Source organism: Ursus americanus, chromosome 1, assembly GCF_024610735.1.
Source record: "Ursus americanus isolate L20-20 chromosome 1, mUrsAme1.1.p, whole genome shotgun sequence".
In the NCBI taxonomy this organism is placed as follows: domain Eukaryota; kingdom Metazoa; phylum Chordata; class Mammalia; order Carnivora; family Ursidae; genus Ursus; species Ursus americanus.
In genome coordinates this window covers 50,927,542-50,999,630 of record NC_142127.1, presented here as the reverse complement: position 1 = coordinate 50,999,630, position 72,089 = coordinate 50,927,542, and the positions used below count along the sequence as shown (strand labels likewise).

The following is a 72,089-nucleotide window of genomic DNA, read 5'->3' as shown; positions in this document are numbered from 1 at the left end:
CCTAAAAGAAATAAATAAATCTTTTTTTCAAAAAGGTGTACTTCAGGGGCATCTGGGTGGCTCAGTTCTTAAGTGTCTGCCTTTGGCTCAGGTCATGATACTAGGGTCCTGGGATCAAGCCTGGTGTAGGACTTCCTGCTCAGAGTGGAGGCTGCTACCCCCTCTCCCACTTCCCCTGCTTGTGTTCCCTCTCTCACTGTGTCTCTCTCTGTCAAATAAATAAATAAAATCTTAAAAAAAAACGGGGGGGGGTTACTTCAGGTAAATAAGGATTAAGTTTTGTTTGACAGCTGAAAACTCTAGTTAAATAATGTACCAAGAGTATTCAACAAAGTCTGGGTGAAGATGTATAAATGCAATGATGAATTAGTGGTCCTGACTTCCATATCCCTACTTAAAACAGTAAACTTTTCTTAAACAGTAGAGTTTGAAGATTAAATTCAAAATATCACTCATTTGATTTTATAAATCTACTTCTTGTAACACTAAGAAACTAATTCTAAAAACAGAAAAAGCTCTGTGCTCTTGGGGCGCCTGGGTGGTACAGCGGTTAAGCGTCTGCCTTCGGCTCAGGGCGTGATCCCGGTGTTCTGGGATCGAGCCCCACATCAGGCTCTTCCGCCATGAGCCTGCTTCTTCCTCTCCCACTCCCCCTGCTTGTGTTCCCTCTCTCGCTGGCTGTCTCTACCTCTGTCGAATAAATAAATAAAATCTTTTAAAAATTTTAAAAAAAATTAAAAAAAAAAAGAAAAAGAAAGAGCTCTGTGCTCAAAGATTCGACCCAGCATTATTTATAATTCAAAGTTTCAAAAGTAACTAAAATGTCCAGTGATATTTAGGAATGTAATCTTGAGTATATCAGCTCTGTGGAATTATATGTGGGCCTTTTTGCATATCAGAGTCACATAACTGGGACATATTCTGACCCAGTGTGAAGATCATTGTAACTGGATCATTTCTTCAGGGATGCCTAAAAATGTCAAAGACAGTATAGTATATCTTTTCTATTTTAAGATAGCAAAAAGCGATCTTTTGCACTATATATAGATCTATAAGCACTTCTCTCTCCTGTAATTTATTCTCACATGTTACTTCTGAAAGTATGATCGAATAAGTCTACATATTTAAAAGAATGCCTGGAAATTTTGCCAAATGTCAATGTATTATAGAGTCAGCTCTCTGGTTGACCAGAGAAAAGGGCATACAACAAGAAATAGACCATAAATTCCCTGTTCTCAAATTGTTTATGCTCTTGTTAAGCTAGCATACTAGAAAAATTTTTAAAAACATCATTTAAGCCTACTTTAAAATATAGTATAAATGAAGTGCATAAACACTGAGAGGCTTTGGCATAAAGGGGCTAATCAAAGTCAGGTGGTGCTAATCAAGGCCAGCACACCGGAGCTAGGCACTGGTCAGGACCCACACAGAGCTTGCTGCAGTGTTTTTGCAAAGTTTTAAGGGGTATGAACAATGTACAGTCACTGATCCAGTCGGTGGCATATTTGCTCTCTTCATAATCTGCTTCCTATATAAGCTGTTACTGAATGGAAAACAAATGCAAACGCATCAAGTCTGTGAACAGATGGTGCTTCTGTATGATGAAGAAAAAATGAGGGTGAGAGGGACAGCAAGTTTAGAAAAGATGGCTTTCTCCCCTGCCCCCCCCATTGTCTGCTGGTTTCCTCCTTGCCCTCCTCCTGTTAGCCTCAGCTCTCTCTTCAGCTCCTCCCACCTTTGTTAGGATGAAAGATGTTACAGGTTAGAGAGATAGAAGATGATGCTTAATCCTAAATCCCCTTTACGCATTTTAGCTGAGCCCTTGTCTCCCAAAGTAAAATAAAAAGGCTAAGGCAGCTGTAAAATGGCAGTGAGGCCCTGCACAAAGAGCACAGGGCATATGGTGACCTTCCTTTTTCCGAGATGGGTTGAGCCTCCGTTGTCATGCTAGGGGGTTGTTCTTAAATATCATTTGGAGGCTATTGTTTGTCTGAGGCCCAGAAAAATGTGACCGTCTTGCTGAGCTGGAGGGAAAAAGAATCTAAAAAGGATTTATGGAAATGCCTGGAAATTTTGCCAAAATGTCAGGGTACTAATTGTCTGCTGAATTACATCTGAGGCGGCTCCATCTCTGTGTATGGATTTGAAAGTGTATGTGTACTTTCTTATTGTCCTTTAGTTCTTTTGCCTTGTTTTGAATCAAGGTTCTATAGTATTATAGTAAGAGTGCCGTGGTATGTGTTATTAATGGAACATTACATTACACTGACAGGGACCACACTACAGATTTTTCCAGTGTTGTTCTTATTCCTACGTGTCTGTTTAGCACTCTGCTACTTGTCAGATCATATGTTTGTCCAGGTTTTTAATTCCAAAGATAAATCACTAGTGGTCCCTTGTTTATTATGAAACATGTACACAGTAGGCATGAAAAAATATTGGAGGGAGGGAGGGAGGGAGGGAGGGAAGGAGGGAAGGAGGGGAGGAAGGAAGGAAGGAAGGAAGGAAGGAAGGAAGGAAGGAAGGAAGGAAGGAAATGAATGAATGTAAGTGCTATGCTAGGAGGTGTCAGGATGCTTAGACTTACACCATTAATTGTGTGGCACTTGACCAAGAAAAGTAACCTTTCAGGTCTTTGGTTTCTTCATCTAGAAAATGTCTGACACACCTCATTTATTTCTGACATCCATCCAGACCCCAAAAACCTATATTCTAATAAAAGATGGCTTCATGCATCATTTTTAAGTCCCTTTTCTTGGTTCCTGGTCTGATGACTTAATTGTGACTAATCAGATTTACTGGTCCTCAACCAAACATAAGCAATGACATTTAAGTTTCTCTATCCTAAGGTAGTTGGCAAGCCCAGGACTGGTAATCTCTAAAAGAACAACCTATCATGGGGTGAGGAGGGGGGGATATGCAAAAACTAGGTAATTTAGGCCTTCTGCGTTTCTTTAAGGAGAAATTGAGTATAAGCTTTAAGACAGAGGGGATATCAAAGTGTAGAGGCAAAAATTAAAGGAAACAGTCAAGAATTTTAATAGATGATTTAAGAATAATATACTAAGTGAATCGAAAGACATAAAAGTGAAATATGAGCAATTTGGGGCTTGTGTGGGACTGTTCCATAATGAAGACAAGACATCTGAACTTACAGCCAAAGAAAGAATGCCTTGTAGTTAGCTGCATGCACTCAAAATGTGGTCCAAGTTATAAGAGAAGACATGAAGGGTATTTTTGAAAATCATTTTTATTCTAATATTTAATGCTGCTGGAAAGAATGCTGTAATCGAATGCAGTAGTTAAGTAAAAGCTGATAGAGATTTAAGAAACGCATTCCTTCAGAGCCCACGGGCTCTAAGGGGCTGGAGCAAGGTGAGAAATCCTAGGCAAAAGAGCTAGCAACTTCTCCCTCAGCACCCCTTCCCCCCACCAGGCTGGAGGAGGGCTCCTGAGGATGAGGAGGAGGAAAAGGAAAGGGGGGATGAGCTCTATGTCTATGCATGTTTGGGGGTTTTCTCCCAGGGAGAGCCCACAATACTAGTATACATGCCACAGAATACCAACACTGAATAAGCAGTGTGCGCTATTTGCTACACTAGCAATAGAATTAACTTTTTAGTTAATTTATTCCACTATTATTTAGTTAACTTATTCCACTATTATTCACTGCTTTTTATTGATCAAACAGGGACATAAAGGGATTTTTTTTTTTTTTTAGAATAGATAACTTGTTAAAAGAACGAGAATGAGGGACTGAGTGCTGGTGACACAGAGCTACCTGATCGGTCAGAGATGGCAAGGTAGAGGAGACACTAAAGCCATTTCTGAGACAGAAGGGAGCAGGGGGAATCATGATGGTGAACACAGAAAGCATTCCCATCAAGAGCAGCATGGACACCACACAGCACGCCAACCTCATGCATACCTTCATCTTAAAGACCTGGAGTGCCATGCGTGAAATCAACCCCCAGAATGACCTCACCTTCCTTCAAATTTGCTCCAAGAGAAATGAAATTATGGTTGCACCAGATAAAGACTATTTTCTGATTGTGATTCAGAATCTAACTGAATCCATTCTTTTCACTCCATGCATCATTCCTTTATTTAATACCCCCAAGAATAATAATGTTAATAATGTCAACCAACTAGCAGATGGACATCACCTTAGAGCCTACTTAGACCAATCCAGTGACCAAAGTCATCAAAGGCATCCCTCTGCTGGCCAATCACCCTTGAGTTCTTGGGAGGGCCTTCTCACCTCTAGATTTTGGAGCAAGAGCTTTGAGCAGCCCACACCCTGCTTCCTTCCGACTTTCAATTCACTTTGTCACCCTTGGAAGAGGCTGTTTTTCTTTGACTAAAAATAACTGAAATGCTAAAAAAAACATAAAAAGAAAATAAATAAAAGAGAATGAGAAAGAAAGGAGAAGAAAGGAAAGAGGGGAGGAAGGAGGAGCTGGGAGAGGAAGGGAAGAAAATGTGCTACAACCCTTCTGTACCCCAAGTAAAAGATCTCTATCCAAGTCTAGGCTCAGAGTATGGTTTCTTGATAAAATCCTAGCCTATGGCTCTGGGTCAGGAACATAAACTGATGGCCATCAGAGTGTAACTCTGAACTTGTCTCCAGTATCTACTGAAGTTCCCAGGGCAGCATCCCGGGACAAAAACAAAACAACTGAAGTTTTTGCATTGCCCTGAAGCAAGGAGAGGAAACAGCTGCTCTCTACTTCCCACTAGCTGCCTCCTGTGAGTGCTCTCCTTGCTTAGGAACATTCAACTAAGAGTGAAATCTTTTTTAAAACATAGGCTATCCAAGTAGACTTTGTATAACTTAACTATCTTGGCCATTGATCTAAGTATCCATTACATGTAAAATAATAATAACAAAAATACCTATCATATATTGAGCACTTATCATGTGCTAGGTAGTGTTCTGAGCACTTTCCATATATTAACTTCTTTAGTCCTCACAACAACCCCACTGGGAAGTTACCAAATATTGGTCCCATCTGGCAGATGAAGAAATTGAGGCAAATGAGGTAAAGTGGCTGGCTCAGGTCATGTGACCAGGATCAACCACCGGCATTCTGATATAGTGTGATGTTAAAAGAATTCGTGGGAATTAAGCCTCCTTATTTTTGCTTATCTTCTTCCTTGTTAAACCATACATAATGCTTTACTTTTACTTCTTCAATGAAATCTGGAATCAGATAATATATATATATATATATATATACATACACACACACATATATATATGTATATATAGAGATATACGTTATCTATCTATGTGTATGTATATTGAGTAGTTCAAAGAAATTCAAGTCTGAGGAAGCTTTAGAAGCATATTTGTTCATTTTAGAAGATTTTCAGCAAAAATGCCAGTGTTTTTAATCTCTACTCCCATATGTTTAAAATAAAAGGCTTTTATTAGAGCAAGTCACTGAACTAAGATGCAATTTTAAAAAAGAAGAAAGAAAGAAAAAGAAAAGAAAAAGACTCCTGAAAATGACCCAGAGCCATGGTCTTCCAAGAAAATGATAAATAGGACTACATAGATATAAACAGTTTTAAAAATCTAAAAAAAAGTGTTTGGGTTTAGTTTGGATTTTTTTTTTTTACATGTACCTCTAATCAACAAGGATGGCCACTGTTAACATTTTGGAGCATTTCCTCCAATAAGCATTAAAATTTCTAACCACAAGCATATTGGTTACATCATTTAACTCATAGATTATGAGTGGGTTGATTTTTGGTTTGGGGTTTTTTTGGAGATTTTTGTGCCTTAGAAATAGCCCTCATGGCCTTGGGGAAAATAATGGTACTAACATGTTAAAAGAAAGTACACATGGTACCAAAAAAATAAAAACAAAAAAGAAGTTAGTTTTGATTCAAATGCAAATCCACGTTTAATAGCATAGGTTTTACCATGTCTCATCCACAGAATGGATCTCCGCAGCACCAGAATAACTTGCCAGGTGAACAGCTAGATTCTAGTTATTAAAACAAAGATCCAATTAAATGAGAGTGCTGAGATCATGAAAATGAATAAAAGAAATAAACGATCGGAAATGCCTACATTTTAAACTTTAACCCGATTTTTGGACCCTGTGGTCAAGGATATGGTTTCATTTGATCATTTCCTTTCTTGAGTTTCTTAAATGGATTTGGTACAATACAGCCACTACTAGAACACAGCTCAATGACCTTATTTAAAACATATTAAGATGCTTGCTGAATTGGAATTTAAAAAAAAAAAAAAAAAAGAGGCCCATACAATCCAAAGTCTCCCTGTGGAATGCCTAATGCATGAGGAATTTTTTATAAAAAGGATTGATAATTGTGTTCAAGGACATCCACTTTTTCTTATCTGTCCCCCAATACAGATGGCATGATATTAGTCAATGACGACCTTACGTAGTTCAGGTGAATGTATGTAACTTACAGTGGAGTTGTAATTTTGTGGGTGGTATGCTGTAACTGAGTCGTTCTTAACCCTACCTGCTTAGTAGAATCACTGGATGAATTTTTTAAAAACACTGATGCCCTGGCCCCAGCCCAGACCAATTTCTTCAGAATCTTAGGTGTGGAATAGGGGCAATGGTATATTTTTCATTCACAGAGAACACTACTGTGCAGCGAGGCATGAAGCACAGAGAAACTACACAGGCTTTGGAGGCAGCTAGTGCTGGCTTCAGAGACTGACACTGCCCCTGACTAATTGTGCAAATTTGAATCTTGTTTCCTTGTCTGGAAAAGGAAGGTGATAATACCTACTTCTGAGGGCCACTGTGACTATGAGATGAGAAAATATGTGGAAAATTCTTGGTAAACAGTAGATACTTATTAATGCCAAGTTCCCCCCCCCCATATATCTTCAATTTGAAACAAATGTGATTTTGCTAAATTATTTCAAGAAAGTAGCTCAAATATCCAATGTCTTTCCATCCTGTCCCAAGGAATTGCCTTCTCAAAGCTGTGGAGTCCCTGGCTAAGGAGCTTGTCTGGTGGGATTGTGCAAGAAAAAGCCAAGATGAGTCCATATCCAATAATACTGTCACGTGCCTCTCCATGGGAGCAACAGAAAGGTCTTGCTGTTGTCTATATCTGATCAGATCTAACATGTAGACTCTTCTCCCTTCAGGAAATGACTCAGAGCAGCTCAGAGAGTGCCTGCAAATGCTCCCTGTTCAATAACTTGCTGAATAATAAGAGTTCCAGTATCCCTTTCTGGTGATACCCTACAAATGTGGGGTGCAATGGGAATCTGACCCAAGGGATTTTCTTTAAGATATACATACAATGTGGCATTAAGACCACAACAGATCTCATTTTAATAACCTTGAGAAGCCCCATGAGCTTTGTGATGAGGCACAGAGCAAGTAGATATTGTTGGATAAGTCAGAGATCATCCTTACATGTGGGCCTTGCAAGGGCAGCAGCTGCCTTTTCTTGGCAGCCTGACCCCAGGTCAGCGGGGCGGGGGGGGGGGGGGTGGCAGCAAGCCCTTTTCCTAGCAGTGCCCTTTTCCCATCTTCCATTCAAGTCTTAAACAGTAAGACTTCCTGCTCCACTCAACATTCTGGAAAGGATCAGAAATTGTGTTGACTTTTGTGTTCACTTTAGAAAGAGAGAATTATTTATATTTTTATTATCATATTTCAATGACTTAAGTTAAACATGCTCCTCTCTTCTTTAGTGCTCATTATTTTGCCATGAAGCAATACATGTATTTTGGGATTCAAGTTTGCATTTTCACCAGTTAGAAAAAGCTTGTAATGTAATTGTTGAGACTGGGAACTTGAGTACCAACAACCATGGCAACTGCATCAAAAGAAGGCCACTGGATTCTACTTCAAATAGTCCACATTTCTCGTCACATCTGTGGTGCATTGCAGGACTGGTCTGTAGCTTTTCAACATAATATGTGTCTAGATCAAACAATATTAAATAATCATTAAAATCTGCTTTGTCCTTCTTGAAGAGCTGCTCATAGCTTCACATTGTGCTATGTGTATTAATGGAACACTGGATGTTACATAAAATGTGAATTGCAACTGTCATGTGTGGTAGACAGTTTACTAAAGTATTATCCGGAACACATGCTATCTGATTTACTAACTTATTATCCATTAAAAAAATCCCTGGGTAAATAAATGTGTAACTAAAAGAATTGTTACTCTGTATAATCAGATGAATAGATACAAACAGGGAAGATTGCTGTCATTATGTTGTATATTGTGCTAAACAGATGCACATGATTTTTTTCAGATAGTGTGCTATATCAAACTGCTTCCTTCCGTCTAGGCTTTGCTTTTATCAATAAGATGTTTCATATTTCAAATCAATCGTTGTTCTCTGAGAAGTCCATTCCTCTCTCCCCTCTCCTTCTCCCATCCTCCTGCCTTTCATGCCCCAGATCTTTCATTCAAGGGCCTTGGCACGAAAGAGAGATGACTGAAAACATCGGGTCTATAATGTTTTGTTAGCACTGAGTCTGCCCTTACCCCAAGGAGCATATCATACCACAGAGCACATCCGAAACTCAACTCAAATCACAGTGAGTAGAAACTGAGTCCTTGGAAGTTTGTCAGTTGCCCCAGCTAACTACTCCAACAGTAACAGGCTAAACCTCATTAACATCATTTGTGTTTTGGATTCTTCAGTAGATTACAATGGTGGAGCTATACTGATTTACCTAGTCCTCATTCATTCTTCCACTGGCACACATATTTTAGGGAATTGGTAAGATTTCTAAAAGCAGGCAGTAGTCATGGGTAGAGACAATGCCCTTCCCTTTCACTCATCCCCTCATTCCATCCCATCCACCCATCCCATCCACATAAGGTTACCTAGAGCATCAGGCATAATGCTAGGAATGGAGATGAAAGGCCCTCAGAGACTTGCTAGCAGGGCCCCAATTATAATGTGGAATAATAAATGAGACGCTCATGCACGAGATGCTTTTGGAGCACAGAGGATGGGCACCTGACCCAGACCGAGGCCCGATTACCACACTCATCACTGCTGGCATCAGAGAAGTAGGTAATCATTAAATTGAAAGAGGTGGGGATGTCAGGATGAATTTCAGAGTTTAGATTTGGCAAAATGGGTGAAAAGTGGAGTCACTTATTAAGATAAACAATTAAGGAGGATACAATATCTGCCTGGTCCTCAGCCCCTTCTGTGGAAAACTGCCCTACCATATACTCTTATTTTAAAACACTTTATTCAGATATAATTCACTTACCATACAATTCATCCATTTAAAGTGTACATGTCGGGGCACCTGGGTGGCTCAGTCGGTTAAGCATCTTCCTTTGGCTCAGGTCACAATCTCCGGGTCCTGGGATCGAGCCCCATGTCTGGCTCCCTGCTCAGCGGGGAGTCTGCTTCTCCCTCTGCCTGCACATGCACTCTCTCTCTGTGTCAAATAAATAAATAAAATCTTTTTTTAAAAAGTGTACACTTCAATGTCTTTTAGTATGTTCTTGGAATTTTCCAACCATTACCACAATCAATTTTAGAACATTTTCATCACCCCAAAAGAAACACCACACCCCTTAGCCATCATCCTCCAATTCCCTGCCCCTACCCCCAGCCCAAGGCAACTACTAATCTCCAGTCTGTTTCTATAGATTTGCCTATTCTGGGCATTTCACATAAGTGGAATCATGCAATATGCAATCCTTTACAATTGACTTTGTCACTTAACGTACAACATTTGGGCTGTGGAAACACACTTGAAGAAAGACAGCCCAGGGGTCCCACCCTTGGCCACAGCTGACTGGACTGGATCTGACCCAATGATAGCAATCCATATGCTGGTCAACATCTAGCAAGGTGGCCTGACAAGAAAAGATGTGCCTGGCAATCAGATTCTCTCAAGTTTGAACTGCAAAAATACTGAGAAAGTGATTCATGCGGATCCAGTGGTAGTATTCAGCGGGAGCTAAAGCTGGCAGAATGCACAGAGAGTCCATACTCTATGAGCTGGAGACTCCATAGGGGTCAAGGCAAGCCAGGGTTATGAAGAACCAGATGCTATGGGCAAGATGAGGAAGAGGAAACTTAACAGAGGCTATGAGGTTAAAAAAAAAAAAAAAAAGCCGCACAGCCTGTAGGGTAGACCAGCCACGCAGTAGCAAGTACAAAGTAGGGCAGAGTCTGGAGGAGAGCTGAGTAAGGTTAGCAATGCAACCAGACTGAAAGCATGCTAGGTCCTGCTGTTAATGTTCCAAAGGCTGCTCTGGGGTCCCACTCTTCCTGATCCACTATGGTTTCTCTTCCCCTGGGACCTGGCTTTGTTTTTTGTTTTTTCAGCTTTAACAGGTTCCCTCACATGTGTATCCTTACAATAAAACCATCGTTACTTGAAATGATTCAAATGAGCTTAAAATGAAAAGCAGCTAAATATGATGAGGGAATAATGAATTCAATACAGGATATGCGATGTTTGAGGTGTGGGGCTCCAAGCTGAGGAGGTGATGATATAAATGTGCCTGCAGGAAGGAGGTCGGTGCTGTAAAAGGGATTTGCGAGTTACCAGTGTAGACAGAACTCTCAGATACAAGAAAATGAGGGTGAACAGAGAAAGCCTACAAGGAGAATAAGAAGGGACAGCCAGAGCGATGGGCAAAGAACCAGGAAAACAGTGGTTGGGGACCAAACCCACAACTCTGGTGTCACTGTGCTCCAACCTAGATACCATCAGCCGCCATAGTGTGGCTGCTTCATTTATTTCCCCCACCTGCTTAGGGAAGCAAACTGATTTCCTCACTCTCAGCTTTGATTTCCAATTAACTCAATGAACATTTACTGAGAACCAAGTTATGCAAAGCACTGTACTGTAGGGAATATTTACATGGCGGCGGGGGGAGGGGGGGGAGCATGATTAAGTCCCTAGGCTCAGGGGAAGAGGCAGAAAGACCTAGTGTTTATTGTGAGCTCATCACAGGTCAGTCTGGCATCATGCTAGACATTTATTTATCTTGTTTAAACCTCTCAACAACCAATGAAGAAACTGTGGATAATCACAAGCTAAAAGCAGACAAAGCATGGCTTTTCTTCTGAGCAGCATTGGTTAGTGACCGTGAAACCCTGCTCTAAGCTTCACCATAGAACAGGGTAACAGTACATGCCTCTGGGGCTGTCACGAGTATTACATGAGTGCTATAGACCGAATGTTGGTGTCCCCCCCCCAAAATTCATAAGTTAAAACCTAGCCCCCAGTGTGATGATATTTGGAGTTGGGGCCTTTGGGAAGTGACTAGGAGCTCTCATGCAAGGGATTGTGCCCTTGTTAGAGACCCCAGAGAGCTCCCTCACCCCTCCCACCAGGTGAGGACACAGTGAGAAGATGGCCATCTATGAGCCAGGAAGCAGGCTCTCATCAGAAACCGAATCTGCTAATACCCTGATCTCAGACTTCCCAGGCTCCAGAACTGTGAGAAATAAATGTTTGCTGTTTAGAAACCACTTTGTCTCTGGTATTAGCAGCCCAAATGGATTAAGACAATGAGATAATATGCATGCAATTCCTCATAACTAGAAAGTACTGAATACAGGGGAGCCATTCCTGTCACTGTCACCATTGTCCACTTGCTTGTGAGGGGCAGACCTACTTTTAGTCCCAGGTATTCAGACTTAACACTCATCTACTACACCCCATTACAGGCTATGAGGATGAGGGATGGATCTATCAAGAACCATGATATAAGGCAAAACATAGGTGGTGGTGGGGGGGGTGTTAGAAAAACCTGGTTCTGGCCCTGCCAACTCTTCCATACTTTGCCCAGGTCACCTGTCCTTGGCTTCCCCATCACTTCCCCTGCTTCACCTGGTTATTCTGCAGCTCAACTGACACTGTGCATGAAAGTGTTTTGTTAACTGTAAAAATATGTAGAGGTTACTGGGAAAGACCAGTCAAGTTAAGCTTTGTGAAGGACTTTTGGATATCCAAGATCAATTTTTCATGCAGGTACACACTTGGGAGGGGTCCCACTGGGAACACTTATCAGCCCCCACCTTACTTAGGTAGTAGCCTTGTAGCAGGAACACCTAAGTTGGGCTCCAGGATGGACAGAGGTAGAGGCTCCAGAGGCAGATACGAGGATGCTGGGAGGAGAGGTGTGAGAGGGACAGAGACACAAAACCACAACCACATTGCTAATTTCCCTGTGGGTCTCTCTGAAGGAGCCCAGGCGCCACAGCCCCACAAATCCTCTTCTGGGCCACCTGGGGTGTTGGTGCCATCTGTGGCTACACTGAACTGACTGAAACCCTCATAATTAGCCACAAACTAGTGAAACAGAAAGCTAGGGAAAAGACCACATCAGTGGAAGTTGCCTTTGCAGATGAATTTAGACCACCCAGAAAGGCACTTAATTCTGTGCAGTTTAACAAATCTTAGCTCACAACATTATCAATAACAAATAGAAGTAAACTCCAAATCAGACCCTCTAATTCTGAAACGAAACCAACTGAAACAGACAGTAGACATAACAGATAGTTATGAGCACATACCGCACAACAGATATCACAGGCTTAAAAGTACATTTTGTGAGTCTGAGGTGCAGAGAACTGTTGTCAGAAGGATTCCCCAGATTCTGTTGTGATTTGCTATGATTTGGTGAATTGTATTTATGGAGGCTCCATAAAGCAAAGAAAAGAGTGTTGGGATACAGCCCTTGCTCTCACAAAGCTTATTTCTTAGTTAGGGATTCATATGAAACCACAGCAATAAGACAGAATATAATGAGTGCTAAACTGTGTGACCCCAACTAGAACAGTTTAGCATTTGGCACATATCCGTGAAAGCTGGAAATAGCAGGGATGTCTCCAGAGAGGAGCCAGAATTTAAGTTGGAGCTTAGAGAGGACTTTTCATTTAATGGGAATAAGCACCTGGTACATAGTAGGTGCTTAATCAGTACTTGCTGGATTTGTTCAACACTGTTGAACAAGCACATGCGGATGGAATAAGCAAGATGAATGTCCAGTAACATCATACTGCAAAACCGCATTTCCCTTCTTCCTTCTGATACACCTGCATCAACATACCCAAGGAACGGCATTCAAGGTAATACCATTCCCACTCCCAAGTGAAGGAGAGGCAAGGGTTTGGGAATGAGCAGAAAGGTCCTTTTAACACAGAAGACATGATCACTCCAACCATTGTCCCTTACAGCTACTTAGAAATAGACCTTCAGGTGTATGCTTTCCAACCTGCACCATTTCATTAATGTCGGTCCCTAACTACCACGGGCAGGTGCTCCAGATCATGCTCAGAGGAGCCTGTAAATCCTTGTGATTCATGGAATCCCTGTTAAAATTCTGGATAAATGTCCTCAAAAAGTAAAATCCACTCATTACATGAATTAAAACACAACAAAACGCTTGCAGTCTTATACATGTAAAGCAAAGAGAATGATGTGTACAACTATTCAATGGATTAAACAAAGCGGACAGATAAAGACACAGAAGGAGCCACAGGACTTGCATAGTTTAGAAGCCAAATACAAAGAGGAATATCCTCTTGCCAGATGATTTTTGTCTGTTCGTAGCCAAAAGCCCACAACCTACTTTCAACATAAATGTGCGATCAGTTTCCATGTTCAGAAGCACAATTTTAGGAACTCTGAATGCATTTGAATATCTGGAATTCCCCTCCAGTGGGGAGCTACACAGATCTGTAGAACTAGAGGAATGGTCACTCTGCAGAAGAGAAAACTAAGGACCAGAGGGGCTAGGTGACTGGACAAAAATAACAGCAACAGTTAGATTCAGAGCCAATCTGCAGAATGCAAATGTTTCTTCACCCCTAGAATATTTCTTTTTAATCCGTACTCAGCATTTCTCAAAGTGTGCTCCACAGAACACAAAGGCCTGGGGTGTAGGTACTCTCTGGATAGGAAAAGATATTTCATGGTCAGATAAATCATGAAAAGACTGGATTAAAGCAAATTCAGTGGGTTTTTCACTTATTCATTGGAACTGTAGAATTCCTAGGACTTGTAAAAGCTTCCGTGGGGGAGGGGGAGATGTTGCTCTGAGCCACGCAGCTTCTCAGATATTTCATGGGCTGGAATGTTTTTTGTTTTTTGGGTTTTTTAAAAGATTTTATCTATTTGTTTGACACAGAGAGAGAGAGAGAGAGAATAAGCAGGCAGAGTGACAGGCAGAAGCAGGCTTCCAGCTGAGCAGGGAGCCCAATGTGGGACTTGATCCCAGGATCCCAGGATCCTGGGATGACGACCCAAGCTGAAGATAGACGCCCAACCGACTGAGCCACCCAGGTGCCCCTGGAATGGTTTTTATGTGTCTGAGTTTTGTGGGGCTTTCTTCCTCTCTCTGTAGAACCTTCTGCACCAAGCACAGAAGACATAAGAGGTGGAGTCTCTTGGCCCTGATAACAGTTGCAGCTTAAGGGTTTTGTTTCTCCTTCCTAGGAACCCAAAGTGAGAGCAGCAGGGACCCAGCAGTGACTTAGAGCTGATTGATGACATGAAGAAATCTGGTTCATCCCAACCACAGGCAGCTTGCACAAGCTGGGACGGCTCCCCCCTGCTAAATGGATGTTCTACCTGTTGGATCAGACCGGAGTCCCTGACAGAGAAAGAGTTGTTCCTGGGGCAGAGGGAGGGAAGCGAGAATGAAGGAAGGGCTTTTTCTTTGCTGTCTTTGGAAGACTTTGGTCACCAGCTTCTAAAACGCCTCTGCTAGGGAGTCAGCTCTGTTTCTATAAAGGTATTAACTATTTTCTTCATCCAGGGACTACGGGAAGGGAGACCTGTTTCTGGTTCAGTGACATTGCCTGTGCTTCTTGTTACTGACCTCTGTGACCGATGTCACAGGAGTGCTGAACAGCAGTACATGGAAAGATCTAGACCCAGTAAATAGCTTTCTGTGACCACTGACAGGTTTCCAGAGTTAGAGCTCCCCCTGCTGTCATCCAAAGCACCCGGTAACCCTGCCTGGAATTATTTGATTGCTCCAAGAGTGAGAGAAGCCCTGATGGTTAGCTTTCAGTCAGCCACTTTATTCTCATATCGCGGCTTTTCCCAAGGACTTGAGCTGATATTGATGTTCAGCCTCTTGCGAGTCTTACTTCCCCTTGGCCGTTTCTCCTTTACTGAAAGATTGTCCAGTTTGCCTGCTCCGTATAGAACTGGACTCCTATAGGCTGGGGATTTAGGTTTGGGAAATTTCCCAAATTAGAGCCTGGAAGTCCTTGTAGGACAGGTTTCTAATTATAAAATTACATTTCTCAAATATCAGATGCTTTTCATTGCCCAACTAGATGGAAAGAAAGAAAGAAAGAAAGAAAGAAAGAAAGAAAGAAAGAAAGAAAGAAAGAAAGAAAAGTAAAAGGTCCTGCTTTTCTATCATGGTAACAAGACATGTCTTAAAAATTGTTTCCTTTCATTTGGATCTGTAGATGGGGGGTGGAAAAATACCTCAAAAAAGTTCCCCTTTGGAGTGAGGTCTATAGCACAAATGTTGAGAATCTGGTTTCATTCTGCTCTGATTGCTAAGCCTTTCCTTGCTATGGGATCCCGTGCTTTCTACCGAGTAGAATGAACAATAAACCTTCCCTCGTTTCTAACTTCATCTTCAGAGCCCAGACTTTCCAGAATCCTTGGTAGTTGAATAAATTCATGACCCTTGATTTGGGGAATTCCTGCTAGATAAAGCTTTAATAGACACCATCGTATTTTAAATTGAGAACTTTGTGTATCTTTTTATTTTCCAAAAGGGAAGATGAAGGAAAGCAGTAAGGCGTAGAACCAAGACACTCTGAAACAGATATCTAGCTTTATGGAGCAAGGTAGAAGCAAGGTTTTCTGCTGTTTTTTTCCATCAGACGATGATCCATTGACAGAATTTGGAGGCTCCTTAAGACCTTAGAATCAGAGAGTATGTTTCTCGTGTTTCCTTCCTCTAAAGACGGAATGTGTGCCCATTTGGGAGCTCACTGAAAATAAGAAATAGAAAGACACCAAATGCAAAAACCTAAATAAAGGCATACTTCCTTCAACCCAATGAATAATTACTCAGATTTACAAAAATGAATAATAAAGGAGCAAATCTTCATTTTACAGAAGGATGCACCATGGGATTCCTTTACATTCCAAATTCCCCTGATGCATAAAACATATGATTAGATTTAGAAAAACTTGATTTACACTTTTTTCTTAAGGAAAACATCTTTGCAGAAAGATTAGGTATGATTAGATGCAAGAGCTCTTCTCTCTGGAGGGAAAACAAATGAGCTTAGCTAACAGGAGATGGTAGAGTTAATAACCAAAAACTCTTCATGCCATTTGGGAGAGTTGATTTCAATTTTGTAGAGTTCTTAGAGATTTCTTAGGCAATTCCAAATATTTGTTCCCAGGGATGGAAACAGAACTCCTCCAATGGACTGCCTTACATGCTGGGTGGTGGTCAACCTTTTCTGAACTTGAGTTCTAGAAAAGTGTGAACGTAGCTGCTGGAAATGGTGGAATCTGGCCCCATTCGAGGCAAAGGGAATCGGCACACTGTCCTCGACAACTGACATACTCCCCTCTCCTTCTGAACTGTTGGCCCCCACTGCTGTGAGGGATGAGAGACAGACAGACCTGTGTGGCGTTGAGACAGTATGGCTGAAGCTAAAAGAAGAAATCTGTTATTCCAAATTAATCAATTTGTTCCAGAGAGGTCCAAGAGGACTCTCAAAGCTTGCAGAATAGAACTGTTTTTTTCTAGTTTGCAATTTCCATTCTTTCCACAGACACGTCTCCCCACAAAGTCCTGCCACATTAAAGGCAAACAATATGGCCAAGTAGATGATATGTAGGATGATCTCTCATCTAGCTCCCTGGTCAGAATCCACTTCATTTTTCTTTAATCCACTTCATTTTAAAATTTAGATTCAAATGGTAATTTGAATATGTAATTCGGTAATGATAATCAGCCATTCTAAACTTAAAGGAAAAAACCCAAAACTCAGTTTACACACTGTCTTTTCTAATAAAGAAATACTACCCGGATCCATTCTGAAATGTCTAAAAATCTCTGTTACATTGTGGCCTAATTCCTGATCTGCCTGTAGCTTTCTGATTTGAAAAGGAGCTATGAAAATCTATATCTAGGTTCTCTTCTCACCCTTTTCTTCTCCCCACAACAGCACTCTTTCTCTCCTCTCTCTTAGACTTTAAGCCACAATGCCATTAAAAACCAACACAGATGTCCACTTCTGTTCGCTTCCATCTCTCTTCATGCTACAGTATTTGTTTATGATTTTGCACCCGTTCTGGTGATGCAGCACATTTACAGCTCATGAATATTTGATAGTGAATTAAACCATTTGTCATTCTATTACATAAAGAACACAATTTAGTTCAGAGCAAACCATTTGAAAGAGAACTCATTATTATGATACCACGATTTTATTTTATTTTATTGGAGTGTTTTGATTGTCAAATAGACAATACATGTCTTTCTCTCTCTAATTTTTTTTTTTTGTCTAAAAGATGAAACCCTGCCTTTTACTTTGCAAACTACATTGCTTGTTTTCATTTAAATAAGGGAAAGTATTTTTCTAAAATATTAAATTGTTTAATTTGTAACAAATGGAATAATGTTTTGCAATGAGACAGTGCTTCAAAAATGAGAGAGGGAACATGCGCCCCCTCTAAAAAAGGGGGGAGGCATGTTTGTATTTAATAACAATTCAGCTAAAAGACAGTTCAAAGAACCAGCAACAGTCCAAGTGAGAATGTTTGTCAATGAAAAGTCCATCATTGCGTTCTGCGCACGTTGTTTTAATGATATGGACTCGTTTCGGCATGCACAGACAAATTATAAATGTTGGGTCATTATCAACATGACTGCTCCAACAGAATCACTGGCTTGTGCATCTGACCAGGGCTCCTACTGTGAACAATGATGAAAATAACCTGGGGTTGCGCTGGGCTAGCTAGACAAGGCAACAGTTCTTGCCCTCCCCACCCTACTTTGTGGTGGCTCTTCCAAGGGGTTTCCAGAGCTGGACTAGGTGCAGGAATGAAGGAGTGCCTCAGAAGGGCCTGACCCTGTGTGTCCTGTACCCTACTGATCTCCTGACAGTGACGGTGGGTAGCCTCTTCTATTACGTCGTCACTGGTGAGGGGACATCACTGGCAGCGAATAGAGATGCTCAGAAGGAAAGATCTGTAAACACACAGGGATGGGAAGAGTTCACAAAAGTGGCAAAGCATGTGTGTTTTTCGGTATGGTCATCGATTTCATTTAACATAGCTATTTTCCTGTTTGATTTTTCTTTTCCCTTTAATTTGACAAAAGCAAAACAGGAAATGGCTTTACAGCGTTAAAAAAATATAGCCAATAAAACGAATCAACCTACATAAGCCACTCTGAAATCATAAGGGTTTTTCCTTTTTTTCAGTAATTTATAAGACATGTGCACGTAAGAAATTGTGTTTAAGGTTGAGAACCAGTTCTCAATATGCCATATCAGTGTAACTTCCCCAAATATTTTCATTTCTTCATTTTCCTCCCGGAAAGAATTTTTTTTCCGAAGAGTCAAACTGCTTTATAAAAGTCCAGGGTGACATTCGGCATGCTCGGCATTTGCTGATTCTCATTCTAATACTGAACATGGCTTTGTTTTTTTTTTTCATTCAAATGCTTCATTTGTTATATAATTTAAATGAAACCATCTTCATACATAACTAGGACAAACAGACCACTGCATTCTAATTTACTGTATAAAACACCAAAAATACTTAGAATTCCCGTTTTCTCTTACATTTGGTGATTCTTCTGCATAACATCCTTTAAAAACTACCGGAAGCACATGACCTATCTCTGATATTACTCCCAGAATAGCAGATAGTTCTCTGTAACTTTCCAGAATAGAAAACAATACTAGTCAAATTTTGCTTTGTCTTCAATAATCTGCTTTATCTCAACAGTCCTGTATGTCTGTTTGTGATGATTTTCCTCATGATTACCATTATATGGTAATCTCCTGTGTCCATCTAAATCGATCAAATATAACACCTAGATCATTACAATTTGTGTTTTTATATTAGTTTCCCCTTATTGTCCAAAAGGTAGCTTTTATATTTTAAAGATTAATAGCAACAAAAGCTGCAGTCATGGAGTTGGTTAAAATGAAGTGCTCTGTCTCCACTCCTGTACTGCACTTATTGTTTGTGTGTGTTGGCTGGTGGGTCGGTTTTGCTAATTTGAGGACCCCGTGTCCTCAGCTATAAAACACGGAAGTTGAACCCAATTACATGATTTCTAGGTTTCTTACAGTTCCGTCTGCTGCAGTCGAAAGGTTGGTTTATAAAACAAAATTTGGCTTACTCGGGTAAAATAATTTAGGCTAACTCCTCTGTGTGGCCTCATCAGCCACCTGGTGTCACTGTCAGATCACCTGGTGGGTGTTGCTGCCCTCTGGAAATGTCAGGAGGACTCTGGGGTTTAATGTCTGGGTTTCGTTGTTGCCATTTTTGTTTTGTTTTTCACTCAAGTAATTTGATTTCTTTAACTTGGCCTTCTTATTGTTCTCTCTCTCTCTCCTTTCCAGTATCCCTGATTCCTCTTTGAAGCCGGCTTCTTTGCCTCCTTTCTTCTTCCCAACCTTGCAAGAGTTTCCTTCTCAGACTTTCAGCTTATTCACCATTTCCCTCAACTACTTGTTTCCAAATCACTTTAGATTTAGGTCCTCCTGAAAACTTGCCAGTTTGCCTCAGTACTCCAGGGGTTAGATGGTCTCATAACCTGTCACGGAGTCAGGAGGCTGTCCAGAGTAGAAAAGTTAGAATTGGGTTTTATTTACAAAATGGTTTTTCATGGTCATGAAGACGAAGATCAAGAAAAGACAAGGGTGGTATCATTGTGAGGTGGGTTCTCCTGGGGCTCAGATAGGTCCAAGAAGCCTTCAAAAGATAAAGACTGGCCTCAAGTTAGGGGAGTCCATTTCTCTCCCACAGGTCACCTAAATGTGGAAAGACCCAGACCTGTGTCTGGCCTCCTCTGTGAGCAGGGTGAGGGCTTCCCAATGTCCAATGTCTTTGAAGGCACCAAATTAGTGACTGGCACAAATTAGTGACTGGCACAACCTCATCATGTCACCCCCACCCCCACCCCGACCAGCAAAGACCCACCAATGGAGCTCAACTTAGTAGCCCTGCCGTCACCATGAGTAGAAGGCTCTCCACAGCCTCCCATCCAGTCATCTTCTCAATAGAACGGCTTTAAATGGAGTGTAAACCACCTAGGGATTAAAGATAAATCACACCGCGACTGAACTGCTTTAAGTCTCAGGAGAAAGTATGGCATTTCAAAAATAGAGTGAAGTACGTCATCAAATAGGATGTAATAGTAGAGGCCAGCACCCACAGAGCAGGAAGAAACAGTTTCTAAGAAATCAGTAAAACACTCTTCTCCATTGTTATTATTGGCATTTGATAGTGAGCATGTTTTCTACCAAGGAACTGTAGTCGGTGCTTACATGACTGACAATACACAAAGCTCAGAAGACTTTCTTCTCTACCCTGCTAGTACCTGGCCTTTCAGCTGCATTTTAAGAACCTGTCTTGATTCACTGGTAGCCTCCACCTTAAGCTCCAAAAGCAAAAAGTTAGTTTGTGCAAACAGGAAGGCCTGGGAGATCCTTGGATCTCTAAGGCCTAGAATAAAAGGCCCGGGCTCCATCAGAATCCTGTCTTGAGATCCATCCTAAACAAAGCACTCTAGAGCCCTCAGCTCCTCTGAATCAGCCAAGTTCAAGCAACCATTTCTTGAGGACCCACTTCAAGCCCAGACCGTGAGGTCACTGAGTGGAAACAGTCTGACCCAAGGGTGGGCTCCTACAGCACGCAGTCGAGATCCAGACATCTCTGCCAGGCTGGAGGAGCCCCATCACCTGCTAGACATGGCCCAGTTTACCAAGGGCTAGAGAACCTCCAGCAGCACTGGGGGGGCTGGGAATGCTGTGAAAACACAGGGTCAGCAAGCAGGAAAACAGGTGCCCCAGGTGCTGTGTGGACTTGAGCCATTTGTCAAAGCATTCTCACTTCCAAATGCAACCTGTTCACCACACATCTATTCCCACATGTTCTGGAAGTGAGCCTGCCAAGATGACCTGAAAACACTGGAAACTGATGGCATGCCTACAATTAATGAGGGGTCACAGTGGCTGCAGGTGTGGGAAAAACCTCTCCAGGGGTCAATTTCCTATTTGGATACACTCAAGTTCATCCAGTTTGTTTCAGAATCATAATAAACGCCCTCTTTGAATCCAATATACAAACTCCTGCTCCTGGGGCTGTGCCAGCCCCATACCCCACTCTGGGTTTCACAAGGGAGTAGGTTTTGCTCCAATGGTACACAGTATCTTCCTGTGCAAGCTATCAGTGGTCATAATAAAGCACCTGGGGGAGGGAGGAGCATGCGATCGGGGAAGGTGTGTAGTTATTTAAGACTTCTCTTGAAGCTGTGGGCACCATTGGTGAGAGAGGTAGGCTGTCTTCTGAGATACCCACAGGCTCTCTTGCTGTTCAGATCTGCTCACCCTCTTAAAATAAACAAGCCTCATCAATTGTGTGAGCTGAGGTTTTCTTTGCTCTTCACCATTTAGCTACCTTATGTGTTTTTATGGCAACCTCCCTCCCCACCCCACCCCACCATTTATCACGTCATCTTATCACAGTCTCTTTTGGAGACGCAAATAGCACACTAATGTTTCCTTTTGTTAGGGTGAGTTGTCAATCTCTTCAGAAATGGAACAACTACAGACAGCTCTTTCTTTTGATCATCTTTCTGACACTTGCCTGAGCCTGGCTGATCCATCACAGAGAGCCTGGCTCAGAGGAGAGAGGCACATGCCGACAGTCAATCAGTATGGATGTCACTTTGTGTCCATCAAGAAAATATGTGATGTGAACTATCGTGTATTTTATTCTAGTAAATAGCCTTCCTTTTTCCTAAATCTTGTCTGTTTTTCCTGGGCTGACAGTATAAACACAACACCCAGAACTCTGCCATTTTAACATACACGTCTGAAAGCTGACCTGTCTGTGTGTGCAGTTTTCAGCTGGCTTAGTGATGACGAAGGAAGGTGAACACAAACATGGAGATTCGAAATGCCATGCGTTTGGCTCAAGAGCACCTTGTTAAGAGATAGAAATGTTTGGGTTTGGTGTGAAATTGCTACAAAGTTACATCATCTGCCATCACCTTTCAGCCACTGGCAATCCTCTCATAGACAACAGTCACCATGTTCCAGATGGAGGACAATCCAAAGACTTTGGAGAATTATAGGAGAAAACTAGGAATGTGGGGCCAGAAAAAGATAATGTGGTCAATTCTCCAAATAAGTTTGTATACATCAGCCTAGTTCAAGCCCCAAACCTTCTCTTGGAATCTATTCTTCCAAGAAATGGGTGGGAGGAAAGGGAAAGACATGCGGGAGGAAGAAGTTGGGAAGGCTGGGATGGAGAAGGGAAGAAGCTATTTTACATTTACAGTTTTGTACTGGGTAAGCAGGCCAAGCACTGGCTGTAAATTGCCCCATTCCTTTCTTTTTAGGAATAGAAATGGATTTAAAAAAACAAAAAAACCACTGACCATCTATTGTGACTATCCCTGAGCCTGGCTAAGATCTGTGGCTAGAATTAACAGGCCATGTGGGACATTTAGAAGCAATATATAGGCTTTTAAATAGAAAAATCTGCAGAAAACCTAGATGTCCATTAATATAAGATGATTAAACAATTATAGGGATTCATACTATGGAATCTTCCAATGCCATTCAAGAATGAGGTAGATCTTAGTGCTTTATTATAGGAGTGGAAACATTTTTCCTTCTTCCCTTCCAGGTTCTTTGGCTGGTCTAATAATTAAATTGACGTAAGACAAATTAATAGGAGAAAATTTTAATTTTGTACATACAGGAGCCCCAAAGATAGGAGACTCAAGGGCAAGTTAGGCAGTTGAGGCTTATGTGCCATCTTGAGCTAAGGAAGAGCCAGGGGCATAGGGCTTCAAAGGGGAGGAGGGCAATTCACAGGAAGATAAGAGCAGATGTTTGATAATTAGAAGTTGCTCAGCCATGCAGACAGGTCTTTTAGATAAAAAGTTATCTCTGATTACAGCTCTCCTTCTGGGCCAGACCCCCTAAATTCTTTTAGGCAGTTACGGGGAGGGGTAGAAGTTGTTCCTGAATCTCCTGGGTCTCAATGGTACTTAGGCTCAATATAATCCGCATGCCAAAGTGGCATAATTGGGGGTGACATTCTGCTCCCCTTCAGTGCCACAGACCAGTCCAATATGGTGTGGAGTGAAAACAACTTTTTGCATTATGGTATGAAAAGTGCAATCCCTTATTTGATTTTTAAAGCAGGATACAAACACCAACTCTTAACAATGATTAACCCCCAGGTAATGGGACCATGAGAAACCAAATTTTATTTTTTTACTTTTCAGATGTTTGTTTGAATTTTTTAAGACAAGTATTTATTTGCTTGGCTACTTCTTTTAAGCCAATAAGAAAATTTTACTTTCTTTCATTCATACATAATCTCCTGGGACAGGACAGGTTTTAGGAGAGAAAATTCATATGCTTTTGTTGCTTTGGAGAAGAGGGTCTGTCTATCTATCTATCTATCTATCTATCTATCTATCTATCTATATCTCTGGGCAAAAAAGAAACCCAAAAACAGAAAAAAAAACAGATTAAAAAAATCTATTTATCTATCTATCTATATTTCTGGGCCAAAAAATAAAAATAAAAACGGATTTAAAAAAAATCTCTCTCTGGGGAAAAAAAAAAAAAAAACAGATTAAAAAAACTCCATGTTTAAAAAACTCCCAGGCAGTCTTTGCTCTCCTTGGCTGAGAAAATTAAGATTTTGCTGTGCTCTGCCAATGCAAGAGAATTGAATTGAATTTGTTTAAATGGAAGAGAAACTGGTTTTTCTAGGCCTCCCACAAAGATCTAGGGATTCCATGACAAAGAAATAACAATCCCTGTGGTTTCTAGACTAAAAAGAATTCTGTAGAGTCAATATAAACAAACAACCTAATAAAAACCCCTTGTACTTTAAACACATATCTCTGAGAATTATTTTTACTTGTTTTTCTGACTGAAAATAAAAGATGTCTTTAAAAAATAAAAAAATTTTAAATGAGCCCCTGATTTGAAAATTCAGCAAATGTGCCAACCCAAAGCACTGGATTTTTGTACGAGAGACTCTATCCTAATAAAAAGGAAGGAGTATTATACCAAAAGCCTGGTGGAGGGGGGGAAGGTGCTGGCCTGGGGCTGAGAAACAAGGGCAGTGATATGAATGGATTAGAGTAGGAAAAAGAAAAATGCACTGTGTGTATTCATGGAGGTGCTTTCCAGTCAAGTGGAAGGGGTGACATTACAACAACTTGACTGCGTCAGAGGACTTGAGGCAGATACTTTATTTTTTTGCTCCTGTGAGTTGAAAGAATCGAATGATCTGTGAAGAAAGGAAATGCAACCTGATGAGAATCTTTAAATGACTTCTAAAACCTCCTGACATCGTGTGTGGACCCAAACACACTTTCTGTCTCCTGCCCCAAGACTGGCCTGGCTTGGGGCCGCTGCATAACAGAAACACAGAACGCACACGCGCGCACGCATGCACACACGGTCCTCCTGGCCGTGATATGACTGCATGCTAGAAAAAGAACAAAAGAGATGGACAATACAAAAATGTGTTAGTATTTAAGAATATTCATACCCAATAACAGTAGAATAGGATTACAAAGCCTTTGGAGTAAGTTTGATCATAGATGCTGCCCTAATGGCAATTTTTAAATATAATCACAAGAGAACAATGCTAAGTGTCTATCCACAGGGAAGTAGTTTACAAATTATGATACACCTAATAATGGGATGCAGCCATTACAAGTGATGTTTTATGTTTACTGACATAGAAAGATACTAGATAAAGCAGTAATTATATAAATTACATATTTATAGTAATTAAATGTGAGATTTTATTGATATTTTATAAGGTGGTATTATATAAATATTTTATCATATAAATACTATATAATTTAAAATTTACATTTTATTATACTACATAAAGCTGAGAAGATCCAACTGTAACAGTTCATAAAGAATTTGATCTATTTTTGTAAAAATGTCTGATATACGTAAAACAAGGTGTCTATGGTATAATACAGAGAGAACAGAGTATAAAGATGTGATATGTATATTACACATGTTCGAAGAGAGACCACGGCAACGGTACTAGGAGAGGGCACAACAGAGTTTGCTATGGTACAAGAAATGTTTTAATCTAGATGGTGGTGACATGGAGGTACACTATCTTTAAAGATCTTTTAAATATTGAGATGTGTACTTACGATTTGTGCACTTTTCTACATGGATTTTATATCTCAATGTAAAAAAAAAAAAAGCATAGGACCAAGGTATTAATGACACTATCTTTGGAAAATATGGTTTTTATTTTTCATAGTCTTTCTCTATTAGATTTTTTACAAGAACCACCTATTTCTCTTATAATCTGAAAAAAAAATAATAAAGCCGTTACTTAGAAAGCAAACAAAGTCATAGAGACCAGGACTACAGTGATTTTTCAGAATCATGACAGAGTGTCCCACGGGCCGACTCATTTCTGGATTGGCAGTAGATGTAGATTATCAATATCATTTTTTCTATACATTGTAAAAATTTCCCCCAATCTCAACTAAATCAACAGTTTTCACATGGTTAAAAGGTGTAAGTAACATGGAGACCTAATCCTCCTGCCTCATTAGGAAAATATCCAACCAAAAGAGGTCATCAACCAGAGCAGTGTCCAGCCCGGGAGGGAAGTGAATGAGAGAGGAGATGAAGGAAACCCTGTCTCGGATTCCTGCAGCTCTGGCCTACAAGTTGAAGGGCTCCGTTGAGGTGTGTTGCTGTGTACGTGCCAGGTTATGTTTATTTCATGTTCTGAATGATTCCTTTTTAACCTACCAAGTATTTATAGCCCATAGAAACTCAGAGATGAAAGTTTTTCCAATGTGCAAAAGCCACAAATGACAAAATCTTGTTAGAGTGGCCGAAGCCAGGAGGGCTCTCAAGCCCGTGTGTGCGTCTGTCCGTCTGAAGCCCCGTTCATTACGACTGAGCTTTTCTGGGCTGGTCCTCAGCAGAGAATGGGTGACCCTAGGAAACCATTGCGACCACTGTGTTATGAGCTGAAGGAGAGCCATTGAACACAACAAAAAGAATGCTTCAAGGACGCATTGCAACACAATCAGAACCATGCCACGGGCTCTGATGGCTAGGAGGTGACAGCAGGAGTGACACAATTAGGGACAGGAGTGGTTCAATTTAGGGGGAAAAAACCAACAGAAGTATGCTGTTTGTGGGACAAAGAGGCTGAGTTCTAAAGTACCCCCAGTAAGCAGCTTCCACAAAAAGCTGACCATGTGCACGTGGCAGGCTCTGCAGACGGCTCTTTCAGCCACACTCAGACCTGGCACTCTAAAAAGAGTCAGGGGCAGCGGGCTTGCAGGCAAGGGAGCGTGGAGCCGCGTGAGAATACGCGTGTGCCCTTGCCTACCACAGACAGTCTGGGTCAGACAAAGCCGTGCCTGGCAGGACTGGTGAGTCTCCAGCCTGTTTCTGCTCTCCTCCTGCTTCTTCCCCATTATCCCCTCCCCAGAACTCCCCGCTTTATGCATTCTGAAGTGATAAGCCAGTATAGAATCCCCACATCTCATTTGTTCAGCCATTTTGGTTACAAAGCTCAGTCAACCCATCAGTGAATGCTTTGCCTCTAGACAAAAATTCACAGCAAGTAAGACCTTTATAATCTTCTGGAAGTACAAGCTGGAAAACGCTACATCTCACCTAGCAAGAATTCTAATGAAGTACATTATACCCTCAACAACTAACATCAAGAATAATGAGGGGAAGGTATCAATGAAGAAGACAAGTGGAGTAAAATATTCATTTAACCAAGCCAGTTTCCTGGAATACCAAGCCTACGTTAGTCCCTTAAAATATGTTTACAACTCTCCCATGAAAATTATCTCAACCATGCTTTGATATGCTGTTGTGGTAGGAATGACAAGGACCCTCTTTGGCAGTTCATCTTACCATGCAACTCTTGAGCATGGGGAAATGGAGTTCACGGGTGTCAAACAAGCAACTGTACATACTCTGAACACTGGTATCTTTGACTTCTAGAAGGGTTCAGTTCAGGGTATAAATTTTTAACTTCTTTAGCAGTTCTTAAAGGAAAATTTTCTTTTTTCAAGTCTGAATGCAGCTTGCCATAACATTAGTGAGAGGAATCTACATGCATCTTTTGGGAAAGATAAGCCCTGTAAATCCTATCAGTTTTAGGGAACATTCAACATCAATAGGTGCAAGACTAGTCTGCTTTGGAAAAAAGAACAGACTTCGAACTGACCACTTTGTAGGCAATTCAAGAACAGTGTATTGGATTCAGGGATTTTGAGTATGGTTGTGTAGTTTATATACGGAACAAATCCAGGGAGTCACTCAAATAAACTATGATGTACAAGCTAATCTATTATATGTGAAGGTGTTGCTTAACACTAACAAAGTGTTGGGATACTCTTCTCCTGAATCAATGTTAAGTACTTGCTCTTCTGTTCTCTTCTGCGTCCTGATTTGGGTGTAACAGTGATGTCATACTTGCACATGCCTTTACCTTTGTCCATCTAACCCCTGCCCCCTACGTCCATCTAGCACAAGACAGGTAGTTGGGTGTCTTCACACTGCCACATAGAAATAAACAGCAAGACTGGTTGTTTCCATGCACTGAATTTCTGTGTGCTGAGGCCTTCACAGATGGTTACTTATTCCCTTATAACTAAGAGAGGTTGACTGGCCCCCAATGAAACTCAAGTCTGTCTGGCCCTAGAGGTCAGGGCTTTTCTCCAGTTCCTCTGACCTTCCACCAGTTTCTGTGGGCACCAAGCACTCTCCAGCCCAGAAATGCTGCTTCCTGTGCCTCTAAAGCCTTCCTCCCCCACCTTTCCCAACCTAACCCTTCCTGCTCCTCCTCCGAGTTCTCAGCTTCCCCATCACTTCCTCAAAATAAGTTAGGCCTTTCCAGCACTTCTTCCACATGGATGCTGGGTGTTTGTACTTGTACTTGTTCAACACCTTCCCTCCCTACCCTGCAAGCCTGCCAGGCAGGCCTGCACCTGTTACCCACACCTCTGGGTGCCTAGTGCCTGGCACACGGTAGAGCTTATTAACACCTGATGGATGGATGAATGAATGAGTGAGTGAGTGAATAAATGGCCAAGGAGTTTAACATTATACTAAAATAACGCTCCTCTCCAAATTGTTTCTAGTGTAGCCACACGTGATTTTAACTGTGAAGAAAACCCACAAATTGAAATTACTCCTTCCTTCGAAAGCCATTTTCTGAGTTCCTATCAGGTGCTTCTATTGGCATCCCCGAGGAACCCCCCACTCCCTCCTGCTCTGGTCTCCCAGCACAGCCCTTGGCTTGCCACTGCTACTGTACCTCCCTCTCCACAGAAGGCTTCCTGACCTTTCCTGGATGATGACATTCCGGCCTCACATCACACAAGGTAGCCGTGTTTCCTAGATTCTCTGGTAAAATGCAAGGCTTTCACTGTTCTTAAGTTAATGTGACTCAGTCCCACCACTAAGTACAATATTACTCATGAGTTCCGTGTACAATGATCATATTATAGTGATATAATACACTATGACAATCTTGATACTTTAGTCTGACAAGCCAACAAACCTGACAATCTCGTTTTAATGCATCTGCAATTTAAAGAAAAAAATGTACACTCTAATGTCATTGCATCCTCCCCATGAGAGGAGGGGTTGAACCCGCCTGGAGTACGACATTCTGAGATGCTGTCAGAATTCTTAAAGTTAAACAAAAATCCTCTTGGTGTTACAAGTAAGAAGACAATAGCAGCCACTACCTGAATAGATAGCTGTCACTCCAGACGACAGCCTGCCTGCTATTCAGAGAAGGTGCTTTTGAGGGGGATGCTACGCTGAGGCTTCGATGGGCGTTTCTGCTGGTTACCAGACACCAGCTGCTGATGGATGGGAGGCCCTCACCTGGTGTGGCTGGTCCCTCATGGGCAGGCAATGGTTCTGTGCCTAGCGAACAAAGGCTACTGTTGTAAACTGACAGAGTAGCCCCATTATGGGGTAAAGCTGGTATCCACTGTCTGTATTAATCCAGAAAACTATAGTACAAAGCTATGTTGAACTATACCTTGTCAAGATTTGATGTTCCCGATCGGTAGGGGAAGAAAGGGATAAAGAAAGGGGGGTAATCAGAAGGGGGAATGAAGCATGAGAGACTATGAGAAACAAACTGAGGGCCTCAGAGGGGAGGGGGTGGGGGAATGGGATAGACCGGTGATGGGTAGTAAGGAGGGCACGTATTGCATGGTGCACTGGGTGTTATACGCAACTAATGAATCATCGAACTTTACATCGGAAACCGGGGATGTACTGTATGGTGACTAACATAATAAAAAATCATTAAAAAAAAAAAAGATTTAATGTTCCCATTTAACTGTTACAGTATTTTTTTTAAAACAATGCCTGCCTTCAGATCGATGTATGTTTTTTTTTTTTTGGCTTTTTTATATATAGGCTCTCAATCAAATTAATTACTCACATCCCTTAAACACACACACACACACACACACACACACACACACACACACACACACAAACACTTAGTTCCATGCTATAAATAGAAGAGCAAAAATTCAAGCTAGTCCTGAGCCTTCAGAAGAGGAAGAAGCCCCCAGGAGCTTGTAAAAACCATCAACTGTGCTTGCATTAGAGCAGGCGCCACGCTCAGCTGCTGGTTTTGAAAACGCTGAGCCGAACCTGCACCTCGGCGGTCAGAGTCAAGCCCTCAGACTTGAAGGGCGGCGTATGTCTGGAATCATTTCCCAGCCTTAATAAGAAGCTCTGTCCTTCCCAGGCATCAGATTAGTGCTCCTCTGTGACCCCAGCATGCCGGCAACTCCAAGTCGCTGAGATGATGCTCACCTTTGGGGAAAAGAATGCTCTAATCTTGATCCTGTTCGAAGCCACAAGAACCCCCCTGGTTGCGTGTCCTTGGTCTTTTTTCTTGTTTGCTTTTGTGGTCTGGGTACACTGATCCTTTCCTGCCTGGGTGAGAGAGCAGCGCCAGGCCTGTGGGGCTCCCTCCCTCACATCCTCATCTGGGTAGCAGGCTTTTTCAACCCCCAGTCCTTCTTCACAGGTAGGAAGCACATCACAACTCATTAGTAATTTACTGCTACAGTAATTTTTATAATTACTGCCAGGAGGCCTCATTAAATTTGATCTAATGAATAAATATTGTATTTTTCAACGTGATTACCAGAACAGCTTAAGCTGAGTGCCATAAACAATTATTTTCCTCACTACTCAGGATGTCGGTGACTATTGATTTTTATTTCATAAAGAATTTACTGTAGTAATACCAATATAAATGACTTCAGGAATAGGCAACAACCCCCATGTCGATTCGCAAGCAACATACAGCCCCAGAAACAGCTGAAGGGGAAGACTGGGAGTCAGAAGGAAAGAAAAATCTGTCCGGAATAGAGGTCTGCTGAGTGTCTGTGGCCGAGGCAAGGCTAGGTGGGGACTGGCTGGGGCTGCTCTGACTTCCAATTGTGAGTGGAGATGGACACTTGTGATTCCTGGCATGTGGGTAATGAGCTCCCACGCTGAATGATAACTCCAGCCGTTGATTTTTGCATTTCATAAAATAGAGTCAATAAATTCTGCTCAGATACAAATTTCCAAAGTAAATCACGAAGACCAGGCTACAATAAAGCTGGCAGCCCTAGCGATACCAAACCCTATTCATGTGTGTTTCTTCACTTCCATTAAATATCTTGTGCTTTCCTGTTTTCTCTTTTCTGGTTTCCAACATCCTGTAATAAAATTCTGCATCTTAACTAGTGGGATGGATATTTCCCCACATCTTCTGTTCTTTAGTCCACCTACTACCCCATCCTCCTCATACCTAAGCTACTGTGAAGCATGAAAGGATTCTCTGATTTTTATTTCTCCCCCTCTAACCAAAGCAACAATTTGCTATCCCAAGTGACCCTCACTTCTCCTGGCTGGTTCACTGACTGCTCTCATCAGATCTCTTCTCCAACCCAGAGGGGTCATCCTCAACCCTGGCTGCAGATTAGAATCATGGAGGAACTTTTAAAACATGAGCTATAACTCTTGAGTTTCGAACTCACCAGATGATACTGATGGGCAGCCAGGGTCTCAAACCACAGCCCTGGGAGGCAAGTAGATAAAGGCAAGAGGTAGATAAATGAGACAGACCCGAGCCAGAGCTTCAGGCCCAAGACCACCAGAATGTCCTGTGGATAGTTTTTAATGGGCTGAATTCTGTTCTCCCCAAATCTATACGTTAAAGTTCTAACCTCCAGTACCTGAGACTATGACTACATTTGGAGATAGGGCCTTTCAAGAGATAATTAAGGTAAAATGAGGACACGTGAGTGGGCTGTAATCCAATATGACTGGTGTCCTTAGAAGAAGAAGAGATGAAGACACAGACAAGCACAATGGGAAGACCATGCGCCATCTGCAAGCAAAGGAGACAGGTTTTAGAAGAAACCAACCCTGCCAACACCAAGATCTCAGACATCTAGTCTCCAGAATTGTGAGAAAATATACTTAAACCACCCAGTCTGTGGCATTTTGTTACGGCAGCCCCAGCAAACTAATACAATAGGCTTCCCATTTATGGGGCCTACTGGCTAAGAGTTGATTCTGGAGATAGACAGAGTCAGGTGCAAACCGAAGGGCTGTCACTTACCAGATGCCTGTGGCTTGATTTGCTGGTTACCTATCGCCATGTATCAAATGACCTCAAAACTCAGTGGCATAAAACACCTCTTTGTCACACTTACAGATTTCATGGTCCAGGAATTTGGACAGGGCATAATGTGGGCAATTTGTTTCTATTCTACAATGTCTGGGGCCTCAGCTGGGAGACTGGGAGGATGAGAATGACTCCAAGGCCTGTTTTCTCACATATCTGGTGACTGACGCCAGCTGTTGGCTGGGCCCTACACTGGCATTGTTAGCCAGAAAATCGACATATGCCTCTTCATGGAGCCTGGGCTTCCTCACAGCATGGCACTTGAATTCCAAGGGCAAGAATCGTCTCAGGGAGAGAGACAGTAAGAAGCTGTTCCACCTTTTTAAACCCAGCTTCAGAAGTCTTAAGCAGCAGTATTTCCAGAGTGTTCTATTCATCAAGGCAATTACAAATGCTTACTCAGGTTCAAAAAGAGAGGAAGTAGACTTCAAGGCAAGAGGGAAGGGTAGTGTTTTGGAAAAGCAGGTGGGACAAGAAATATCATTGAGGCCATTTTCTGGAAAATGTGATCTGCTACCTTTGGACTAGTTTCTGTACCTCTCTGAACCTTTGTTTCCTCATCCTTAAACTAGAATAATGTAAACAGACTCATCTGACTGATATGGATTAAAAGCACAAATTTAGAGCAGAACACCTGATATATAAAAAATGCTTAGGAAATTCTAGTTGCTCCTAATATTTAGGGCCAAGGCCCCTTATTATCTGGTCAGGCCTTGAGAGGTGATGAGAAAGTAGGGAAAAGAGGTCAGGAGGTCAATAGATAATGTCTAAAGTTGATAAATCAAGAAATATCAGGAGAGAAATATTATCTGAAATATGGTAGCTATCCCTCAAAAGTTATAAAATTGGAATTAAAAGTGGTTGCCTCATGGAGAGTAGGACTAGGTTCTGGAAAAGTAAGGAAAAGCTTTATTGCTTTTAATTATGAATCCTTCATAACTATTTATTTTAACCAAATGAATGCATTACTTTAATTTTAAGAAAGAAAAAGAAGAAGCCATTAAGAGACCTGCCAGAAATGGCTGTCCCAAATAAATGTCAAAAAATTACTATTATTTATCTTTATAGAGTATTTATATTGATGTTTCCTAACAGTGAGGCACTATTACACAACTTTGATGTAAAAAAAAAAAAAGGATAAAAATTATATGCAGAGCATAATCTTAGCAATGTTAACAACACTCATGTTCAACATCCATGAGTGACCCAGATATTAACTATAGTTATCTGTGAGTAGTAGAATTATGGGTGATTTTAATCATGAATCTCTAATTTTATATAATAAGTAATCAAAAGACATTTTTATAACCATCCAAATATACTGAACCAAAAATAAAATAAATAAGAATACACTTAAACATAAGATGAATGTAAGCTTATTTTCCAGATCTCTCTTTTTTCTCCTCCCCATTTCAGTCAGCATTTTCAAATAAAATATTACCTATGGTTAATTTAAGAGCATTAACTTTTTGTTAATAAAGTAGTGTTGAAATGCTCATATCAAGAAGAGTGAGACTAAGGAGGGTGGCAATATCCTTCAGCATTTAGAAAGTCTGAGTCAGAGAGTGACCATTAAACCCAAAGAATCAGCAAAAATTCTCAAGGATGCACTGGTGGGAAAACAGTTCCCTTAATAATAATAGTAACTTCAATATACAAAAATGAATGGTATTTCTATATATAAGCAATAAATGATCTGAAAATTAAAAAAGTAATTTCATTTATAATATCGTCACAAAGAATAAGATCCTTGGGAATAAATTTAACCAGGGAGACACAGGACTTGTACACTGGAAACTGCAAAATTCTATTGAAAGAAATTAATGAAAACCTAAATAAATAGAAAGATATCCCCTGTTCATGGACTGGAAGACTTAATATTGTTAATATGGCAATATTCCCTAAATTTAACTAAAGATTGAAAGCAATCCTTAGCAAAACTCCAACTTCCATTTTTTGTAGAAATAGATAAGCTGACCTTAAAATAATATGAAATTGCAAAGCATCCTGAGTAGTCAAAACAATCTTGAAAAAGAAGAAAGGTAAAAGGTCACACTTCCCAATTTCACAACTTAGCACAAAACTGCAGTAATCAAAACATTCTGGAGTTGGCATATAGACAGACATAAAGATCAATGGGATAGGACTGAAAGTCCAGAAATAAACCCATAAATCTATGGTTAATTGATTTTCAACAAGGGTACCAAGATCGTTCAATGGGGGAAAAGAAAAGAGTCTTTTCAACAAATGGTGCTGGGATGATGAGATATTCATATGCAAAAGAATAAAGCTGAATCTTTACCTCACACCACATATAAAATGAACTCAAAATGGATCATAGACCTAAACGTAAGAGTTAAAACTATAGGGACACCTGAGTGGCTCAGCTGGTTAAGTCTATGTTTTAGGCTCAGGTCATAATCCCAGGGTCCTGGGATGGAATCCTGCATCAGGCTCCTTGCTCAGCGGGGAACCTGCTTCTCCCTCTGCCTGCTGCTCCCCCTGCTTGTGCTCTCTTTCTCTGACAAATAAATAAATAAAATCTTAAAAAAAAAAAAAGTTAAAACTATAAAACTCTTAGAAGAAAACACAGACATAAATCTTCACATTGTTGGATTTGGCAACGGATTCGCAGACATAACACCAAAAGCAAAACTAGGTAAACTGGACTCTATTAAAATGAAAACTTCTGTCCATCAAAGAACAAAATCAAGCATCTGAAAAGACAGTCTGGCAGTTACTCAAACAATTAAAAATAGTTATTATATGACCCAGCAATTTCACTCTTAGGTATATACCCAAGAGAACTGAAATCAGGTGCTCAAATAAAATCTTGTAAACAAATGTTTATAACAGCACTTTTCACAACAGCCAAAAGGTGAAAACAACCAAAATATCCATCAACTGACAAATGAATAAATTGTGATATATCCATACGATGTAGTATTATCTGACCATAAAAAGGACTGAAGTACTGTCCATGTTGCAGCAAATGTTGAGAAATCGTTCTTTTTGACATGGACGGCACTGGAGGAGATAATGCTAAGTGAAATAAGTCAAGCAGAGAAAGACAATTATCATATGGTTTCTCTCATCTATGGAACATAAGAACTAGGAAGATCGATAGGGGAAGAAAGGGATAAAGAAGGGGGGTAATCAGAAGGGGGAATGAAGCATGAGAGACTATGGACTCTGAGAAACAAACTGAGGGCTTTAGAGGGGAGGGGTGGGAATGGGATAGGCTGGTGATGGGTAGTAAGGAGGGCACGTATTGCATGGTGCACTGGGTGTTATACGCAACTAATGAATCATCGAACTTTACATCAAAAACCAGGGATGTACTGTATGGTGACTAACATAATATAATAAAAAAATATTATAAAAAAATAATAAAAAATGAAAAAAAAAAAGACTGTAGTACTGATACCTACTATAAGATGAATCTTGCAAACATTATGCTAAGTGAAAGAAGCCTGACACAAAAAGTCACATATTGTATGTTCCCAGATGTCCAGAACAGGCAAATCCATAAACACAGAAAGCAAATGGGTGCCATGGGCTGGGGGGGTGGGGAGAGAAAAAGGGGAGTGACTGCTTAATGAGTATCCAGTTTCTTCTGAGATTGATGAAAATGTTCTGGAGTTACATAGTGGCAATGGTTGCAGGACACTGTGAATGTACTGGAAATTACCAAATTGCACATTCTTAAATAGTTAAAACGGTAAATCTTATGTTAAGTGAATTTTAGTTCAATTTTTTTAAGAAAAAAAAAGTAACATAAATTTAAACAGTAGGCAAAGACCCAGCAAGTTTGATATTGAATTGTTTCCAAAACACAGTTCTCTGATAAAGCAAACTAAGTTGCAATAGAACCTCTCCCTTACCAAGGGCAGCTCTCCAATTCTGAAGAGTACCACATATCGCCTTGCTGAACTCAATTAATAGAGTTCTTGGTGTCTGCCCTAATCATCATGCAGACAGATAAAATTTAGTTAATATCCTTCTCTCCCTCCCCAACACTGAAAAATAAGATAAATAGAATCTATCTCCATAATTTTACTTAGTCATTTAGTTCAGTAGCATCTGTTTATCATGATTTACAAGAATTTGGATGGCAATGAGAATTGCAGGAAACATTTGCATAAAGGAATTTTATTTACATATTTTTCCTCCTGAAGCACTAGGATACTCAAAATGGTCACGTCTTGGAAATTCAGGCAAGCTCCAGCGGTGATTATTACCTTTTTAAAAGCCATACTGTATGGTCGTCTTCAAGAAGTGAGAAACATTTACAGCTATTCAATTTAAAAGACAAACTTGAGGCTCAGCTTATTTAAGAACATGTAATCAAATAAAAATAAGGGAAAACTGAAACACTCGTTCCTGCTGAAATGGCTTGCCTACTAAGCATGCAAGAAAAGAGAAACTGACTTCCTAGCATAAGCTTATAGAACAGTTTGTCCTTGGGTGTCTGAGTAGGAGAGAAAACCACTCTCCTCCACATCTTTTTGCCTGAAACTTTAAAGCTTAGTTCAATGTTCATATATGTGAGTATATTTCAGAATTCTTTATATAATATTCTATGTTTAATAAAATTAATGTTTCTCCCTCTTATACATATAGTTAAATAAAAGAGGCAAGATAGAAAAAAGTACGTAGTGAGTAATATGTGCCATTTATCTGATATGGCAAGAGGAGGCTACAAATATTTACACATACTTGCTTATATTTTTGAAAATCAAAATCATAAAATTTTATAAATGTTTACCTATAGAGGGAGAGAGGATCAGGGTGAAAGGATAGAAATATCATCTAGTTTTTCTAAAAACATCTTATTTTGTAAGCTTGACTCTGAAAATATGTAACTGTTTTACATCATTATAAAACTAAATTAAATCTTAAATTTTTAAAAAGCAGTCTTTAAAATCAAAAGCAAAATAAAACAAATGGACCTAACAATGTATTAAGTTTGTAGCTTAACCACATAAAGAGGAAGTGTTCAAAATGATTTTTAAAACATTTTTAAAACAGTAATTTGTACCAAAGGACTTACACTGAGGACCAAACCAAAAAATATTAAACTGTTCTCAGTAAATGATTTATATTTTAGTAATAATATTGGTATTATTCTGAAACCATATAGATGTATATACATAGTGATATTACTAATATATTACTAATAAATACATAAATACTAAAGTATATAATTGCTTATATATAAGCACATTTATATAATAGTGTATATATGTGTATGTATAATATACAGATAAATAGTAGATATACATGAAAGAAATGTGTTTTGAAAACAAAACACTTTGGAGAAATGATTGATTCTATATTTGGGGCAAAAATATGTAAGGTAAGCCTGGAACATTTTGTCTTACCAGAAAACAAAAGAAACTACCAAAAAAGCACTGGGGTCATATCAGAAGGATTGAGAAGTCTACCTGAAGAGGCTCCCACCGGGCCAAAATTGGGCATCAATAAGAACAGTAACACAATGGATTGAAACACACCAAATATTTGAAAAATTCAGGAGGTCATATGATACTTAAAAATGAACAAACAAACAACAACAAAACCCCCCAAAACCTTCATAGGCACCATTGAAGGATACCAGAAACCTAATTTTTTATTCTAAAAACTGGCTAAAAGAAAAAAAAAAATCAAGTCCTTAATATGCTTTTTCTGTACAAACTCTACCTCGGATAATTAAATCATCCATGAGGGAACATTTCCAGTGGATAAATGAAGAAGGAAAGAGAGAATTTACAGGAAATGTTCATCAGTGGCTATTAACAATACAAAAAGGGGGAAAACAGGATAGTAAGAGTCTTCTAATGTTAGTACATAACATTAGCTATAAAGTATGGTTGCATCAGAATCAGATCAAGTTTCTGGATCTAACAAAGAAGACAGAGGAACACGTTAAATGAGACCATGGGGTCAATTAGTAAAATGTGGAAAATTCCATAGGAAAATTAACTTTTTTTAAACAAACTGTAAAGAGGATAAAGGGAGAGGAAACCTATAAATTAAAAGAGACTTTAAATAGATAAATAAGAGTTAAGACTCCTGAATTCAAATTAAAACAACTATATAAAAAGGGCGAGGACCGTAGGATAGTGAAAATTTGAACTATCCATATTTGACATGTATTTATTTTTATTTTATAAGCCCAGTGTGGGGTTTGAACTCACAACCCTGAGATCGAGACCTGAGCTGAGATCAAGAGTCAGAAGCTTAACTGACTGAGCCACCCAAGCACTCCTCCATTTTTGATATTTAGAAACTCTGGTTAATTTTATACAGGTTTAACAATGATATTTTGATTATATATTTTTTAAAAAGAATCATTATCTTTTAGAAATACTGAAGTCTGTATGAATTACATATAATGTCTGGTATTTTATTTTTTCTTTTTAAGTTTTATTTTTATTTAAGTAATCTCTACACCCAATGTGGGGCTCAAACTCATGATGCTGAGATCAAGTGCTGCATGCTCTTCTGGCGGGGGCAGGGGTGCGGGGGACCTGGATGGCTCAATTGGCTGAGAGCTGGACTCCTGATTTCGGCTCAGGTTATGATCTCAGAGTCCTGGGATTGAACCCCATGTTGGGCTCCAAGCTCAGTGGGGAGTCTCCTTGAGATTCTCTCCCTCTACCTCTGCCCCGCTCACCTTTCATGCATGTGCGCTCTCTCTAAAATAAATAAATCTAAAAAAAAAAAGAAGAAGAAGAAAAGAATTCAGTGGGTTAGGAGGAGTAAAGAAATACAGTTGAAACAGGGCGGACCATAGTTCATCACTGCTGAAGTTAGTGATGGGCACATGGAGTGGACCTCTCTCTTTTCTATTTAAAAAAAAGTTCCATGCACTCAATTTTTGCCACCAAAAGTTTTCCCCCAACACATGGTAACATTTAAGAGCTACTGTATCTAAAATTATTTATTTAGGGGTGTCGATTTGGTTCCGTTGATAGAGCAGGCGACTCTTGATCTCCAGGTTGTGAGTTCGAGCCCTTATGTTCCGTGTAGATTACTTAAAAATAAAATTATTTCTTTGTAGCTCAATTAGTAGCTTATTTGTAGCTCAATAATACAAATACTTCACTCACTAGAATAGAGGTATTCTTTCAAAGTTAGTATGATGAAGTAAATTATATTCTCCCATAGAAAATACATTAGAAATACATAAATTTAAATGAATTGACCATGGCAGCTTCATAGCAAGCTAAGCTTTGTATCATAAAAAAGGTTATGCTTTCAATGCTGGGATCTACTCATTATTTCTCCTCCACCGTAACTTTACTTCTCCTGCCTGGGACACTCAACTCATCCTTTGATAAATATTTTAAAAACATTTATTGAGTACCTGCTACATGTTAAGGGGATTTGGATCAAAGATGGTCTTGCTCTCAAGAGCTTCATGGTCTTACAATAGGAGAAACTAAAACACATAAGTATAGGTGGCAGGTATTACATGTTATGACCAAGGTATGCAGACAGGTCTATCAGAAGTCCTTAGAAGTGTTAGATCTAGTACCTCCTTTCTTAGGCTAGGGGAAGGAGCATGGGCTCTTGAGTCTTCAGAAGTTACTTAACCTTGCTGAGTCTCCTCATCTCTAAAACACCTGCTATGAAAAGCTAACAAACATACCATATTGAGCACTGTGCCTTGCACCTAGGAAGTGCTCAACCAACTCTGGTTTTCTTCCTCTGGCAAATATTTATAAGGTTGCATTGAGCACTGCTGCAATCACACATGACTAGCAGGTACTTTCATGTGAACACTTCCAATAAACTTCCTTAAATTCAAGGCACAGGATTACATAAAACATTTGTTTCTTATTTGGCCAGCTATGCACTTCTGCAATCCTACATGTTGAGTTCACCTATAGTGAACCATGCCTCTTACTTTGATGTCTAATCAAGTAGCTCACCTCCTCCCATTCGTGGGCTGCACCCAAGTTTACCAGCTGAGGTCTACAGAATAGCCCCCCCCCTCTCCAAAATTCCTAATCTACTGCCTTCCTTCATCTCTGTAATTAAGGGCTACTTTACTTTCTAGAACTCTATTTTAACTCAAGCTTTAGCCATAACAATACTAACTATAGCGTCACTCACCATAGCAAAAGATTATTAATAATTCAGACACCCCGAGATTGGAAGCTATTTAAGTAAAATATGTACCATCCATATAAACAAATACTGGGTAGCCATTTAAAATGTTTTGACATCCTTAATGCTAAAAAAGTTGTACATGTAGTATAAATACTACCCTATAAAACAAAATGCAAGGGATATGAAAAAACCAAAATGTTAGTGGCTTTTAGCCTTAAATGGTGTCTCTTTTGTTTCTTGCTCTTTCAAACAAGTCATCACCTGGATATTATAATGGATGGAGGCTTCCATCCATTAGCATGTGCCGTTTCTCTGCAACCAAGAGTCCATTTCTTACACCATCCCTAAGCAGATTCTCCAGCTTCCTGCTGCCACTCCAAGCTTTAGTGCATCTTCCATTGTCTCAGCAACACCTTCTTTGGAAGTTCTTCTCCCCTCTTATCTCCGGCCTCCCTGAACGTTGTAATTATATAAAAGGTGGCTTCTACCCACAGAACGTTAATGCCCTGCAGTTAAGAGCCTCAGGGGTTGCCAACATCCCTGCTGGATGATCCAATACCCAGGTTTCCCACTATCCCTGACCACAGAAGCTCTCAGCCCCCTCCCAGACCTCCTGTCCCCGTGTTCAACAGATTCTGCAAAAGCCACCTCAGCACCCAGTACGCTCTTGTTCTCACTGACAGAACCCGATTAACACCTCCTTCTGCTTTTTTCTAAGGCAGGTAAGCTCAGCTTGGTTTAAAAAAAAAAAGACGAAGGCCTCCTCCCTGGACAACCCTCTAGCTCTGACATTTTACCTATGTGTCATTGGGCATTTTTCTCAACTTCTCTGGATATACCTCCTCAACCTTAAGACACTACTCCACAAATGTGTGGTTAACATTAAGATAAAATAACATTTGCTCACCTTTTATTCCCCTTAGGACTTGCTGTCACTTTCCTCTCAGAACCTAATACTCTGCAGCCACGCTTCAAAGCACTGAACTCTTACTCCATTTCCCTGGTGTGCAAATAACCTTGAGCCATCAGGAGCTCCCTCTCACTTCTTCTGAAAGCAAAATAAAACACAAATATGCCCCTCGTGCAGCACCCCCTACTGCCTTTGCCCTCCTCGTTATTAAACTACTGAAGGCTATTACAGTCTCTATTCCGTTCCTCCAACCCTTAGTCGGCGAAGAGGAAGGTGGGCAGCCTCTCTACCTGGGGAACCCAGGCTGAAGAGACAAACGCAAAGACTATTCCTGGAACATAAATGCTGTAAACTACTCTTCACACCTAATTGTCGAAACTTGAGTTCTCTCTGGGGCGCCTGGGTGACTTGGTTAGGCGCCTACCTTCGGGTCAGGTGGCGATCGCGGAGTGCCGGGTTAGAGTCCTCCACCGGGCTCCCTCCTCAGTGGTGAGCCTGCTTTTCCCTCTGCCGCTCCCCCTGCTTGTGCTTTCTGTCGCTCTTTGTCAAATAAATAAATAAAATCTTTAAAAAAAACAAAAAACTTAGCAAAACCTTGAGTTCTCTCACTTCTTCCGAAGAGCCAACAAGATGGCGGAGGTGCAGCAGAAGCAGCGCCGGGCCTCCTCAACATCTCCTACTGTCGCGGGGGCCTTGACTGGCTTCTGGACTTGTATCTCAAGCAGCTCATTCACCTGCTCAAGGACCCGGCTTTGAACTAGTCCCTCGAGCAGCTCATGCACGCCCTCAGGGGCGCTGTGGCTGGGTGGCCCCCGGGGAGGGGGCACGCGGACCTCTGGAGGGAGCGGCACGCGAAGCTGAGGCGCCTGCGCGAGGCAAGAGGCACCGCCCACGTAGCGGCGCCAGGAGGCTAGGGTGCTCCTGTCTGGCCGGGATGGCGTGCAGCTGGGTGGTGTCTACAACCGCAATACCTCCAACCAGGTGGCTATCAAGCCGGAGGTGATTGGCCACCACCTGGGGGAGTTCTCCATTACCTGCAAGCCAGTGAAGCTCGCCTAGCCTGGCATCGGGACCACCCACCCTTTCCACTTCATCCCTCTGTAAGTGACCCGGTCGGCCAATAAAGGCACAGACTTCTCTTAAAACCTTAGTTCTCTCAACTGTAAGGATGGTGTGTGGGAGAAAGTTTGGGGCTTCCAGGCAAGGCTGAGACTGCGCAACTGATGAGTTTCTTTTTTTAAGATGGGAGCCATTATAAAACCCATGGGCGCATCAGTGCTATAAAACACCTGATACTGAGAGCATGCCTTTTCCTCTCTTCATTCCTACTCAGAACTTGTAGTTCCTCCACTAGACTGTCAATCCTTTAAGGGTGTCACTAGTTTTGGATGGAAAACCACATTAATTCCACTTCATATTAAAACATGGTAACACCAACAATGTTCCCTAGTGCCAATATTACAAACTCCCAAAAATTTAACCTTCCCAATTACCTCCCTAAAAAAGGGTCAGATTAGAATTTGGATTAAGATTCCCAAGTTTGTTAGAAGAAATACCCATTTCTTTCGCATCTATCTAGAATACCAGTTGTGTAACTTTTCAAATGGCTTGTTTTCCCCGAGTATGTGGGAGTGAACATGATTTCTGAATTAAGTCTAGAGCTAAGCCAGCAAACCTACAGTTAAATGCCAGATTGTAAAAACATTTTAAGCTTTGTGGACCATAGTGCCACATGCTTTTACAACCTTCTAAAAACATAGTACTTAGTGCAAGTGCCATATTTACATAGGCTACGGTACCATCTGGCCCACAGGCTGAAGTTGGCCAACCATGGTTATGAGAACTTTTAGACCATGCCATCTTTTCTGTCCTGGAACAGGCCTCAAGGTACAGCACGCCTTAAATATTCAAATGGCTGATAAAATCAAGCTAGGTATTGTGAAATCACCGTTAGTTCTTGGGTTGGCAAATGGTGAAGGAAAACAATATTGTAAAACTTCATGAGCTTGTATTATTTTCTATCTTGGGATGTAGCTGTCTCAGCTGATTTTTCTCATCACAGCTACTGGCTGGTTTTATCACCAAGCTAGGTCCTGTTCAAAAGAGCTGGCCCTTGACCTTCAGAAACTTAAGTCAAAAGGTAGAAACAATCTTTTGTTTAAGTATGAGGGAAAAAATTAGGATTCAGTTCAGTAAGAATGAGTATTAAAGAATTAAAAAAAATAAGACAAGCTAAAGTAAAATGTTTTATTATTAAAATAAAAAACTTTGTATAAAAGCATTACAGATCAAAAGCTCTATTTACATTTATTGATTCAATATCCAATTAGGCATCAAACACTGAACAGGCCCAGCAAAAGGCTGCACATGCAAAGAAAATGGACACACAAAACACTTAAGATTCCATCTCTACAAAACGATTTGATTAATGCAAAAGGAGAGGGGGATGGGGCACAACACATGAAATCTGCCCAGAAACTAAAAGGGCAGAGATGGCAAGTTAACAAACCGTTCAAAGTCACCCAATTCTAAAAAGGCACTTCTCATTGTTATAAAAGTGCTTAAAACCTGAACAAGAACCCTGTGCCTAGTTTTAACTTCAAGAAAGCAAACACCACAAAGACTAGTAGTAGAGTAGTATTACTATTAATTTTCCATCCGAAATGATTGGGAATTAATTTGAAACACCTTACAAACCAAAATAAACTTGGCAAACTATAATTATACTGAAGTGTTACAGCATGAATTCAAGTCAGCCTATTCCTGAAGCCTCACCATCTTAACTCCCTGGGGTGTCTTTTCTACAATGGCTTTGAATATAGCACTGCCCTTGGACCTATGGGCAGTGACTGAGAGAGCCAGATGCATCACTTAACCTTGTAGTGGAAGAAAGCAGCAGCAACTAAGTCTCAACCAGGACAACTTGTAAAATAAGCACAGTCATGGAATATTCTCATGAGGGGCACCCAAAGTAATATACTCCTCTTTCCAACAATTACCCAATTTTTCCACATGGTTTTAAGACTTGTGTGCCTTGATTCTGTTAAAAAACATGAACCAGTATGAACGCTAAATCTTAAATTATTATACTCCTTTCTTGTGAACAAGTTAGAGGGCTGTTCTCTGGAATTCAATAGATGTAGTTAACATTACTACTGTGTTTCTAAGTGCTTGGTTTTATGGGTGGATTCCAGGGTTATTTCAACTCCAATTAAATCAAACATGCTTTCCTAAAATTGCCATTTAAAGAGTTCAGAAACAAAATGGTGGGAGAGAACCACTGGAAATAGAGGGGGCTCGTATGGGGTGTGGGGGTGGGGAAAGCAAAGGACAAACTGCAGGAGGGCGAAGTATAGCTAGCGATATACCTCTGTGATGCTCAGAAACACGTGTCTAAATGAGATTAACTTGATTTGCCTTTCCTATAAAACTGATCAAAATTCTTAACTCGGGTTTCAATCATGTGACAAAACCAAAAACTTTAGGAAGACTTGTGCAGTGGAAGACGAACAGTAGATCTTCCAAATGCTATGCTTGCATTTCGAATTCCTGTTTCAGACTGAAAGAGAGAAGGGAACAGGTCAAGATATGGTTTTCAACCTAAGAATTTTCTTTGGAAAGCCTAATCCAGTTTTCAAAATGTTTTCATTGAGTTAAAGTGTATACATTTAAGTGCACACAGCTGAGGCATACAACTGGAATTTTTATGCACTCACACACATGTCACCACCACCCACATAAGGATAGAAAATATTTCCAACAATCGAAAAGGCTCCTGAAGTGCCCCTTTCCAGTCAAACCTGCAGTCCTCACCACCAGGAGACAACCGCTCTTTTCACTTCTGTCATCTTTTTATTAAGACACATACATGAATGTAAGATTTGGGTGTGGAAAAGAGAAAAATCAGCCATTTACCTTTTCAAGTAAGCATGCACGTTCCCAAAGCCATGGTATTTGGCTAAATACACAAGGACCCCAGTCGCACACCGCCCATCTCGCTGCCGGCAAAAACTGCAGTTGCAGATCCTGCGGCAAGGCGGGCAATGCCAGTTCTGAAGGAGAATTGTGAAAAGGCAGATTTGAAATCAAATCGTACTCTCCTCCCCTTACTTATCTATTCCTGCTTAACCTCTAAGGTAAGTATCATCAATTGCATTTTTATCTTTTTTTTTTTTTTAAAGTAAGAGTAAAAGCTCAATATGATTAACTTCCACTAGCCCTCCTGCTGTTTTCTTACAAAATGCAGCAGAGGTTACACAGCAACTAGCAGGGGTATTAGAGTCAACTTCCCCTGAATGGCCTGGTCCCAACCAAGCACTCGGGGGGGGGGGGGGGCGGGCGGGCGGGGCTCATACTTACCTAGCACCAATACTATGAATTTATCAGCCTCCCCTGAAATGCACACCCCACAATGATAAGGACTTGATTCGTTTACTGTTACCCTTTCTGGTCCTTTCAACTCATGGCTGACCTTCAAGCCCACAAGACCACCCTTCAAGGCTACCTACTGGATCCAGCAGAGCATCCTTGACTTCTTCACCGTAACGGTTTCGAAGGCAGGGACCACAGAACTGGCCTCGAACACCCCAGCACTCTGGGTTTCTGCAGTTTGTTTTGGTATCAATAGTTTTCTGGCGGCATTGATGGCAAGTAGATCCCTACAAATACGCAAAGAAGAAGGAAAAACAGTACAAAACACCGCTTTTTGTATAGAAAAGTAGCATAAAGAACGTCCTTTGTAGATAGTATCTCACAATTTGTCTTTCAATCCTATGTCAAATCTACATACACATGTATATGCCAAGGGCATGAAAAATAAATCAAGCATGGTGATTTCATTCAACTGGCAGATGCAACAGCTAATATTATGAAAAGTAGTTTTCTGCAAGAAACATCTTATGCAAAAAAAGTACCCAAATCTTTATTTTTAGCACACCCCTATATCCCAGCACCTGTGTATGTAAACATACGCACAGTAAATATATGCTGAATCAATTTCTAAATTAAAAGAAGAGATCAAATGCTACGAAAGGCTTACTAAGCAAATACTACTACTGCAGACTCAAAGAGATGTGTATCCCAAGGATGCTAAAAAACTCTCCTTATATGAAAAAAATACACAGGTACATATCCCATATCCTAAGACTTTTAACATTAGCAAAACTCTAAGGATAGAAGCTATCCTTTCTCTCACAGATGTTCATGTTCACGGATACAACTTATAGAGATGTGTACCAATGAACGGTTATAGATCTTCTCTCGAGAGTTGTTGCAAATGTTCTCCAGCTCTTCCTCTGTAATTTCTTCCACAGGGCGAATTATATGCGGAAGGGTCATGGATCCAGTGCGACGACTTCTGGGCATGTCATCTTCCTGCATGACAAAAATCATGGAACGGTGCTCTTACCAGCTCTCCCCAGCTCTGAATTCCAGATACATGATTTGTAATTTCTTCACAAAGAATTCAACCTAGAAATCTTTCTTAGAGCTTATGGAGAAGGGGCAAGTTGTTAAGTTTTCTAAAGATAATGGGACATCATCATGGAAATGACTCCTACATTAAGAAAAGCTGAAGTAAGCTTTGGCCACTTAAATAAAAGGTTTGGGGGGGCGCTCTGGGTGGCTCATTCGGTAGAGCGTGGGACTCTTCATCTTGGGGTTAAGTTTGAGCCCCATGTTGGATGCAGAAATTACTTAAAAATCTTAAAAAAAAAAAAAAAAAAAAGCAAGCAAGCTTTGACCTTCTCACCTGCTAACAAACCACATCAAATAAGTTTATAGGACATTGACATTAACAATTCCGAATGATATGAGAAGATTTATTATGGGTCATCTAGTGTTGAGGCCCTGTGGGTCCCTGTATTGGATACTGGGCCTACAGAAGATGACAAACGGAAGAGCAAGCACAAATGTGGAGAACTCACATTCATGTAGTTGTCCATGGTCTTCCTCTTTCTCACCAGCATGTACTTATCCTCCTCTTCCTCCTCCTCCTCTGTGGGTAGAGCACTAGGGGACCCAAGGATCCGGGACCTTGACCTGGTAAGAGGACGAGCTCTTCGTTCAGGGTTTCTCCTGGAAGCAACACCTGGGAATGTACGCCTTCGGGGTGTCTTTGACTGCCAAACAAAACACATGCGATGGAACCCATTTATTCCAGAATGAAGAGAAGTGGCACCTTCTCCTTAAGTACGTTTTTGTTTAAGTAAAAGGAGAGCTCCATTTCCTAATCCCTTGTCGTTTCCATAATGCATGGAAAGTGAGCCCCAAAATGTTTGTTGTTGTAATTCTGCTTTTCTAACACAAAGCCATTTCTCTCACACTGAGATGATCCTTTCATTCTTCCACTTAAGAACAGATCTTGTTCTCAAAAAAAAAAAAAAAAAAAAAAAATCTTTCTACAACATCTCTTAAGCCCTGAAACACACTATTTCTACATGAGAGGAATGTATCTATGGTTTTCCTTCTGTTCCATTTGCCTCTTCCTTTTCTTCCCAGGAAGAGGTGGGGAAAGAAGTCTTTCCTTTTGTGCCACAGCAGACACACCAAATTCCCTTTAGTCATACCAGCTTAGTTCCTTAGAAGATAATCACATGTATTAGGCCATAATTTGGTTAAGAAATTGTTTTTTCCTTTTTTTCCCTCTCATTCTCGGTTATTAAAAACCTCTGTTATTACTCATCTACCATGTAGAAGGAATATCCTAATGCTGGGGATACAGGAAAAAAAAAAACTCAATCTTTACTCCCTGCCCTTGAGAGGCTTAGTTTAGTTGGGAAGGAGAGAAAACAGCCAATCAAAAGGGGTTTAAGCACTGCAGAAGCATGGCTTGGAGAGATCACACCTGCCCTAGCAAGCAGAGAAAAGGTCCCAGAAATCTGTTAGGTTTTCTCTACTTCTTTGTCTGTACGACTAAACAAAAATAAGGAAACTGGATTTTAAAATAACAAATCTAGGGGCGTCTCAGTGGCTCAGTCCATTAAGCGTCTGCCTTCGGTTAGTCCTAACCGTGTGGTCCTGGGATCAAGCCCAGCATTGAGTTCCCCGCGCAACCCAAGTATGCTTCTCCCTCTCCCTCTGCCCCTCCTCCCACCCTTGCGCACGCATGTGCACACTCTCTCAAATAAAATCTTAAAATAAAAAAAATATCTATCTTAGACCTGTCCAAAATACTACAATATAAACAAGGATTTGCACTTACTGTACTGGGGCCTGGTAGGGAACGCCTTCCAGGGAATGAGCCAGGGAAGCTTTCTAATTCTGACATTAGTTTTGCAAGCTAAAAAGGGAGGAAATTCAACACAAACCATTAGTTTAGAATAACTGCTGAAAAAAAGCAACTTCTGGAAATTACAGCAGCACATCTTGAGTTTCTGATTTCATTTATACATTTACCAAGACTTTAATAGATTAAAAAAGAGAAGTTAATTTAGGAAAAGCAGCACATTTTAAAGCACGTACTGTGAAGACTTCACAGGTACACTGAAAATAATTCTTAGGACACAGATAAAAGCAACGAGCAGCTCAGAGAAAGGACGGGAAAGGTCAGTGTTAGCACAAAGTCAGATACCTACCATTGCTTTGTTTTGCTTTATATTTAAAGCTCTTTTCTCCAAAAAATTCATTCCATTTTCATCTTCTGAATCAGAACTGGAATTGGTCACAGAATTCTCAGGGGGCTGGGGGGGCACTGCTCTTTTGTTGGCGGCTCCCCTGGTGTTTTGAGTTGGAAACTTCATGGCCACCCGGAGGGGTCCAGACCGTCGGCACTGGCTGCGGGTCCTATAGCCAGTGTGGTCTGATTGCAGTCTCTAGTTAATCAGGAACAATGGAGTCATTAATGACTTGTTGACTGTCCGACAGGCTGCACCAGTATGACTACAAAATCCCTTTTGTGAACAAAAGACACTGACATCAAATAAATTTTAATTGAACACTTTAATTGTCAATTTAAATTGACAGTGCCGGGCAACAAAATCAGGAATTACAAATAAATACAATAATCAGGGTAATTTAACTCCTGTAGCCTATCTGAGACACATCGTCGTTGTAAGCCACCTTCTCAGCTCTTAGGCAAGTGGTTCACATTTTTTAAATGTGAAAATCCCAGCTCCCTCTTTAATTCAAAAATAGATCTTTATTTTTTAGAATTCCTATAAAAACAAATATGTGTTCTCTCACAAACATGGTTTCGATGTTTGGCATTAAACTTTATTAGAAGGTGCGTTAGTGCTCTAATCTACTTTTTAAAAAATTTGCGGCAAATAGGCGAAAAGGGAAATTCACCATTTTAACCATTTTTAACTGTACAGTTTAGTGGCATGAAGGACATTCACACTGTTGTACAACCATCACCACTATCTGTCTCCAGAATTTTGTCATCTTCCCAAACTGAAACTCTGTACCCATTCAACACTAACTCCCTCCTCCCCCCCAGCCTCTGGCAACCACCATTCCACTTTGTCTCTATGAATTTGACTACCTGAGTTACCTAATTATTGTAAATTTAAAATTAAAGAAAAAATTGAGATTCCAAAAATGCAGTGGGATTCCATCATTAAAAATATATTAAAATTAGCCATCAGGGAAAAGCAAATCAGAATCACAAGATACTGCTTCATTACCCACTAGTGGAGCTGAATCAATAGCAGGTATGGCAAGAATGTAGAGAACCTGGAACCGCATACACTGCTGGTAGGAATGTACAAGGGTGCAGCTGAAGACAGCCTGCCAGTTCATTAAAAGGCCAGAGTTACTACAGGACTCGTTGGTATATATACTCAAGAGTATTATGTCCACACAAAAACTTGTACGTGAATGTTCATGGCAGTGCTATTCACAATAGCCAAAAGGTGCAAACAACCCGAAAATCCATCAACTGATGAAGAGGATAAATAAAATGTTGTATATTTACAAAATATTATACAGCAATAAAAATATTACGTACTAGCACATGCCACAACATGAAAGAACCTTGAAAATCTTCAAGTGTGAGAAGCCAGTCACAAAAGACAGCATAGTGTACGGTTTCATTGTAAGAAGTGTCCAGAATAGGGGCGCCTGGGTGGCACAGTGGTTAAGCGTCTGCCTTCGGCTCAGGGCGTGATCCCGGCGTTATGGGATCGAGCCCCACATCAGGCTCCTCCGCGAGGAGCCTGCTTCTTCCTCTCCCACTCCCCCTGCTTGTGTTCCCTCTCTCGCTGGCTGTCTCTGTCAAATAAATAAATAAAATCTTAAAAAAAAAAAAAAAAAAAAGAAGTGTCCAGAATAGAAAATCTATAATGGTAGCAGACAGACCGGTGGCTGCCCATTGACGATTGAGGGTACTGGGAAAGGATGAGACGCGACTGCTAATGGGGACAGGATTTTTTTGGGGAGCTGATGAAAATATTCTAAATTGATTGTGGTGATGGCTGAAAAAAAAAACAGAAAGGAAAATATATCACCCATTTTTTTTAAACATCCAAACACTTCTTAAATCTGCATAGCTTCTAGTATTCTTCGTGTACTAGTGTGCCTGATATCAGACGAGAAAATGACAAACTTTTATGGGTTCTTAAGCCTTTTAATCAACTGGCATCTTATTAATTGAAACAAATAGCATCTACAAAGAATGAAAACACTGCCCAGAAATGACCCAGGCTAGACAATGTTTAGGTCACATGCAGACTTACAGACCAGCCCCTGCAAAAACTTCAATCTGCACTGATTTGGAGGCAGCGTTTCATTACCACAAAGTTAGACAGTGATAAACACTCCTTGGCCAGATGCTCTCACTTAATGTCAGCATCGCTGTGGTCCCTGGGAGTGGCTCCCCATCAGAACCCACTGAGCTGAGAAGCAAGCACCTGACTGTAAATCAACACAGTTTCCTTTGCTGAGACAGTCCTGCTAACCAGTCTGCAGAACTAAACACCATTTTCAGGGAGAGTGGGACCAAGGTGCAGCAGCAGCAGTGGTCTGAGCAGAATGACAGAGGTTAAAGGTAAGGCAGCGTGCACAAGAAAGGCCAGCCAAGGAGCACAAGTGAAAGCAGGAAGGGCCCTAACTGTCATTATGTGCACTTAAACTCCTGCACATGAGTTATCACAGGTTTTTCAAATGAGGTCTAGATCCACTACGGGAACCAACATTTACCAAAGGCCTGCTGCAGGCCAGTACTGGGCTGGGCACTTGAACTTAAATATGAATATAGCTAATCTTGAGGACATGTGGGCTTTTGATCATCAGGCTAGATTTCTGTGGCAACAGAAATCTGGAGGTTGGCCAATTTTATCCGACCAGTTTCCAAAACTTTCAGAGCCTACAAAATGTTCAAGCTTTACAAGTAGGACTACATTAGTAAAAATTGTTACAAGACTTGAAGAAGAAAATAACTCTTAAAATATTAAAAAGGTCAACAAAATCTTCTGGCATAACTAAAATGAAAATTATGAGGAAAAAAATAAATTTAAACAAGTATGTCATGCCTGTAAATGTACTGTACATCTTGACATGGGTTCTCAAACTCACCATTCCATCTTGTATCTCACTCTCTGAGAAACCGCAAAATGATTCATCGTCAGAGTCGGCATGAAAAATACTGGCCAGTTCTTTAGTGACATCTGGCCTTGGTTTCTGTAAAAATCCACAATGGTCTAACACATCTTGCACCTCACTTTCTGAAAAGCCGCAGAAAGATTCATTATCAGAGTCCTCATAAAAAACATTTGCCAGTTCTTCACTGATATCTGACCTGAATTTAGGTTTCTGTAAAATAAATAAATAAATGTGGTTGTGCATTTTTTTCCTTTTTCAAGAACCAATTTTCCATAAACCGTGCAGAGAGCAAATCACATTTACAAGTGCACTACAAGAGAACAGCTTTTGTTACAAAGAAAAATGGTTCAGAGGTTTACAAATGATTTCTGAGTTGTTATGGCAAATCATCAGGCATGTTAGGATAGGCGACATTTCAAAAAGATAGAATAAGTAGCTAATCTACCTCCAACAATTACTACCTAGAACCACAGCAAAAAGTGAAATGAAATTACAATGCATACTGAATTTCCAGCGGCTGTATAGAAATGCAGGCAAAAAGCAAGCAGTTTTAATCACGCACAAAGCATTTGGGGCACTGTGGGCACTGCAGACTCAATTCTGTTTATTCTCAGGCAGCACTTACCGTGTTTGCAAAATTATCAGAAGCAAAGCTGTCACAACTGTCATCAGAGGATGACGACGTTTCCATGGAAATCAACTTCACATATCTAAATTTCTTTACGTTCTTCTTTACTCCGTGATCCTTTTGCTGTAAATGAAAATGGCAATACTATTAAGTGGGATGCTTACTACACTAACTGAAGACATCATTTTTGAGTTTAGTAGTTCAAACAGCACAGAGTAGATATATCTATTTCTTATACCCTACACAGTAAAAGGAGGATTTGTGAATGCTACAAAAATATTTTCAAAACCTGGTAAAATCTTAAAAGGGGATCCCTTTGAAGGAATATTAAGGACATTTATCCGTTCAATCAAACATCTGTAGAACTACCTTACTGCCCACCTCTCTTCCCACCAAGCTGAGCGTGATAGGGATTTCCCAAGGGGTTTAATGCTGACCTCCTAAAACCTGTTAAAAACATTAGATTGCACTTCCAAAAGGAAATTTCAAAAGTAAAAAATGGTAGAGTGATTTCTCTCCCTCAGCCAAAATCAAGCTAATGAGGTCTTTTTTATGTAAGCTTTGGGCTCTTGTACTGTGATGCTAATTTCCCAAACTACAAAATGTGGGTAGCACCTCTACTTCAAGATGGCGGGCTTTCAAGCAGGCCCTGCTCTAACCAGAGGGTATATTGATTTCAGCCCAAGTCCTTACAAAAACCGAGTCAACAAACATACAAGGAGACAAGGTCAAACAGCACTCCAAACCCAGGTAGAATGCCTGATTCCACCTCTGCATCCTACCAGCCTGGCCTGACATGCAGCTCTTTCTGAAGTCCCCTTGCTACACAATTGTTAAAGTTTTTAGAAGACCTTGTGTAAGCCACAAATCACTTGTAGGTTACTTGTTCATAAACACGGAGCAGCCTGGCTTTGTTCATCAGAAAATGCAATCAGCATCTATCTCAAAATAAAGACAGCAGTTTCTGGCATTTCTTAATATTTAATGAGACTTAAGTGTTTTTAGTTCCTACGTTTTAATTTTCTTAAACATGGCCACACAACAGAAATGACTCCTCACACTGAAAACTCTGAAAGGTAGGGTCTGCTATGGGTCCCACAAAATAAAGCCAAGATGTGAGGTGTCAGGTGGAAAGAACATTCTTGACCTTCCTTGTACACCTAACACTCTGCACTTCATTTCAATCTCTTGCAAATAGAACTCTGTCTTTTGTCCTTTTAGAAAGGCAGAAAAATGGATAATGGGTAGGGCTATCTACTAGAAGGGCTCTCACAAACACCCCATTTTCCAGGTAAGAAAATTCAAGGCCCCAGGGAGGTGAAGAGTGCCTAAGATGACACAGCTGGAAGGAGAACCCAATTCTGCAATCTTCGACAGGAGTGCTCCTGGCATTGCTGCAGCAATTTACTCAACAATGTACCTGCAAGCGGTCAGAGGCCCAAGACAGCCTCAAAGGGGGCAGTCTACTGGAAGCTGACAGGGAAACATACGCTAGGCTTTAACACGTCAGCACATGCCAAGAGTTGTTAGCAGGCAAATGCATGTGTGGAGGAAAAGACGTAGAAAAAGGCAAATGGTCATGGTTGAGATGAACTTTTCTGGCACGCAGGTAATAACAAATACCACCTGCTAGGTGTTTTTTTCGTGCCGGCACTAAGCATGCTTTCACATTACGCTTAATGCCTTGCAACAAAGGTGCTATCATTATTCCCACCTAACAAATGGGGAAGCTGAGGCGTGAGGGGTAAAGTGGATAACTCAAGTCACAGGATGGCGCAAACTTGAACCCAGGTACGTCACATTCCAAGTCCTGTTCCACAAGGCTTTCTCCAACCTAAAAGCTACTGCCAGGTTACACCCAAGAGATGTGTCTCTGAAACCACGCCCCCAACACGCCCTCTCCCACACCCCACCCGCACTAGAACCACAGCCTCCCCATGTGTGTTACTCTATTTATTTTAAGCAAGTCACACTCTTCCTTTCCACCCAACCCCCATCTTCTAACATCTCCCGGGGCAGACCCTACGTTCCGGTTTCCGTTAGAGTAAAAAGTAACGTTCCATTCAGGGCAACATCCTGCAGCTGCGAGTTAATAAGGTTGGTGGATGGAGAAGTGGGAAACAAGCAAATGGTCGGGGAACAGTTTGGACCACCAGGTCCTTCAAATGCTCTTAATTGCCACCCAGAACTAGAGATGCCTCCCCCCATGTGCGCACCCAAGTCCTAAAGAGACCATTTTGCAAGACCTTTAAACTTCAAACCCACCGATCCTCAGCGGTTAGAAAGCGGATGCTGGTGTGGCAGGCACAAAATCCCGCGGGGAGCGCGTCCAAAGGGTCCCCCAGTGCGCGCAGGTTTTGCTGCAGCTAACCACCTACTCGCCCGCAGCTGCAAGCTGTAAAGGGCTGCACGGCGGCAGGGCAAACCCCCCGGGGAGGAGGGAACGAAAAGCTCCCCTCTACCCAGGCTGAGGCCGGCAGACACAATGGGGGACCCACCCGCTCTAGCCGCTGTCCGGCCCCGAGCGCACGTGCACTTCAGGCGCACGTGGCTTTGGGTTCCCCAGCGCTGCCAACCAACCTAAAAACTGCTCAAATCTCCGACCACCAGCGTGCTGGGTGCGCACGCCCAGCCGGGTCGGCCCCGGGCTCCAAATTACGCGAAATGCATAAAATCTGGGGCTTGCCTAAATGGGCACCGCCCAGGGCGGCCACTAGTTGATGAGCAGCACTCCGTCCGCGGAGTTAGAGGGAGTCGGCCCGCGCCCAGAACCCACCGCACCCGCCCCTCGGGTTCATCAGCCTAGCGCTCACCCGCACGCGGCGAGCGTCCATGCTGGCGGTGGGCGCCCAGGCCAGCGCTCTGAGACGAGAGAGCGAAGCACCGCGCGCCGCGGTCCCAATGAGCCGAAGGAGCTGGAGCTGCAGCGGGCGGGCGGGGCGCGCAGACCCGGGCCCCGAGGGGCGGGGCTCCGGCCGGCTTTCCCGCGTTGGGGCGCAGGTCCTGCAAGCTGTGGTAACCACTTGCCCAAGCGCGAGACCGTCTCGGCACCAGGGAAAAAAGCGGCCCCCAAAATATTGTGATCTCTAAGCCACGTCCTTGAAATGCCCTAAAGTCCGCCGTTGAAAAGCGGCGCTTTTAGGGTTCTAGAACCACTCTCTTTACGTTGCTGCACGGTCCTGAGCGAATGGCGCGAAAGAGGTTCGTATTGCCCCGGGGTTGGCAGGCTGATTTGCATGAATTCCCGGGCTGGGAGAGGAAAAGTCGAGATGCGGGTTAATGGAGAGCAGCTCGAGTGTCTTGCGGGTTTTGGCTCTTACCACTTTCATTGCGGCGTGCGGTTTACGTTATTAAACGTTAAGATCAAAGAATTAAGCACGAATTCACCCCTTTATTAGTCCAGTCACTGTCCCTGAGTGTGATACTTCTTATCTGGCAACCACGTTATTATCTGCAGCAATAAAATGAGTTAAATCTTGATGTTTCTTGCCAGAAAGCACGGGAAGCCGCGTTGTTGTTTTACATAAGACTTGTGGTTTTTAAATTAGGACAAAAAAGGCGCTGCCATTTGTTAAGACTTATCTGCGGGATCATGCAGGCTTTAAAATTTATCTGTTGCGGATAGAAACTGAAGACTATTAATGTGGTTTGACGATCTTTTCTTTCGTCAGAATTTGTAATTACCGAAATTGGAATGACCGTGAGATATTTTTCAATTGCCCTTTTAATCGAACGTGACATTCCGACGCAATAAAGTGTGAAGTTTTAAAAAAAATTTTGTAGAAAGCAGGAAAAAGAGCTTTTAGAAGAAAAAGTAAAATGATTTGGGTTGCTTTAAAAGACCCTAATTATAATCTCACATTTAAGACAAGTGCTTGGAATGAAAACATTCGAATTTTCTCCTTAAAAACTTTTCTCTCGGGAATAATTCCTTTGCAGTAAGAGAGCATGCGTGAACACACAGCGTTCCTGTCTGGATGTATTGAATACAAAAACTTGTGAGCAAGTAATACAAGAGAACGATGGATTGGAAGAATTGGGAAGGTCTTGGTCGGAGTCTTCGAGCCTTTCTAAAACACGCCTGCCCGTGGTCACTCTGTCACAGTGCAAGGGACAAAGAACTCACGGTCTCGAAGGTAGGCGCCAAGAGAGGCGGTTGGTTTGTCTGGCGAAATTACTGGCAGTGGTGGTAATTTCGATGGGGGTGGTGGTGGTGAGTGACTCAATAAGAATTTGTCGAGTAAATAAACAGCTATATAAATGGTGAAAGAACTAAAATTGTCGTTAGTGCTGTGTCCTTGGGAATACGGTTTTTTGCCACTGAAATATGTGAGAATTTGTAATTGTGAAATGTGTTAAGGAAGATTGAGTCATTTGACACTGAAAAGTTCTGATAGGAAAATTCTTAATTCTCTTGGGGCGCTAGAAAATAGTTTACGTATTTAAGACTAAGATGTCTGGTCTATCAGTCCCTTTAGTAAACCGAAAGATGCAAATTAAAGAGATACACTTTCACTCAGACTGGCAAAAATGAAAAAACCTGATAAGACCAGGTGTTAGCAGACATGAGGAAATTTCCTGCAGTATTAGTAGTGTAATTTTTTTTTTTTTTTTTTACTTTAGAAGGCAGTTGAGGGATATTCAGTAAAACCCAGCAAAAACACTTCCAGATATATAGCCTAAAACAAAGTTTTTCACATTGCAGGTTAGAACCCACTGGTGAATTGTGAAATCAACTTAGTGGGTTACAGCCAGCACGTTTTCTTCTCTCTCTCTTTTTGAAATTGGGTTAAAAAATATAAGGGTAGTAAGTGTGAGTATTGTTTTCTAAAATTGTCATTTTTGGGTATGTGTTTTGTATAAACGTGTATTTCATATTTGCCATGGACAGAATTTTCAAGATAGCGTCCTGGAGAATGTGCATGATGAGTCTTGTACTGATGTTCTGTCATTCATTCAAGTTAAGTGTTGACAATGCCTGTTACACCAGGCACTATTCTGAGAACTGGAGACACAAAGGCCAGGGAGTGTACATCCTAGTGGAAGAGTAGAAGTAAACAAGGTAGTTTCAGGTGTGATAACTTCTGAAAAGAAAAAAAAAAAAAAGCAGGATAAGGAGATAGGAAATGAAAGAGGTATTAATTCAGATAAGAAAAACAGGAAAGGCTTTTCTGCGGCATTATCTGATCAGGAGCATAAGTAAAGCAAGGGAAGAAGTCATAGGAGATAAGGGAAGTGCTGGTTTCAAGAAGAACGAACAGCTAGTTCAAAGGCTCTATAAGGCGGCTAACAGAAGAAGCCAAGTATGCTGGGACTATAGAGCTAAGGAAAGAGAGGGAGAGGGGCCAGATCATGTGGGGTCTTCCTGACCATGGAAAGAGCTTTGGATTTTATCCCAGGTATGATGGGAAGGATTTTGATGGAGAGACCCAATCTGACGCCATGGACTGTATGAACTGTAGGTTGAAGCGGAGCAGGATTGAAATCTCCAGCCCCTGGAGGAGAGAATCGTGGCTTGGACTAGGGTTGTTTTAGGGTGAAGAGAATTGCTCAGATTTAAGATATATTATTTTGAAGATAGAGCTGATGAGACTGGAGGGATGGATGGTTCATTTATATTAGCATTGTGTATCATAGTAAAATACTGCAAATAAACTAAATGCCCCTCAGAAGGGAAATGGATGCACAAACAGTGGTATATTCATTGAATGGAATTTGAACAGTAGTTCAAATGAATGGTATGGCTTACTTGCGTCAATGTAGATACATCTTGATGTTGAACTGCAAACATTTCTGCAAGCTGTACCCGTTACACAAATTTTAGAAACCTAAAACAAAACCCAACGAAAGAAACCTAAAACCTACTTCAGTTGTGAAGTATAAAAACATACACAAACAAAACAGGATACAGTAAACTCTGAGGAGGGAAAGATGGGAAGGAAAAGAGGAGGTGGGGCCTTCCACTCTATCATTAATGCTTTCTTTAAAAAATAGTGTGAAGCAAATATGGCAAAGTGTTAAATGTGAGTGGTGGGCATGTGAGTGTCTTTTATATTTTTACTTTCCATGGGGTTTTCTTTTTTCTTTTGGATCCGAAACATAAATTTTTTTTTAAAGTTTGAAACACTTGTCCTGTCGATCAAGATCTATGTTTGTAGTGTTAAATATGCAGTCCTTTACACGGTCCTATAAATGGTAATGTAAGTTAATCTTGCAATTTTAGGTACCTCATAAAGGTCTTAAGTCACAGTGTTAATCATATACTGGTAAAGATGTTCATTTTAAATGAAAGACACAAAAAGAGTAAGAGTGGAAATTCAGTGTGCAGAGAATGATGTGGGCCCAGGCCATGGCAACAGGTAACAGGGAATGACATCTCATAAGCACATACCTGACATCTACAGACAGTATCTGGTATGAGGGCTGTAAATATAACAGGTACTCAGACAATACTCATTACCAACTAAAATGATTATAGATGGAATTTTAAACCTAAAACATTCTAAAATACTGTCTCCTATTGAAGAGCTTTAACTTTAAGGATTGGTATGTGTCGTCCTGTAGCTTTTATTCACCTTGCACAAAGAATTCCATTTCCTATTATTGGGTTTGAAACTTGACCCCAAGGTTCTGAGCACTCAGCACTTAAATAATGAGATAAGCTGAAGTCAAACTTGACCTCAAGATGATTGATTTTTAACAACTAATAAGATGTATCATTTTTAGATGCGTAGATGTACTGTTCTCCGTCCCATATACCCTTCTCTCAGGAAATGTAATGTGAACCCAAGTGGCTCAGTAAATGAGAAACCTTCCATAGACCATGCATACCCAGAGACAAAGGGCTGTGAGGGATTTCACTGTGTTTGTGGATACAGACAGGATGCAGTCTGTCAGGTCACAAATCTGTATTCTAAATAACCCCCTAATTATAGATTTAGCTCCGCAGTGTCTGCTTTCAGGGTGTACAAAGGCAAGAAACCTAAAAGGCCTAAAGTTACCCTTCCGTTGCCAGAAGCTACTCTGTGGGAGGGCCCAGCCCATTACCACCCTGGTTCAGTTTAGTCCACAAATCCTACCTCTCCAAACTGTTGGTATGTTTGCTTTTGATGATATGTCTGCACTATTAAGCGGGTCAGTTTGCAAGCATCAGATTCCTGGTTAGAGGAAGGACTACAGAAACATGAATGCAAATCTGGTCATTTTCAGCAAGAGGAAATATTTGTTTTTTCATGGATACGCATTGTTCATTGTGAAATATTTGTATAAAGCTTTAAAGCATCATTAAACACTGGATGAGATAAAGTCCTGTTTTAATTACTGAATCAGTCAGTTCCAACATTATGGAAGCCAAACTAGAACTATAACCTGTCTACATTTTACCAAACACAACTCTCCTCTAACTTGTTCTCCTTCTATAACTTTAAATTTGCCCCTGGTAAAGTGTTCTTACAGGGGTACAAATATTTATTGGAGGTAGTGAATTCTTTTCCCTTGGATATAGAACCAGAAGTAGAATTACTGGGTCATATGGTATTTCTATTTTTAGTTTTTTGAGGAACCTCCATACTGTTTTCCATAATGGCTACACCAATTTGTATTCTACCACAGTGTGCAAGACTTTCCTTTTTTTCCACATCCTCACCAACAGTTGTTATTTCTTATCTTTTTGATGTAATAACTTTAGACAACACAATGAGGGGAGGGAAGCAGTCCAGAAAAATATATAGCAGAATGTTGGCAGAGATTTGTTCTGGGATAGGGGAGCTAATGGTGATTTTTTTTCTTTTACCTCTTTTCCCTTTTTTCTTCTTTCCAAATTATCTGGAATGAGACCAAATGATTTTCAAAACCACAGGAGAAAAAACAAGAGTGGCTCCCTGTCCTCAAAATAACAGAAACAAACCATGCAAAGGAAGAGAGGCTGAGGCAGTTAGGGTGATTTGGAAGGGGTGAAAGATGGGGGAAGTGTGAAGGGAAAATGGAGTCAGGGAAAGGGAGGGTCTGTTGTTGGGACAGCCAACTATGAAGTGCTTCTCAGTTATTCTGGGGGCCCTTACCGGCACCTGTTTGGCCTTCCGGGTTTGGTAGCAAAGTCCTGCTGAGCAGGTTGTGGCCCATAGGCACCTAGTAAGATTTTTGGTTTTACTCAAGAACTTTTTGTTTTTAATTTGATCATTTCCCCTTCTGGAAACAACCAGGGTGCAAAAAAAATTCTCTGATTTTTAGTTGTGAGCCGTCTCTGTTCATTGCATGGGCAGCTTCTTCTAAACTATTGTAGTTGTGAATTTTCCAGATCATAGAATTCTTCAGATCTCTTCCTTTTAAGCAGCTCTTTGGAAAGAGAATTGTTGCAGAGAGAGGAAGTTTAACTATTAGCTAAAAGGAGACTTAGGGATTGTCTATAGATTGGCTATTTTCTGGAGTGAACCAAATTCAAGATGGTGAGGGACCCAGGGAAAAGTCTAATCTGCACATTGACATATAGAATTCAAAACCAGTCTACCAGCATTAAATGTAGATACCACATGATCCATCAGTTCCACTGGTCAACTGGCAGAATTTCAGCTTTTTCTCTCTCTTTTGGAGTCACCAAAGGTAACCTTGTGAATGGTATGGCTCATCTCAATCGTTTTTTCAAAGCAGCTTTCTTCAGGCTTCAAATATAAAGCATACAAACTGCTACAGACTAATACTTTCCCTACTTACTCTGGAATCATGTATCCTAACCCACAGAATTCATTAAGGAACACTGACAGAAAGCTGAAAGCTTATTTTTCTACTTAACCTTTCCTTAGGCTTATCAGAAAAACAGCTGGTATCATACCCAGGACACCTGTAGGGGGCTGAATTATGGCCCCTCAAAATACATATCCTTGTTCTAATACCCAAGCTCTGTAAATGTTGATTTAGAAAAAGGTTCTTTGCAGATGTAGTTAAGGACCTTGAAAGGAGACCATCCTGGATTACCCACGTAGACCCTAAACCCAGTGACAAGTGTCTTTATAAGAGACAAGAGAAGTCACATTAAGAGGGTCATTTGAAGATGGAGGCAGAGATTGGAATGAGCAGCCACAAGCCGAGGTACATGCTAGAAGAAGCTAGAAGAAGCCAGTAACAGAATCTCTCCTTGAGCTTCTAGAGGAAGCACAGTCCTACCCACACCTTATTTCAGACTTCTGGTCTCCAGAACTGTGAGAGAATACATTTTTATTGTCTTAAGCCACCAACTTTGTGGTAATGTTTAGGGCAACCACAGGAAATTAATACAACCCCATTGGCTTCCAGTCTCTAATCTGAAGAAGAGGAGTCCAACCAGAACTAGCTTGACCAGGCTTTCATGCTAGAGATGGGATTGCCATTACAACTCTGGTGACAAACTAGATTAGATCTTTCAAACTCTTACTCTGAAAGACAACTAAAATTACCAGGCTTACCTAATTTCCAGCTAGTGTTCATGACTTATGGAGCCAGTGCAATGGACAGAATGTTTGTATGCCCACCTTCTGCTCCACCCACCCCATTCATATGTGGACATCTAATCTCAAATGAGCTGGTATTTGGAGGTGGGGCCTTTGGAGGTAATCAGGTCATGAGGGTGGAGCCCGTATGAGTGGGATTAGTGCCCTTACAGAAAGAGATCTGAAAAGTTTCTTGCTTCTTCTCTCCCTGCTCTCTACTTTGTGAGGATCCAAGGAAGACCTCCATCTGCAAACTAGGAAAAGGGCCCTCACCAGATACTGGATCTGCTGGCACCTTGATCATGCACTTCCCAACCTACAGGACTGTGAGAAATGAATGTCTGTTGTTTAAGCCATGCATCCTGTGGTATATTACAGTAGCCTGAACAGCCAGTTTTTACAGTTTCTCATTTTTCCAAGTTTGAGATAGTTGTCCTTAATACTGTCCTAATCAACCCAGCTTTCCTGCTGTCCATTTGTTCTCTTCTCCTTCATGACACTGACTTTACAGCAAGCTTTGGTCTGCCTTGGATACAGAGCATCATTTTGCCTTCAGTCTTACCTTTGGCCAGCATTATCTCCTGGTATTAGCAAGAGATTAACTAACCAAGAGAAAGAAAAGGATTGGCTTAGGTTCATCGTGTGTGCGCGCGTGCGTGTGTGTGTGTGTGTGTGTGTGAATGGGGCCACTAAGGTACTATGGATCACTGGCCCTATGTCAAGTGTCCAATCTGTGTTATCTGGGAGCAGGAGAGAATTATCACGTGGAATCAAACGTGGTGCCTAAGCAGCTAGGCATCTATATTCAGATGCTGTCTGGCACGGTATAATGGTAAAGAGTGTGGGCTCTGCCTGCGTTTGCATGGCAGCTGTGCCACCCACCACATGTTTTATGATCTTCGGCAAGTTAATCTCCATCTCAGTTGTAATATCTATAAAGTGGAGATAGTAATCCAAGTCTACCTCATAGGGCTGGCATGAGGATTAGATGAGTGCATATCTGGCATATAGTCAGTGCTCAGTTCATTTTAAATATTGGGGCTTAAATTTGCCATTTAATTTCTTATTTCCTGTTTTTTGTCTTGTTTCTTTGTTTCTCTGTTTTATTTTTTCTGCTTTCCAGTGGGTTATTTGAACATTTTTTTAAAACTCAGTTTTGATTTATTTATAATTTGCTGTGTATCTCTTTATCATTATTAATGCTTGCTCTAGGCATTACATTATCATACCACAGGCTATGAGGGTTTCCATTTCACAAGTTCAAACTATTATTATTGAGCCGGATAAGCACATGACTTTTCCCATTGTGTGGTTCCAAAGATGCCCTCAATTAACATGATTCATATGTCAATTTTCTAATCGTAAGCTCACATTCCTGTTCCTCCTCTTAAAAAAAACAACAAAACACAACTCCTAAAATCATATCCAGCTTCTATATCTAGAGATGTTATCGTAGGGCAATATTAAAGGTGCTTCTCAGTCTTAGAGTTCACAACCTCCTGGCGCTATCCATGCCATCTCCAGTTATGCTACAATCCCTTCTTGCTATTTTACAACTAATGGAATAAGTGGTACCTTTAACCACCGTCAACATTGCTGACATAGTATTTAAATATTATATTTCAACATATTAAAGTATTGAAATATATTTTACAGATATAAGTGTCTATTAAATGCAGACATTTAAAATATAAACTTCTAAGAATTAAAGGAATTAGAGGTATGAGCTCAGTGTATTATGAGACTTGCTGCAAGAAGGTCAGATCCCGTTTTCCTACCTTATGTTAGTATGTGCATGCATATATGTGTGTATGTATATACGTATATGTTCATATACCACTGAGCACATGGTGGCTTTTTAGATAAAGTATACTAATGTGAGGTCTTTATCTTTTTTTTTTTTTTCATTCCTGTATCAAAACAACTTTACTATTAAGAGCAACCTTCTTGTCTTTGCCATAAACAAGTGGATTTGAAACCCTATCAAACGAATAGACAATTACTCCACCCTGTACTTTGAGATCACTTACAGACTAATTACTTTTTTAATTCCACTATATTTAACATGAAGTGTTACATTAGTTTCAGGTGTACAATACAGTGATTCAGTAACGCTATACATTACTAAGTGCTCCTCGTGATAAATGTACTCTTAATTCCCTTCACCTATTTCACTCATCCCCACTCACCTCCCCTCTGGTAACCACCTGTTTGTTTTTATAGTTAAGAATCTGTTTTTTGGTTTGTCTCTTTTTTCCTTTGTTCATTTGTTTCTTAAATTCAACATATAAGCGAAATCCTATGCTGTTTGTCTTTCTCTCACTTAATTCACTCAGCATTATACTCTCTAGCTCTATCCATGTTGTTGCAAATGGCAATATTTCATTCTTTCTTATGGCTGGGTAATATTCCAGTGTGTGTGTGTGTGTGTGTGTGTGTGTGTGTGTGTGTGTACACCACATATTCTTTACCCATTCATCTATTCAGGGGCACTTGGGCTGCTTCCATAATGTGGCTATTTTAAATAATGCTGCAATAAACACAGGGGTGCATATATCCTTCAAATTACTGTTTTCATATTCTTAGGGTAAATATCCAGTAGTGCGATTACTGGATCATATGGTACTTTTATTTTTAATACTTTGGGGGAATATCTATACTGTTTTCCACAGTGACTGCACCAGTTTGCATTCCCACAGACAGCACACAACGGTTCCTTTTTCTCCACATCCTCATCAACACTTGTTTCTTGTGTTTTTCATGTTAGCCATTCTGACAGGTGTGAGATGGTATCTTATTGTGGTTTTGATGTGCATTTCCCCGATAAGTGATATTGAGCATCTTTTCATGTGTTTCTTAGCCATCTGTATGTCTTCCTTGGAGAAATGTCTGCTCATGTCTCCTGCCCATTTTTAGGTTGGATTATTTGTTTTTTGGCTGTTGAGTTGTAGAAGTTCTTTATATATTTTGGATACAAACCCTTTATCGGGTAAGTCCTTTGTAAATCTCCTCTCCCATTTAGCAGGCTGTCTTTTAGTTTTGATGGTTGTTTCCTTCACTGTGCAGAAGCTTTTTATTTAGATATGGTCCCAATAGTTTATTTTTGCTTTTGTTTCCCTTGCTTCAGGAGACCTACTTAGGAAGATGTTGCTACAACCCATGTCAGAGAAATTATTGCCTGTGCTCTCTTCTAGGATTTTTGTGGTTTCAGGTCTCACATTTAGCTCTTTAATCCACTTTGAGGTTTTTTGTGTGTGTGTATGGTGTACAAAAGTGGTACAGTTTCATTCTTTTGCGTGTAGCTGTCCAGTTTTCCCAACACCATTTGTTGAAGAGACTGTCTTTTTCCCATTGCATATTCTTGCCTCCTTTGTGGAAGATTAATTCACCATACAATCATGGGTTTCTTGCTAAGCTTTCTCTTCTGTCCCGTTGATCTCTGGATCTCTGTGTCTGTTTTGTGTCAGGTACTAGTATAACAGGTACTGTTTTGATTGCTACAGCTTTGTAGTGTATCTTGAAATCTGGAATCCTGGTATCTCCAGCTTTGTTTTTCTTTTTCAAGATTGCTTTGGCTATTTGGGGTCTTTTGTGGTTCCATACACATTTTAGGATTGTTTGTTCTAGTTCTGTGAAAAATGCCATTGGTATTTGGATAGGGATTGTGTTGGATCTGTAGATTGCTTTGGGTAGATGGACATTTTAACAATATTTGTTCTTCCAGTCCATGAGCATGAGATATCTTCCCATTTGTTTGTGTCATCGTCAATTTCTTTCATCAGAGTTTTAAAGTTTTCAGAGGACAGGTCTTTCATCTCCTTGGTTGAGTTTATTCCTAGGTGTTTCATTATTTTTGGTTGCAATCGTAAATAGGGTTGTTAATTTCTCTTTCTGCTGCTTCATTATTAGGGTATAGAAATGTAATGGATTTCTGTACGTTGATTTCATATCCTGAGACCTTAACGGAATTTATCAGTTCTAGTAGTTTTCCAGTGGAGTCTTTTGGTTTTTGATATATAGTATCATGTCATCTGCACATAGTGAAAGCTTAACTTCTTCTCTACCAATTTGGATGCCGTTGATTCCTTTTACTTGTCTGAGTATTGTGGCTAGGACTTTCAGGACGATGTTGTATAAAGGTGGTGAGAGTGGACGTCCTTGTCTCATTCCTGGCCTTAGGGGAAAAGCTGTCAGTCTTTTCCCATTGAGTATGGTGTTCATTGTGGGTTTTTCTTACGTAGCCTTTATTATGTTGAGGTATGTTTCCTCTAAAGCTACTTTGTTGAGAGTTTTTATCATGAATGGGTATTGTACTTTGTCAAATGCTTTTTCTGCATCTGTTGAAATGATCATATGGTTTTTATCCTTCCTCCTATTGATGTGATGTATCACATTGATTGGTTTGTGAATATTGAACCACCCTTGCATCCTGAAAATAAATCCCATTTGATTGTGGTGAATGATTTTTTTAATGTATTATTGGATTCACTTTGCTAATATTTTGTTGAGGGTTTTTGCATTTATGGTCAACAGAGATAGTAGCTTGTAGTTTTCTTTCTTTCTTTCTGTCTTTTTTTTTTTTTTTTTTTGTGGTTTCTTTATCTGGTTTTGGTATCAGAGTACTGCTGGCCTCATAGAATGAATTTGGAAGCTTTCCTTCCTTTTCTATTTTTTGGAATAGTTTGAGAAGATGTTCAATAGAATTCACCTGTGAAGCCATCTGGTTCTGGAGTTCTGTTTGTTAGGAGGTTTTTTGTTTTTAAAGATTTTATTTATTTATTTGAGAGAGAGAGAGAGAGCACGAACGGGGTGGGGGCAGAAGAAGAAGCAGACTCCCTGCTGATCAGGGAGCCCGAAGTGGGGCTCAGTCCCAGGACTCTGGGATCATGACCTGAGCCGAAGTTAGCCTGTTAACTGACTGAGCCATCCAGGCACCCCAGGAGATCTTTGATTACTGATCAAATTTCATCACTGGTAATCAGTCTGTTCAAATTTTCTGTTTCTTTCTGTTTCAGTTTTGTTACTTTATATGTTTCTAGAAACATGCATTTCTTCTAGGTTGTCCAGTTTGCTGGCATATAATTTTTCTTAATATTCTCTTATAATCATTTGCATTTTTGTTATATCAGTTATTTCTTTTTCATTTCTGATTTTGAGTCCTCTCTCTGTCTTTCATTTGATAAGTCTAGGTAGAGGTTCATCAATTTTCGTGATGTCTTCAGAGAACCAGCTCCTGATTTCATTGATCTATTGTATTATTTTTTTTAGTTTCTATATTGTTTATTCCTGCTCGAATCTTATTTCTTCTATTGTTTTCATGTTTTGTTTGTTCTTTTTCTAGCTCCTTTAGGTATAAGTTTAGATTGAGATTTTTCTTGCTTCTTAAGGTAGGCCTGTATTGCTGTAAATTTCCCTCTTAGGATTGCTTTTGCTGCATCCCAAAGATTTTGGACTGTTGTGTTTTCATTTTCATTTCTCTCTCTCCCTCTCCTTCTCTCCTTCCCCCCCGTAATATATATACTCACATATATGTGTGTATGTATGTATGTATTTATTTATTTTAAAGTAAGCTCTATGCCCATCATGGTGCTTGAAAACCCGACCCTGAGATAGAGTCACATGCTTTACTGACTGAGCCAGCCAGGCACCCCATGTCTCCATATGTTTTTTTGAGTTTCTCTTTGATTTCTTGGTTGACCATTCATTGTTTAGTAGCATGTTATTTAACCTCCGTTTATTTGTGCTCTTTCCAGACTTTTCCTTGTGGTTGATTTCTAGTTTCATAGCATTGTGGTCGGAAAAGATGCATGATATGAATTCGATCTTTTTGAATTCGTTAAGACTTGTTTTCTGGGCTAATATGTGATCTCTTCTGGAGAATGTTCCATGTACACTGGAAAAGAATGTGTATTCTGTCTTAGTGTGGAATATTTTGGGTATATCTGTTAAATCATCTGGTCTAATGTGTCATTCAAAGCCACTGTTTCCTTGTTGATTTTCTACTTGGATGATATACCCATTGATGTTAGTAGGGTGTTAAAGTCCTCTACTGTTATTGTATTACTATTAATTAGTTCCTTTATGTTTATTAATTGCTTTATGTATTTGGGTGGTCCTGTGTTGGGTGCATATTTACAATTATTATATATTCTTATTGTATTGTTCCCTTTATGATTATATAGTGTCCTTCTTGTCTCATTACAGTCTTCGTTTTAAAATCTGTCTTATCCGATATAAATATTGCTATGCTGGCTTTTTTCTCACATCCATTTGCATGATTAATGCTTTTCCATCCCTTCACTTTCAATTTCCATGTGTCTTTAGATCTGAAATGAGTCTCTTGTAGGCTGCAGATAGGTGAGTCTTGTTTTTTATCCATTCCATCACCCTATGTCTTTTGATTGGATCACTTAGTCCATTTGCATGAAAAGTAATTATTGATAGGTATATACTTCCATTTTGTTACTTGTTTTATGGTTGTTTTTGTATGTGAGGTCTTTCTTAAACTTTGTTTACACCCTAATAATCATATAATTCTGACTAGAGACCAGTGTTGTACTTTAACTTCTGATATCTGTTTGATTCTTGGAATCATGGTTTTTAATTTTAGTTTGTAATTTTCACAGTTTTTAAAATATATTTACAGACTTACATACTGAGTGTAGTTCATTGGCTTATTTTTGAGGACACTAATGATATTCTTTCTTTAATGACAGCACTTTAAATCTCTTTATTATTTTATTTTACAATTTTTTCCCCACAGCTTAGTCTTGCTTTCTCCGAATTCCTAAAAAAATTTTATATCCAGTTTTATGTTCACCCCTCCCTCTAATCTCTCTTTAACAATATTAAGTTAGCCCCTCATGATTTCTTGTCTAGATGGCTGGAATAGATTCCTGGTTTTCCAGCATCCAGCTTATTTGCCCCCCTTCCTGTACATTCTTCATCCTACTGCCAGAGTGCTTTTCCTAAAATGCAAATTTTATTGTTCCTTTGCTCTAAACCCTCTTGCCTTCAGGGTATAACCCAGACTTAGGCCTTTCATCAAATCCTAGCCCAAGAGGCTCCTGTGATATCTTTGGTTGCCATTAAATCACCCCTGTTACACCTCTCAGTGCCTCTTCTGCTCCATTGCCTGGTGGTCCTGATCAGCAAGGTCCTTGCCATTGCAACTTATATCACCCCATCATCCCCTCAGTCACTGATGCAGATGTTTGGTGACATGTGTAGTTGCAGATGTTAGTCCTTCTGAAACAGCAAAAGCCTTCTTCCAGGTTTTACAGTTCTTTCATTAAATTCTAAAGGGAGTAGGCCATTCTGAGTTACAAGCCAGGAGAAGCAAGTTTCACCAGGACCATTTGGAGATCATTAGAGTGGAATCTTTGTGTCCCATTCCAAAATATCTGTTTGTACCAAAACTCCATCAGTGTTCCAGGAGATACCTAACTTAGCCTGAGTGTTCTGTTAGGTGTCATCCAGTGTGAAAGGAAATAACCCTAAGAGATGAGGATGTCATTTCTCGCATTGCTGGATCTCTGTATACCTGTGCCAGATTGACAATTCTGGGTGTTTTCATTTCTTTTTGATGGCCCAGGAGATGAGTAAATGTTTGTAGGTATAGAGATTATGTGCCATTGATAGTAAAAATTTATTTTTATTTTTGTTTTAAAAAAACTGCAATTTTTAAACACTGTTAGAGCAAAAGGGAGGTGTGAATTATGACATTATGGAATATTTATAATTCTGTCATATTTACAACAGTAATTTCTTCTCTCTGGAAATCTGGGGCAGAGTGGGATGGAAATCTGGTTCTCCTCATTCCCACCATCTTTTAGCTGACCCCATGAGTTCTCACGGAATCAAGACTTCTGGTGTACTAGTTTTTTTGTTCTTGTTTTATTGTGTATTGTGGTAAAATATACACAAAATGTACCATTTGAGCTATTTTTAAGTATACATATAATTCAGTAGCATTAAGTACATTCACAGTGTGATACAGCCATCACCACTGACCTTTTCCAGAACTTTTCGTTATCCCAAACATAAACTCTGTACCCATTAAATAATAATTCCCCAACCCCTACTCCCACCCCAGCCCCAGCAACCTCTCTTTCTACTTTCTGTCTCTATGAATTTGCCTGTTCTAGGTACTTCATACCAGTGGAATCATATAACATTTGTCCTTTTGTGTCTGGCTTATTTCCCTTAACGTAACACTTTCAAGGTTCATTCATATAGTATCAGAATTTCATTGCCTTTAAAGCTGAATAAACTATTACCCAATATGAAATAGATTATTTGAATAGCCTATAACTATTAATGAAATGGAATGTGTAATTATAAAACTCCCCACAAAAGACAAATCCAAACTCAAAGGAGATTCTACCAAACATTTAAAGAATTAAGACAAACTTAATTAAGCTTAAGTAGGACAATTTGGGACAAAATATTTATGAACTGCATATCTGAAAAAAGGACTAGTATCTAAGATACATAAGGAATTCTCAACACTCAACAGTAAAACAGTCCAACTTGAATGTCCACAAAACACGTGAAGAGACATGGCACAAAAAAATATAAATAAGTACATGAAATGATGTTTGATATCATTAGTTACTAGGGAAATGCAAATTAAAACCACATTGAGATTATCACTGTACATCTATCAGAATGGTTAAAATAAAAAAAAAAAAACCCAGTGATACCACCAAATGATGATGAGGATGGAGAGAAAGTTGGAGCACTCATATATTGCCAGAGGAGATATAAAGTGACACAGCCAGTCTGGAAAACAATTTGGCAGTTTCTTAAGAAACAAAACATGCAAATACCATATGTCCCAGCATTTGCACTCCTGGGCGTGTATTCCAGAGAAATGAAAACTTCACATAAAAACCTACATAAATATTCATAGCAACTTTATTCATAATAATGAAAAACTAGAAAAAAATTTACATGTCTTTCAGTGGCTGAATGGTTAAACTATAGTATATCCATACTTTGGAATACTACTTATTAAAAAGAAATAAATTACTGATACATACAACCTGCATGCATTACAAGAATTACACTGAGTGAAAAAAGCCAATCCTAAAAGATTACCTGCTGAATTATTACATTTATATATATATATATATATTTTTTTTTTTTCTTAAGCAGTCTCTACCCTCAATGTGGGGCTCAAACTCCTGACCTAAAGACCAAGAGTTGCGTGCTCTACTGACTAAACTAGCCAGGCACCCTAATTTATATACATTCTTGAAGTGACAAAACTATAGAAATAGAGAACAGATAAGTTCTTGCCAGAGATTAAGGAGAGGATGAAGGCTGAGGGGAGTAAGCATGGCTATAAGAAGGCAACATGAGGAATCCTTGTGGTGATAGAAGTGTTCAGAATCTTGATTTTACTCTGGTTTTTATATTCTATGGTTTTGCAAGGAGTTACCATTGTGGGTGGGGGGACTGGGTGATGGGTACATGGGGGTCTCTATTTTTTTTTTTTTTTTACAACTGCATGTGAATCTACAGTTATCTCAAAAATCAAAAGTTTGATTTAAAAATAAAGCTGGGGCACCTGGGTGGCTCAGTTGGTTAAGCATCTGACTCTTGGTTTCAGCTCAGGTTGTGATCTCAGGGTCATGAGATTGAGCCCTGTGCTGGGCTCTGTGCTCAGTGCAGAATTTGCTTGAGATTCTTTCTCTCCCTCTACCCCTCCCCCCACTTGTATGCGTGCTCTCTCGCTCTCTCTCTCTCTCTCTCTCGAATAAATCTTTAAAAAAATAAAGCAGTTAAGCATAAAATACACTGAACAGGTGTCTATAAAAGTCTAAAGTAAAGATACTGTCCCTAAGGCAGTCCAATTTTTTTTTTTTTTTGACAAAGACCTAGAGATAAAAAAATCAGTTGCCTGAAGGTACAAGAGCGAGTGACCAAAAGCAATCAGGAACTGCGGAGTTGAAAGAAGCGACTAGCTCTGTGGGCATTTCCCATTTTTTTGACTTTTACCTGAAGGCAGCCCCTACTTGGCACCATACAGGCAGGCTAAAACTCCAGTGGGAACCTACAGTCTTACTGGCTTGAAGAACCAAAGTCTGAAGTAGCCACAGCTGCTGGAAACTGAGAATCTCACAAAGAAGAGAGTCGTAAAGGGATAATCTTAAAATCCTCACATAAATTCTGCCCAAATCTTTGCCTGATTCCTAAGCTACACATGTGTGAGACAGATCCAAGAAGTTTACGCATGACTAAAAGAACTAAACAGATTCCAGCTGCTGCTAACTGCAGGGGAGTTTGAGTTTGGAGTTTGAAGCAGGCCTAGTTAACTTTCTGTTAAACAATCAAGACTCTTTGGAAGAATAGAATCCAGAGTTTCTACAATGATTATTAATAATGTCTTGAGTAAAATCCAACCTTACTAGATATAGGGAATAAAAGAAAGAAAACATGACTCAGGCATTCAGTGCAGTT

At 40.4% G+C, this 72,089-nt stretch overlaps 1 protein-coding gene across 2 annotated transcripts; it reads right to left on the bottom strand.

The window, feature by feature from the left end:
- Positions 1-43,258: 43,258 nt before the first annotated feature.
- Positions 43,259-55,124, bottom strand: CDCA7 (cell division cycle associated 7). Of its 2 annotated transcripts, XM_045783343.2 has the most exons (10): positions 54,975-55,124; positions 52,159-52,284; positions 51,507-51,743; positions 48,569-48,805; positions 48,196-48,273; positions 46,919-47,113; positions 46,230-46,367; positions 45,503-45,652; positions 44,910-45,046; positions 43,259-44,553 (listed from the first exon to the last, which is right to left on the bottom strand). In XM_045783343.2, exons 1-10 carry the CDS (start codon positions 54,993-54,995, stop codon positions 44,523-44,525), a joined length of 1,350 nt encoding a protein of 449 aa, XP_045639299.2. In that variant the 5' UTR covers positions 54,996-55,124; the 3' UTR covers positions 43,259-44,522. The 2 variants fall into 2 exon arrangements, with proteins under 2 accessions (XP_045639299.2, XP_045639309.2); XM_045783353.2 differs by lacking the exon at positions 51,507-51,743 and having other exon boundaries at positions 43,260-44,553.
- Positions 55,125-72,089: the final 16,965 nt, after the last annotated feature.

What these genes read in the sequence shown, in the direction of transcription:
- CDCA7 (XM_045783343.2), bottom strand. Translation starts at nt 54,995, where the DNA reads ATGGACGCTCGCCGCGTGCGG. An exon ending in GTGAGATACAAGATGGAATG is followed by an intron (nt 48,806 to 51,506) that starts GTGAGTTTGAGA and finishes CTGATTAACTAG; the next exon opens with AGACTGCAATCAGACCACAC. An exon ending in CCATGGACAACTACATGAAT is followed by an intron (nt 46,368 to 46,918) that starts GTGAGTTCTCCA and finishes TTTGTCATGCAG; the next exon opens with GAAGATGACATGCCCAGAAG.